Genomic DNA, 71,450 nt, shown 5'->3' on the forward strand with positions numbered 1-71,450 from the left:
AAACCCCTCTACCCCCAACATTCCGTGGTTCCCAGGCCCTGTGACATCAGAGGTAGTTCCCTCTCTGCTCTGCCAGCCGCAGGTGAGTGAGGCTCAAAAGTTAGACCTGAGAGCAGGAGGGATATTGTTTCATACTTAAAGGGACAATGTCTCCATCACTCCTGGGCACCTTTTCACGTTGCTCCAGGAAGCAGACACCATCCCTCTTACCATGACCCCACTGTTTCTCTCTCTGGGTCCCAGTCTCCCCACCTGTGCTGAATGACCCCTAAGGGCTCCTCCAGCTCCAGAAGTCTTCCTGTTTGACCTCATTGATCTTTCCTGCTCTGGTCGAAGTTCTGTGGGGTCACTGAAGACCTGAAGTTCACAGCCCACTGGGGGTAACCCAAGGGCCCTTTTCTTTGGCTCCTGCTTCCACCTAGAGGAGGGCGCTGGTAGTGCAAGAAACACCACACCCACCCTGCCCTAAGCAAAATCAACTCCACATTTTCATCAGCATCAACATTTACATTTATTGAGCCTTTACAACGTGCCAGACAGCTGTGCTAAGCACTTTCCATCATTATTTATGTGAGGATTATTTAATCCTCACCACCACATTCTAGGGTAGATACTATTATCATTCCCATTTTACAGATAAGAAAACAGAAGTTCAGGAAAGTTAAATTCTTTTAAATTTCATAGCTAACAAGTTGTAAATCCTTAGGAATTATACCCCAAAGAACGTGCTTGTAATTGCTACAGTGTTAAGATCCTTTCCATTTCTGAAGGGGCTCAAAAGTTCAAAACTCTTGGCTACCAACGCTTAGAGGAGAAAGTGGTTCTACTCCCCTCTGTTTCTCGGGAAATTGCTGGGGAGTAAAGATATGAAAAGCATCAGCGCTAGATTCAGATAAACTTATATTTGAAAATATCTGCTGAGCTGCTACTACAGAATGATCTCCAAGATGCTATGTACCTATAAGCTGCTTTAGTAGAAGAGACCTCCGCTCAACGTGTGGAACAAAAACTGAATTTATTTCTCATTAAACAAGAGAGAACTATGCTCTGATGACAAAGTCTCTGAACAAAGCTAATGGCTAATATTTAAGGGGTTTGTGGAGGCACTGAGTTCGTGGACAGGTGGTATTTCAGAGGCAGGAGTGCTTAGGAGTGGTAGACCATAGGCCATGAAGTACTGTCTGTGGATGTTACTTTCAGGAGAATGGTCATCAAGATAAAAGTTCATTAACAGATTAAACGGGTTTAAACAGGTTCTGGTGATTATCTGTTACCATGGTTACAAAGCAATCAGTCTTCGCTTAGGAGTGTGGGAACTCCTTTTTTATTCTTCGTCTCCCCCTTTCGGCCCTCCCTCAACCAAAGCCTCAGGAGAGACCCTCAGGGACTGTCCAGATCTTCACCACTGTTGTCCACTTTCCTTGAAGACACAGTTACAGTTTTCCACTTACAGAGATCTGATGTTCAGTTGGAGCATCAGCCAGCCTGATGTCTTCTTGTTTCTGTCTTTCAATCATCTGTGGAGCCAGAAGTTGAAACAGTTGCCGCATACAAGTATTCCACTCTCTGGACAGCAGCCAATGAATGACTGTGAGACAAACAATAATAATGAAAAGTATTTTTAAGAGAGTGTGGAAGGCAGTCTAGAATCATAACTATTTCCCAGGTATGACGGAAGAAGATAAATTTCAAATGATACCCTGTGTCTACCTCAAATAGCCAGGTTGCCTTTTCTTTGGGCTTAGATATAGATTAACCTCACCTGTGGTATTAATCAAGGTACAGCATGAAGTGAAAGCAATGGTGCATAATCCCCCGATTAGCCAAAATAAAATCCAAAGGTATTCTATCATCCATTATTACCTGAGCTAAGAATTTTCAATTGGTCAGTTGTGCCCTAGGATGTGGGCTGTGTTGCGTACTATGTCAGTCAAGGTGAAGGAAAATGAGCCCCTTGTGTTGTCCACCTCCTCTGGAGGGCTCACTGTTCTCAGAAGTCTGGGATATTGATAACCCCATGAAGGATTTTTTTCCCTTCCAACACTGTGTAAGAAACATTGTCTACTGAGTGTGCCCGGGAGTTGCACACTTGGAAAGGCACACAGTCATCACAAAGAACAGTAGGTCTTAGGCCTGGTTGGCACTGAAGAGTCTGATTTCCCAGTAAGAAATAAACCATGTCAACAATCCAGCAGTATTACTGTCCACCTTTATTTATCAATTTTCCTTGGGAGTTTAGAGGAAGAACAGGAGAGTGCTGAGATATATATACACACACACACACACACACACACACACACAAGTGTCCTCATCCACAGGCTCCGTGTCCTTTAAAAACAGAGGAACTTTTGGTCCAAGAGGGCTTAAAGTTATTTTGATTTCTAATTAATTTTTAGGACTATTTGAAAATAATCGGGAGATCAAAGTCGACATTTCTCATCCCAATTTATTGTATCTAAGTTCACTATTTCAGGTCTGAGTCCTCTGCAAGAGAAGAAGAAAAGATTCCCTTAAGCTGTTGGTCTACCCCAGAACGTCCTGAAGTTTATTCAGTCTCCTACTGATTCATCTTGATTTTGTTTTCAATTCTGAATCTTTGCCCAATCTACCCTTAAGAGAAAGGTTTTACCTTTTGAAATAACTTTTGAAATGATTTTATGTGGTGCATTTTTGTGTTTCTTAACTTCTCAAGCCCTTAATTTTTTGGAATTATGCATAGATGGGTCATTTAAATCTTCTGGTCTTTTCCATCCTGCTGCTTTTAAACATTTTGCTCCATTGTTGAAGGTTAACAATTAAGTTAACTAATTGATACAAATGTGGTAGTCTAGGGCAATAAGTAACAATAACAGAATCCTGAACTAGACAGCAACTTTCTGTTGTTCCAAAATTTGAGATGATTTAAAATATTTCTCCTCAGTTCAGCTCTCACCCAGGTTTTAAATTCAACCTCTCTGGATCCACCTTCTGGTACAGGAGTTTTAGGGGAATATTGTGCAATGTTTTGTTCTCTTTTCTAGAGAAATGCCCCATGAAGAAAGTTTATTTAGGTAGTTAGGGAAAGGAACAAGAGAAGTTTAAGTGGGTGGTAGAGATAAAGCTAGGTGGAGAGAGGGAGACATGCAAGGCAAGTAGGTTTCAGGTTTGAGTAGTGGTAAGATTTTTTTTTCTTCTTTCTGGAGCGAGAGCACATCAGTCAAAGAAGCCCTCTACTGACTGTTTGGTGTTTTTGTCTTCTCTCTCTTCTACCGCCCCTCTTAAATCTATTATTATTTTTTTTTTAATCTATTATTTTTGACACTGAAAGTTTGCCATAATGGCCATTGTAATTTTAAGTCATCTAGCAAAATTTTGCCAGTAATTAAGATAAGCACATCAGAGTACATTCAGTGAGAGTATATATACAAAGCAAGAGTTTTCCCAGGGAAGAGGAAGCAACTTTCATGCAGCTGAGACCATGACAAACAGGAAAGAATACACTACAGTTAGTCAAAACTTTGTACTACGCATGACATCTTGAATTCCTTGGCCAAGGAGAACCTAAAAGGCTTCATGGGATCAATGCCCTAGAAATCACTAACTCCAAAATATAGGCTGAGAAAAGTGACTTTTCATTGCTTTACCAAGACAGACATGTGCTCATGAAGGTTTGGAGAGACCCAAGGCAAAGTTTTAGCAATTTCCTTTATACAAACTGACCATCAATCTAACAGACCTCCAACCATTAGTTCCCAGGCCTGCCTGGTGGTGGAGGTAGGTCAGACTTACGTTTTCATTTCTTCCTTATGAAGCACTTCCTTCTACACTCAACATACATAAGGCAATCTAGAACAAAACAAAAGCCCATGAAGCAAGAGTTTATATAAGTAGATGAAGATTGAAACTATAGCAAGCAGCAGAAGAATCAGCGTATTAATGGCAAGCATATTTGCTAAATGGTGCATCTCCAAAACAAAAGATCTAATTGCCTTATATTAATTTCTATTTGCTTATAAATCCTAAGAAAATAGATCCATTAAAGAGAGCTCAGAGAAATATGTCACAGATCAAATTATGATGAAAAACTCACTTGACAGCAGATCCAAAGGACTATTGGAGATTGAAGCTAAATGGGCCCAGAAAGTGCCCCTCTTGGTCCAAGGATCCCACACAATGGGGACATCGTACGTGTCTAGTCTGCTGGCTGTGTCTAGCCACAGTATATAAACTGTGCTATATTGAATAGCTTATGTGCAGGAAGTTAGAGATTTTGTATTAATTATTAAGAAGTCAAGGGTAAAAGAAACAGTAAGATCTGTTTGAAATCTACTGCCATAATTCAGGCAAGAGCTGATGGTGGCTTGGATGGTATGAGAGTAGAGAAAATGAGAAGCAAATGCCCATGAGTGAGACAACTCACACAGTGAGTTGGGTATTGTGAGAAGAATCTCCTACGAGGGGGTTTGCCACAGAAAGGGAAGGGAGAACAGGAAGCATTCAGAGACCTGGAAAAGTTGATACACAGTGAAAGGAGTTTGGGATGAAAACAAGGCCTTGTAATTCTGGACCACCCAAACTAGGAAGATCCTTGAAGAGATCATCTATCCTAACTTCCTCTTATTACTGATGAGAAGCCTGAGACACAGAGATAAGCATGGACTTACTCAAAGCCATACAGCAAGTTGGTGGCAGAACCAGGACCTACATCTACAAGACTGTGCTTCATCACCATGTTCTCGTGGGACCTGGACCAGCTAGAATAGTTTGGAGCCAATGAGCTACATGAAGGGAAGGAAAAGGAAATACAATGACCACTGACTGGGCACTTTGTGTACCCATCACCACAGGGGTCACTTTTCGTATGTTTAAACCTTTACTTTTTGCAAAGTAGGCACTGCTTTTCCCATTCTCCACGTGATAAAAGTGAGGCTCGAGAAGGTTAAGGAACCTACCCCTAGAAACGGGGTAGAATACAGATCTGGTTAAAAGCCAAGCATGTTTACGTGGATTTCCGCATGGGCTGGGATTCTGCTGTAGTGGGATCCTACCTGGAGTGTGAGCACAGGTAAAGGACTGGCACTTTTCATGCACAGTCGTATGTTTATTTAGGAAACAGCCCTGCCCAGGGAACTGGGCTCAAGTTCAAGATCGGTTGATTCAATAAGGCACCCCTGCAAGCAAAGCTGGAAGAACAGAGGCTTCAACTCCTTTCCATGGGTAAGAAAATTTTGTATAAAATAGGGATAGTGACCTTAAGAGAGAGCAACCTAGGCTGGAGGGCTTGGGCCTGCTGGCCGTGGGGAGCTACAAGAGATCTGGGAGAGGGAAATGTTATTATACCTTGGGAGAGGCTGACCCTGTAGGACCCCCATCACAGTAAATTTCCAACGGGGCATCTGGAATTCAGGCCCCAGAACCCAAGGCCCCATTCCTTTCTTTCATACAGCAGCCCACCGAAACCTGGCCTCGAAGATCTTCTGTATATGCTGCAAATGCTGTGAGGAACCCAATGCCACAGATGACTCCAAGATCCCCAGTCAAACCCAAGAGCTTCAGCCATCAAAGCATGGTAGGTACCAGGCAAAAACACCCTGCCTGGCCTCTCCAGACGTCATTTTGCTCATCCCCCTTCCTGCTGAGATACTCTCAGATTTCCTTCAGCTTTTGATTGAATAATTCCAACCTAAAATGAGGTGAAGATTGGGTGGTTAAGTACCCAAATCAATAAACAATAGGGCCTCCCTGGTGGCGCAGTGGTTGAGAGTCCACCTGCCGATGCAGGGGACACGGGTTCCGTTCCCCGGTCCGTGAAGATCCCACATGCCGCGGAGCGGCTGGGCCCGTGAGCCATGGCCGCTGAGCCTGCGCGTCCGGAGCCTGTGCTCCGCAACGGGAGAGGCCACAACAGTGAGAGGCCCGCGTACCACAAAAAAAAAAAAAAAAAAAAAAAAAAATTAATAAATAAACAAATAAACAATAGAGCTTAAAAATCTTGAAACTTAAAGTGTGATTCATGAACCAGGAACATTGACATCACCTGGGAGCTTGTTAAAGCTGCACTTTCAGACCCTACTCCAGTCCTACCAAGTCAGAACCTACGTTTTAACATGACCCACAGGGAAACCTGAACATACATCATAGTCTGAGAATCACTTGTCTAAAGACTATAAAGATAGCAGTTAAACTCTGCCTTTGGGGCTGGGGTTAGATCCAATCAGCTCTGCCACAGAATTGGGCAAGTCACTTACCCTTTCACTCTGAGCTTCAGTGTCCCTACCTGTAAAATGGGGATATCCATACTGTATTATTACTTTTCAGGATCACTGGGAGGATTAAATGAGGGAATATATAGAAGCACCAAGCACAGCGCTTGCACTAGGTAGGCATTCAACAAAGGTCAACAAATGGAAACTATGGTATATAGGTACTGGCCAGGATAGGCTAGGCTCTGCTGCTAAAACAAATATGCCTTTAAATCTCAATCATTTAAATGAAACGAAAGTGTATTTCTTGCTCATGCAAAGTCTATTACACATCTATTTTCATCTTTAGTCAGAGCATCTGGAACACACAGTTTCCAAGGCCACCATGTATAAGAGGAGAGAGAGAGAGAGAGAAGGCATCCTGACCTTCAGTTTGTAATTACATCCTTCTTGATGATCCAGGAAAAAAGGTCATAGTGGAGAAGACTGGGGGTCAAAATCAGCAATTTCAGACAGAAAAAAAAAAACATTATTGTCAAGATCAGGCAAAGCTAGGACTGACAAACACACAGTTGGGCGGTGAGTGGTGGGGTCAGGGAGGCTGGTCAGGCAGCTGGCACAATCCTACTAGGAGACAGGACAGTTCAATGGCAGGAAAAAAATTCTCATGGCATATTTTGCCAGCAATCCATAGCAGAGGCCTTTAAAATACTTCCCCTGAAAATAATTTCACGATAAAAACCAAGAAACTTAAAAATGTCAGTCCCTTTGTCCAAGATGATAATAATGATAATTACTGAGCCCCAATTACATGCAAGGCACTGTCGAGGCCCAAGGGACCCAGCTGTGATCAGATAAGTCCCCTACTGTTTCAGAGCTTACACACTAGAAAAGTGATCTTATTTAATCTCTGTAATAACTCTAAGAAGTGGACCTGATTATCCAGAATGGATATATCATTTTGCAGGTCTGAAAACACAGACAGAGAGAGGTGAAGCAATTTGTTCAAGGTATGCGGCTAGAAAAGGACAGTCGTTTATTACAGAATACAGCTTAGTCTGTTGACAATATTGTATGTTATTCTTTTAAGAATCTAGGAGTATGTCAAAACAAAGCCTTCTATACAACAGTGGTCATCACAATGGTATTTACGGTAGTGAAATTTGAAAGCAGTCTAAACACCCAACAATAGAACGTTGGTTAAATAAATCCTGAATTATCCATAAAATTCTTAAAATTTAGTGACGTGAGAAAAATGTTTATGATATGTAAAAAGTAAAATGCATGCATAATATACAGGATGTGATGGACTATGTAGAAATGTGCATATAGGCAAACACTGGAGCTGTGATCATATCTGAGGGGAGGGGTGTTTGGGGCTTTTTTTCCTACTTCATATTCTTCAATATTTCCTAGCTTTTCTATAATGGGTATGCATTATATTTATAAACAGGAAAAAAGTAAACTTTATATTTTAAAAAGAATACATATTTTGAATCCAGTGCCTGCTTATGAGGCAGAGAACTCAGAAGACTAGAGGACACAGACTCAGGTACTCCCCACCCCACGATAATCACCACTGGTCCATGTGCCCTGCTCCAGTTGGCAAAACGCCTTCACCTCTGAGCCTCCCCACATGACCACGTGGAATTACCACTGCCAGGTCTGCAGAAGGATGAGCTTGACGGACAAAATCTCAAGCAAGATAATGAAGCGTCCCTCGTGATTTGGGGAAACTCCCTGCTCCATCCAGAAAAGAGAACATCCTATTTCAGCAGCAGTGAGTTTGAGGGTGAGTTCCAAACTGGGGTCCTAACACTGACCAGGAAACTCTGGGGGAGGGGGCCTTGCCCTAATGACCAAACCCCAATTTGATATTGAGCTAAGTGGGGTGACAGGACTGCTCCCTTCAGGAAGCTGCAGTCACATTCTAGGACACACTGGACAGAGTCCAGGGGTCTAAGACCTGGCTGCAGGACCCTCTGAGCTGGGAATTACAGGAGGAGCAGGAGGTCTGGGAAGAAAGAACACATATCCACACTTTCCTTCTAAGCCCTTGTGGCACTGTCTTATATGTGTATTGCACGTGATTGTTTGCTTCATGTCTGCTTCAGCCACCAGACGATAAGTTCCAGGAGGGCAGGGCCGACATCACTTTTGTTCCTCCAAACTCAACCAGGTACATGGCAAATAAACATGCCAGAAAATGCTTGTGGATTGAGCGTAGTCCAGTGGGGGGAGAAATGCCTCTGGTTCCTGGAGTGTAGCCACATCCAGAAAGAAGGAATGCAGCCCCATTGATGGGCACCCACACTGTACCCAGGTGATCTCACATAGCTCACAACCACCCTATTAGGCTGGCTGTTAAGAGGTAAGCGTCATCCAGCCCAGTCACCTCAGAATTCTCGTAACAGCTAAACCCTCCTGGCAAACAAAATTTCAAAGTCCAATTTCTATAAAAAGTCTAAGGGGTCCTGCTCTACTCGAATTGGGGGTGAGGGTCTGGGAGTCCCCCTAGCTCCCCTTCCCCCCCACAGGGCTCCATGGAGCATAGTTTAAAAATCCCCCTCTCGATGGACTTGAGGACATGGGGAGGGGGAAGGGTAAGCTGGGACTAAGTGAGAGAGTGGCATGGACATACATACACTACCAAACATAAAATAGATAGCTAGTGGGAAGCAGCCACATAGCACAGGGAGATCAGCTCGGTGCTTTGTGACCACCTAGAGGGATGGGATAGGGAGGGTGGGAGGGAGACGCAAGAGGGAGGAGATATGGGGATATATGTATAGCTGATTCACTTTGTTATACAGCAGAAACTAACACAACACTGTACAGCAATTATACTCCAATAAAGATGTTAAAAAAAAAATAAACCCACCTCTCACTGTGTAGAGAAGGCTTTGGCCCACAGTGGGAAGGGACTTTCCAAAGGCCCAGCAGAGAGTAGTGTTAACGTCAGAACCATTATGGGCCCAATTCTTCTATTTTCCAGGCCACTGCACTTTGCAAGACACCCTGCTGTCATTGAATGCTCCAATGGGGTACCAATGCGTCCCAGGCCAGGATTCACGTGGCTCACACAGTATTCCAGAAACCGACAATGACCAGGGATGGAGGCAACCAGAACAGTCCACCCAGGCCCAGAGCAAAGCCTTCACTCAGTGTGATTTTTCCCTTTTTTCTTTCAGATGTGAATTCACATGTTTCCAAATGAGGATTTCACAAGAGAAACCTAAGCCGCTACTCCCAGGATCACTGGCCATAACAGCCATGCCTCATTGGGAGACCCTGAACATTCTAGACGGCAGCCCCCTCGCAGGTCTCCGAGGCTGCACGGCTGCTGGAGGGTCTCCGGCAGGAAGGGGGCGGTGAACAGGGGCCATGAAGACTGATTCGGAAACTCCCCAGAGGAGGAGAAGACGTCTGAGCCATCCCTGTGCCTCCAACAAGAGTCACTTCGGCTCCCGGAGAAGCCACTGCAGAGGAGCTGCCTCCAATTAAAGTCCTTAGTTGCATCTTAGGCCTGGGTCCCTCCTCTATTCCCCTCTCCCAGCCCTACTGCTGAGATTCCCTTGAATACAGAACAATTAGAATTAGGCATCTCTTCTTAAGAAATGAGGTCTGATTCTAAAACACTTTCAGTCACTCCTTACCAACTTAATGAAGTACTTAGGAGAGGCTGGTCAGCAATGGGCAGCTATAAATAGATGCTGGAATAACTGTCTAGAGCTTGAGGGCACAATACTGCTCGCCTACTGTGGGACTCAATTTGGTGCTCAGGGTCATAGTGGACAGTGGGCCAGGTAGTGCTCAACTCTGCAACAAGCAGCCCTATAGTGATGCAATGCACAGCCCATGCAGTTGTAGAAAGCTGTCTGTGCTAAAACGCAGAGCATGCAAACGTAACATGCCAGACACCCCAAGTGGCTGCAACTTTAGCCAGGGAGCCAGGCACAGAAGCATATCACTTCACCTTATAGACAACTTGGGGATTTGGGGAAGCCTTCCTGGAAGAGATGGTGCTTGAGTTTTTTGAAAGTTGAAAGGGAATTAGCCAAGCAAAGAGGAGAGGGGAATTGTATTCCAGAAGGAGGGAACAGAATAAGCAAAGTTGGAAAACAGAGACACAAGCTGGCAGGAGTATAAAGTAGCGAACTTCGATGCTTGGAAAGACGAAAGCGAAAACCTAAGCCAGGGTGTTGGGAGAGGTGAGGGGGACAGAGCTTTAAGACTCTCGTATCCAGAAGAAGAAAGTTGGACTCTATCCAGAAGGTAATGGGGAGCCAGGGAAGGTAATGTTTAGGCAACAAAGTCACATAGCCATATTTCTGGTTTTTGCAATATGAACATGGTGAGTTGTTAAGACAACACATTAGCACTCCCTGTGTCTGCCCCCAGCACTGAAGAGGAGAATAAAGGAAGATGATGTCTTATGCCACAATATTATAGATTGAGATTCATACCTACAATGGAAAGCCCATCCTGGCTGCAATTTGAAGGATGTGCAATTTGAAGAAGTGTGAGCAATAACGATAACAGCAGTGTATAAATCTGGTATATTTCTCTTCTCAATGCTTTATAAATATCAACTCACTTAGCATAATAACCCAACAAGGATAGTACTGTTACTACTCTGGTTTTACAAATTAGGAAACTGAGACACAGAGAACTTAAACATGTCTCTGAAGATTACACTAATAGTAAATGGCAGAGCTGAGACTTGAACCCAGGACACCTGATTCCAGAACTGACACTCTTAACCAGCCAGTTACGCTGCCCTTCACAATGATGGCAGAATGACATTCAGTGATTGCTTTTGGCTCCAAATTGACAGTTCATTGCCTGTTCTTCGAAACTGGAGTTGGGCCCTTTAAATCTTTTTCCCTTGGCAGCCAGTGCAATGTTAGGCTTCGTCAGTAGGAGGTGCTGGATATACTGGAAGAGGAAGGGCCTTCCTTCTGTTCCGGGGAGCTCTCTTAGCAGGGAGCAGCACATGTAGCTCCTTGGGTATCTGGCTCTGGCAGTTCACGTGTCTTCTCCAGCACCCAGATCCTGCTGTATATGGTGGTCGGCAGCACTTAGCAGCCAGCAGCTTCTCCCGGTGACTTACCCCCAACAAATGGGGTAGTGCCTCCATCTCTCTGTGATAGCTTTCCCTAGCACCTTAGAGGGCAGATTTCTAGAACATTCTGTCAACATGGCATCTCAGCGACTTCTCTGCGTCCAACGGGCCACAGCCATGTCGTTCCCAAGGTCCATATCTCAGCTGGAGATGGGCGGGGGGGCGCTCTTCCTTGGGGCCTCTATCTCAGCCCTGTGGTGGTGGCTACGCCTTAGACCTGTTATTTCTATATCCTTTACAGGCTCTTACTTCTTATTCACCAATCCATTATTTCAACCCCCTGTTAAAGTTAATAATTCTTTATATTAAACTTCTTATATTCAAATTACTGCGTGCTTTCTGTCTTCTGATTGGCCCCTAACTGATACAGACATCCAAAAAGAGGCTGCCTAGGCAATCAAGACAGACAGTGATACAGGTATGAACTAGGTCAGCATCCCCAAGATGGAGACGAGAGCCCCAAGTTACAAAATATATCTCAGGTAAAGCTGGCCAATTCGAACTCGGAACCATACAGGGAAGAAGATTCTGCAAAATGAAGTTCTTCACTTCTTTTGCAATGCAGAGAACTGCGAAGGGGGTGGTAGTGAGGCCAAGTTCACCACACACAGGAGATCGTTTCATCTTGCACTATGTCAAGCTAAATGAGTCTACGGGACATCCAGGTGGCCACATCCAGAAGGAGGTTAGAAATATGTGGCAGGTAAAGTTAAAAGAACAATGGCTGAAAGGAAACCAGGGAACCTCCAGAAAACCCTATGTTCCTTATGTCTTGGAACTGTTTCCTGCAACAGATTCAGCAGGTGCTTTGCACATAAAAGATGCTCCTTAAATGTCACCTCCTGCATTTAGAAGCCACTTCACAGAAAGATGGGGGGAGGCTCACATCCTATGAGCTTGTCAAAGGGCTCTTGGCCTCAGGGTGATATCTTTCTTTAGAGGATTTTCAAATAATAACAATACAAATAATAATGGAAGCCACAGCTGGACCTTACCTCTGACTATGGCAAACTAGCTGGTATCAGACCAATCCTCCTACTGAGAGCAGTTTAAAAGGCTGTAGTTTCTTTTTCTTAAATCTGTCAGAATATGTCAAAGAGCTACCAATGCAGTGAGGACTTGAGGGGCCAAGATCCTCAAGAGAAAGAAAGTGCAGAGAGATGAAATGGACATCAAGGTCTTCTGACCTCCTCAAGGCACTTGCCAACTCCTAAAAAGAGTCTAAAAGGCTGAAAAACTGGGCAGAGCTTTCAGTAGACTCACCGCTTAGAGGCTGAGGGCTCACCCTGGAGGAAGAGGATTGGCTGTTAAAAGTTTTTAAAAGTACGTTTCCAGTTAAAATCTCTGAAGAGCTAGAACCTGCAAATCAGTGCTAACCAGAAATATACTAAGTCTTACTAGGACTAAAACCCAGAGTCAAACTAATCCAACTCTACTTTTCTCAGAAGCAAAAGTAAATCCTTTCTGAAGGAATATCCAGAGTCTTGTACATCTCTTCAATGTTTCATTTTTTAAAAGTGTCTAGCATTCAATAAAAAATTACCAGGAATACCGGAAGATAGGACCAACTGATCAAAAAGGCAAAAGGAACATACTTACAGAAGAGCCAGATACTGGAGTCAGCAGATGTGGACTTTAAAATATTGAAGAAAACAGATGACAAGATGGATAATTTCATCTAAGAACTGTACACTATTTTTTAAAAATCAGTTAAAAATTACAGGACTGAATATTACAATAGCTTAAATTAAGAACTCAATTCAAAGGATTAACAACTGAGTAAACGTAACTGAGGGTAAGAGTAATGAAGTGGAAGATAAGTCAGTAAAACATATTCAGACTGAATCATGAAGAACCAAAAGAATAGAAAACACAGAGAGTCTTAGAGATACAGTGACAAGGTCTTAACACACATATCCTTAGAGTCCCAGAAGGAGATGAGAAAAAAGAGGAGAAGCTATGATGAAAAATACTGTATCACAGATTCAAGATGTGCTACAACTCCCAAACAGGATAAATATAAAAAAAGTTATACCTAGGCACATCAAAATACAATTACTGAAACCCAAAGCAAAGAGGAAATTTTAAGAACAGCAACAAGACTGATAACTGACTTCACAAATAATGAAAACCAATGACATCTTCCAAAGGTTGAAAAGAACCCCAGAAACCTGTAGTACTCTAGAATTCTTGACTTACCAAAAACTTCTTTCAAAAATAAAAACACAATAGAGACCTCTCAGCAAACAAAAACTCAATCTGTCACTAGAAGATCTGTACTGGAAGGAAGATACTAAAGGTACTTCTAAATATAAATACTATTCTAAAGAAAAATTCCAAAGGTAGTTTCGGGAGTAGGTGAATGATTCTAGACAAATGTGTGGAAATGCAGGAAGGGATAAAGAGTAATAACAAAGTAATAAATGAAGAATAATAAAAAGTAAACACGTGGATAAACCTAAATGAACACTGACTATACAAAGCATTAATAATAATGTCTGTTGTGGTTTAAAATATAGCAAGAATTGAAATCCATGAGAACAAGACCACCACAGACAGAAAGGTGAAAGAGTTCTAAGGTCTTTGGATTGTCCAGAAAGTGATAGAAGGATCCTCTTATAACAGAATTGCATAAGTGCAGGATGCATGCTGTAATCTAGGGTAACCACTAAGAGAAAAGAATACATACCTCACAAGCTACTAGAAGAGAAGTTATACAAATCACAAAAACTTAATGCAAAAGAAGGCAAAAATAGTACAGAAAAAAGAACACAGAAGGGGAGGACCAATAGTAAGTAAACAGTAAGATGGAACATTTAAGCCCAAAATTACCTAATATATCAGGAAACACACTGGACATAGCATAGTAAATACTCCAGTTAAAAAACGGACTGAATTTTTTTAATCCCACACGTTCACAAGAGGGGCACCCTAAATATAAGGATGCAGATAAGTTGAAGGTAAAAGGATGAACAGATATACTATGTAATCACCAATCAAAAGAAAGCTAATGTATCAGGCAAAGTAGATTTTAAGGCAAAAATCTACTAAAGAGGGATATTTCATAAAGATAAAAGGGTCAAACCCATCAGGCAGTTCTAATAATTCTAAATTTGTATGCATGGAATAACAGAGCAAAACTTGTCAGAAGTGAATTAAAATACATGTTCACACAAAAACTTGTACACAGTTGTTCATAGCAGCATTATTCATAATAGCCAAAAAGTAGATTTGATGAATAACCCAGCTGGATGAATGGATAGACAAAATCTGCTCTATCCGTGCAATGGAATATTATCCAACCATTAAAAAGGGATACAGTATTGATACATGCTACAATATGGATGATTCTTGAAAACATTATGTTATGTGAAAAAGCCAGACATAAAAGGCCACAAACTGCATGATTCCATTTATGAAATGTCCAGAATGGGAAAATCCAGAGAGATAAAGTAGACCAGTGACTGTCAGAGGCTAGGGACAGGGAGTAACAGGGTGACTACAAATGGGTAGGGGGATTCTGTGGGGGGAAGATGTGATGAAAATGTTCTAGAATTAAAGAGTGGTGATGTTTGTGCAATCTTGTGATATATATACTAAAAACCACTGAATTTTATACATTAAAATGGTGGATTTTATGGTATGTTAATTACATCTCAATTTTTTAAACTGTGTAATTAAAAAAAAAAAAAAACTTGGTCAAAAGTAAAAGGAGAAACAGAAAATCTACAATCCTAGCTGGAGAGTGTCCTCCCTTGGTCGCTGATAGAACCAACCAACCAAAATCAGTAAGGATATAGATTTGAATAAGGTAAGTAAAAACTCACACAAATAGACACAGGTAGAAAACAGTATGCAGCAGCTGAAGAAAAGTCATCATCAGATGATGGAGCCCTTACTATGGACCACACTATGAATCAGGCCTTGTGCTTTGCATGCGTCACCTCAATTCATCTCCCTATTATCACATGCCCCCTTAACAGACGAGGAAGAACAGAGGGGGTGAGCATCTGGCCCAACGTCACCAACCAGCTTGTGCTTAACTTCCCTGCTAGGGAAGCAGAATCTTCCCTAGATTAAAGAATAAAGACTAGAATCTTTATTCACATAAATACACCCCATGGTGCTGGAGTAACTGAGGTCTGACGCAGAATGAATAAACATTAACTGTTAATGAACTACATCATCCACAAAAGCATAAGTCGGGCACCTACAGCATTTAAGACATAGTGAGAGATAAAAAAATAATAATAATAGCAACAATTTCTTGAGCGCTTACTCGTTTGCAACTCACAATTGTAAGCACTTTACATTTTGTATACCATTTAATCTTCACAATCACCTGCCAGGTGGGCACACTTATCCCCATTCCACACTTGAGGACTGAGACCCGAGGATGGGAAGGACGCGGCTCCGAGGTGGCAGACCTTGGATTTGAATACATGTGACTCTAGAATCCAAGCCCTCCGCTCCCAAGCCCTCCGCACCAACGTCACCAGCTCCATGCCCGCCATCAACACAGAGCTTTGAAACGGCGCACACGTTCCTTTGTGGAATCTCATCTTCACAGCAACTCTGTGAAGCAGGCAAGACAGAGATCACAGAATTTTCTAAAAGAGGAAACTGAGGCTCAAATGCGAAGAAATGTACCTCATGGGCACACCTGAATGCCCCACCCACTGGGTGACACCACCAGAAACTCTAAAGAGAGGAAAACGCAGGAAACAACACATCGAGGGTCCTTTAAGGAGGCTGTCAAATGGAGAAACTGCTGTTTGGTCAAAACACACACATTTTTATTCTCTGTTATTATACTTACCAGGGTTTTATGGTTGGATGATAAACATGGGCTACTATTGATCACATTCACAGCCCACACATCCGCTGTGGCAGGTGAGAAAGACAATGATCGCCTTCATGAATAATTCTCATTGAGCAAAGCGGGCCGCAGCATTTGTCGGCTGATGAGAAATGCCTAAAAGAGCCATTTCCAAGGGCTGGTCTATGTACATGATTTCTCTTCTCTGGCCCAGAGAAAGTGAACAGTCAGATTCATCTCTTACATGGTAAGTCACCCACATAATTACATTTCATGTTCACCAGATTCATTTATAGAGTGAACTGACATTCAGAGAGGTTAACCTAGCCAAGGTCACACTGCTAAGAAGTAGCAGATCTGAAATGAGAATACAGCTCTCCTGCTGGCTAGGCCAGTGTTCCATCCAAAGGGGTATCAGGTCTGGGACACCTCACCTGATGTGGGTCTACAGAACCTTTCTGCATGTAGATAAAGGCATAACAGAGAGAAAGGCCAAGGGTTAAAATGGAACAGAAAAAGATGGAAATTCCCAGATCTTTGGCTTTGAAAGGGCCATTAAGAATCATCCAATCTACCCACTATACAGATGTGTAGACTGAGGACCAGCCTAAAGTTACATAGCTAAAAGTGGCAGTTCAGGACCAGAACCCCAGTCTGTGACAACTTCATCATTCAACTGAGTACAGAGAGTAATTTGCAAAAGCTACTATAGAGATGACAAAGCACTCAGTCCACAGGATTTTTTTCCTTAGCAAGTCCAGGTCATGCACAAAAAGTACAAGGTGCAGTCTTTGTCCTTGAGGAGCTTATAGTCTAGCTAGAAGAATAGGTATATGCACAGGAAAACAGAATCAATAACATAAAACATGAGTAAAAGCAGCAACTACATCAAGAATTTAAAGGCCGCAGAGTCAGGAATTCCCTGGCGGTCCAGTGGTTAGGACTCAGTGTTTTCACTGCGGTGGCCTGGGTTCAATCCAAGGTCGGGGAACTACGATCCCGCAAGCCACGTGGCGTGGGGAAAAAAAAAAAAAAAGTGAGATGATTTGGATTCATGGATTAAGAGGTAATTTTTAAAAAATAAAAATAAAAATAAAGGAGGCAGAGAGTGGCAGGTCTGGCTATGTTGAAAGGCTTCCTGAAGGAGGGGTAAGGAAACGTGAGCATTAAAGCATGCATAGGAGGGGGAGGGGCAAGATAGGGGGAGGGGATAAGAGGTACAAATTACCATGTATAAAATAAATAAGTTACAAAGATACATTGTACAACACAAGGGATACAGTCAATATTTTATAATAACTATAAGTGGAGTATAACATTTAAAAATGGTGAATACTATGTTGTACACCTGAACCTTGTATATATCTTACGTCAACCATACCTCAATTAAAAAGAATTTTTTTTTACAAAAGCATGCATAGGAGTCCAGCACATACAAAGGAACAGGTATGTCAGTCCAGGAAAAGAGTTTCAACCTACGAAGGATTTTTATGGGCGATGAAGCCAAAATTGCAGATGAAGGCCAGGTCTTAGGTGCTGGGGAGCCTTTAAATGCCAGGCTAGGGCTTTTGGATTTGGGCCTAGGGAACAACGGGTCTTCAAACTTGTTCAGAAGCAGAGCACCTGGCAGCCTCTGAGTTCTTCATGGAATTCCACAAGTGACAGATTACGCTTCACCCCAGGACAGTGTTAGTGTCAAGGAACACACGGCCATTCTCCGTCTGCAGTATGAAACCATCCCACAAGCAAGCATGCTGTGAACAAAATATGTCCTCCAATCAGACAGGATCAGTCTCTTCCAAATATTCCCATTAGCAGTTACAGGCCGTCTGTTTCCTACTCCTCAAGGCCTGTGTGCTAGCATACAAGCCCAAGTGCCATCTTTTTTCAGAAAATGTAGGAAAGAAACAACTTAAAGATGGAGAACGTTCTCAGAATTTACTTCTTCACTTCAGATTGGGAAGAGGCTTCTTATAATCTAAGGGGCCCAAGGCGATGCCACAAAGAGCAGTGTCCTCCCTGAGTCTCCATCTGACAAGAAGGGGGTGGGGACAGAAGCATCACCTGAGACCAAGCTTTGGACACACATTCAGTCCAGTCTGGTCATCTTCACATTTCCTGGGCTCTCCAGACAATGAAAGGGATGTGCGGGTGGCCCTTTCATCCATGCCCACAGTTCTAAGCAGCACAGAAAGTACCTCAGAGTGGGACCCTCGGCTTCTGCAAAGGCCAGGGGCCAGTGTGGGACATTGACAAGCCATTCTCGTGCAGGGTCCTGGAGTGAGCACAATATTCACAGTGCTGACGTGACTGACAGCCTCAGAGTGCCCCCAGATGCTGCTCTCCTCGCCTAGGGCTCACCGTCGGCCACCTTGGGCTCCTGAGGCCTCCCTGACTTCTCACCTTCAGCCTTGGAAGAAGATGAGTACCTTTGTCCCTAGGTCACCTGGCCAGGAATGGGCAGCACCCTGTGCCCAGGATGTGGGCTTCTATGAGCTGGCAGGGGCATGGAATCCTTGGAGAGTCTGTGTGTCGTGTGCCCAATGCCTGGGGGAGCTGAGAGGTCACCAGGAGCCGGATGTAGTAGCCACCAAACACTGCCAGCAGCTGCTGGGCCATTTCCTGGAAGAGGTAGGGAAAAAGAGTGAGGGCCACAGAAAAGTGTCTAAAGCATGAGGGGTACGCCCAGTGGTCCTTACACCCCTGGACCACCAGTAATGCTCACTAGGAAGAACCCGGCAAGGCCCTCACCCGGGACAGCTGCAAGATGCCTGAATCTGGTCTGGAACTCCAGCTCTCAAGCTCTGTGGAGCTCCTGCAGCCTCAGTTTCCACATCTCTGAGGTGGTAACCTAACTGCTAATAGGTGATAATAATGTGCACAAAAAAGCTAGGGAGCCTCAAAGCACTAGAGGAATTACCACTGGTTTATACCAGCCAATTGTGCACGCACACACACACACACACACACACACACACTTTTCCAGTTTCAAGTGTCTGTGATTTTGTAAAGTACATGCCATCAAGGTAATGCACTTGAAGAAAATCACCAGTAAATGGAGGCATGGTTGGGGGAATACCCCTCTGACAGCAGGATTCTTCAAGTCATACACAGCAGTACCTGCTGAATTGCTTCAGACAGTACTCCTATATTAAAAGTGCTTATCAAAACTGGATTTAGCACAAAAAGACAAATACGGTATGATTCCACTTATATGAGGCACCGAGAGCAATAAATTCATAGAGACAGAAAGTAGAATGGTGGTTTTCAGGGGCTGGGTAAGGTAAAAGAATTTGTATTTAATGGGTATGTTGTTTCAATTTGGGAAGATGAAAAAGTTCTGGAGGAGGGTGTAGTGATGGTTGCACAACAATGTGAATGCGCTTACTGCTACTGAATCGTACACTTAAAAATAGTTAAGGCGGTGAATTTTATACTATGTATATTTTACTGCAGTGAAAAAAATTAAAAAGTGAAAAAGAGGAAAAAAATTTTTTAATTGTATTTAATGCATGCTCTTAACACATTTGGTCTCTAAAGTTCCATCCACCTGTCTGGCAGTTGGGATTCCAGCAAAGATGCTCCAGTTTCTTTTGTGTGGCATGGAAGTCTTTCACAGTACTTGTGTCCAGTCTGAATGTAATGAAGTAAAGTGTGGGTTACACCCAGCCTGTTTACGTCAATACAGTTAGGGGTCAAGAATAGGCTTTTAAATCAAAAGGGCCAAATGGGAATGTCAGCTCAGCCACCCTGGGATGGACCCTGAGCAAAGTCACTTCACCTTGCTTAGCCCACTTCCTCAGCAGTAAGACAGAAAATCACAGCACCTTTCTGGTTGAGCTGGAGTGAGGACTAAAAGCACTAATGGATAGAAAGCCCAATACCTAATTCGCAATAAATGGCATCAATATCACTACCATTATCATTATTCAAAAAGCAGAAATTCCACCTAGCTCTGTAGGATCCGTGTTTCCTTGGAGTTATCCTTTGTGCTAGAAAAATGTTGAAAACGTCAAGCAGCCTACCACTTACTAACTCAGATTGGTCTTCCCGCCCATTTATTCTAAAATTGATAACATAAGAAACAAAGAACTGTGACAAGAAATTGGCCTCCTGAGAATCATAGGACTGGTTTCTGCCTTGGACTTTGCCACATTCTCCCTTGTTCTGCGAACTTGGGTGAGTCAGCTGACCTCTTGGAAGCTTACTTCACCCATCAAGGAAGAAGGGAAAATAATCTATACTTCAGAGGATATGCTAAAGAATTTTATGCATGATAAAAACCTGTGAAAATGAAAGAGGTCATTATAACTATTTCTCCGCCTTTTGCACACACTGGGTTCCTCCTGAAATATGACAGTCTGGCCCACGTTGAGACTTGGGCATTGCTTGTATTTTCCTTTGCTATTTTATAAGGGCAGCTACTTTAAAAACATGTGCACACACACTGAGACTTGATATTCATGACAGGAAATTGTATTACTATTGGTTTGAATGAATTTGAAAAAATAATTTAAAAGACCCATCATAGTTAATGAACTATTTCACATAAACCCAGACATGCATGCACAAGAAAGAACGTGATCTTATCAATCTTTTCAGCTCTTTGAAGAGATTAATATATTTATCATTTTCTCTCATAATGGTCCTATTTGCAGGTCACCCCACTCCCCATCCATGCAAAAGGGAAAGTCTGGGCTGGTTTGGACCTTTAATCCCCAAATCTATTGGCTAAAAAGAAAATGCAAGTGCTCTCCTGTATCACACCCTGCCACAGGTTGCCTGCCCCTCACTGCATGTCTCCCGGACAGTGGGTCTGTCCTCATGGTGAGAAGAGGGTTGCACAAGCTACAAACCACATTACCAGACTTCTGGTCTACTAGCTCTTGACCATACCCAACAGACAGCTTGGGTGGCAGGACCCAACAGAACTCTGGAGCAGGAGGAAATGGAATTCAACAGAGATGCATACAAGATTTAAATATCCAACTGCAATTTAAGGAGATGGATGGAGAGATGATAGATTGATTGATAGATTTAAAAATGACCCAAATATTCATCAACGTGTTCATGGTTAGGTAGGCTATGATCCATCAATATGCAACTACATATCCAGTAGAACTACACAAAAGAATACCAAGATATTTTTTAAATGGGGTGAGGGGGCACCCAATAAGTATAAAATGATTCCTCTAAGCTATCTTTTAAAGTGCTGGCGTGAGGAAAAGAATATTGAAAACTGGTAGGCTAGAAGACGTGTATGGTCCCTACCAACCCAGTAAAGGCATGTCCCCAGGAATCTAGAACTTGAGAGCCCCAGACGGGCTCTATGCAAACACCTGGTTGGGGAGGAGGGGACCTGACTGGCCCAGGTGCCTGTTACCTCCGGCTCAGCCTCAGGAATAAGCTGGCGAAGCTCGGTCTGCATGAGTGGCCTCTCCGTGGGACGAGGACTGCTGGGCAGGAGAGGAGCTTCCTCCAGCAGGTTCTCCGGCCCCTCGGCCACCGTGGGGCTCACCCCAGTCTCCATGACAACACACAGCTGGCTCAATCTGCTTCTCAGCAAGGACTGCAAAGGAAACAGAGAGGGGCTCGGTGGTGTCCTAAGTTAGGTGGATGGAGGATGCCGGGTGGTTCCCTAAGCCGCAGACCCACACAGGACGGATAGACCGTCTACAGACTCAGATGCTGACCTCAGGAGACTCTGGAGAGATCAGATCATTCCTGCAAAAGTATGGTCAGAAGCACTTTTCCTTCCATGCTCTCATCTGCTCCTCAAAGCAGCCTGGGACGTGGGAATCTTTACCCATATGTTGCAGATGAGCAAACTGGAGCTCAAAGGAATTGCCCAAAGCCACACAGGAACCAATGGGTCCGGATCAGGGCTAAGCCACGATCCTGACTTCAAAGCCAACTACAGCACTTGCGGGGGCCCGAAAATGGATCCCAGGGAAGAAGCACAGGGCTCGAGGACAGGCGAGCTGGGCTCCAAACTTAGCATCACCAACCAGCTATGCGGCTTCTCAGAGCCTCAGTTTCCTCCTCTGTGGAACTGGAGCAAACTCTCCCCGTTCCTTCTCAAAACATTCAGGATTTCAAACAAGTGAAAGTCATCTAAATATATGGTATTTTCCTCTGCCAGAATCTTTATTATTGTTGTTGTTATAAATGAAATATATTCTCACTGTTATTTATTATTATTATTATAGATAAAATTTATATTCACTGTAGAAAATGTGGAAAATGCAACTAGTTAAAAAGGAAAAGAGGACTCCCCTGGTGGCACAGTGGTTAAGAATCCGCCTGCCAATGCAGAGGACATGGGTTCGAGCCCTGGTCCAGGAAGATCCCACATGCCGCGGAGCAACTAAGCCCGTGTGCCACAACTACTGAGCCTGCGCGCTAGAGCCCGCAAGCCACAACTACTGAGCCCACGCGCCACAACTACTGAAGTCCAAGCGCCTAGAGCCCATGCTCCGCAACAAGAGAAGCCACCGCAATGAGAAGCCCGCGCACCGCAACGAAGAGTAGCCCCCGCTCGCCACAACAAAGACCCAACGCAGCCAAAAATTAAATATAAATAAATAAATAATTCTATTTAAAAAAAAATTCTTTAAAAAGGAAGAGAAAAACAGCCATAATTCCCTAGGCAAAAACAACCATGACTCCACAGAGGTATTCTTCCCTCCAAGTAACTTTCCCTTAGACACTTGTTCCAACGCTGAGGTAATGCAATCTATACAATCTAGCCTCCTGGTTTATTTTTTTGCTTTTCACTTAAGGTATCTCACCTCTTGGCTCGTCTTCATTTCTCGAACATGGTCGGACAAAAACTGCACACAGGTCTCCAGGTCGAAGTAGACAAACCAGAGCTGGGGAGAGAAGCAGCCGTGACTGCTGAGGCCAAAACCCACCCGACCTTGAACTCTCCATCTCTGAGACGGGCCTCACCTCCCGCCTCCTCACTGGAGGCGTGCCCTTCTGGGGATGACCAGGTTCATCCCGGTCCCCGGCGTGAGCATGCCATTCTGCTCTCTCCCAGAGCCCCCCCCCCCCGCACGACGGGGTCTGGTAGACAAGTGGCTTCGTGTGCAGATTTGGAAAATGTCAAACCCTGTGCCCGCTGGGGGCCCACCCGTACCCACACCCTGGGCCCCTCACCGGCTAAGAACGCGGACGGGGTGCTGAGATTGATCAATCCTCCCAGGCAGAGCCCAGCCAGGCTCAGACGCCCTGGGCCTCAACCAGCCCAGCTGTGTCCCAGACCCACTGTGGGACCTCTTTCTAGTCACTTCAGATCTCCCCATTGCCTTGGGGCCAAGAAAACAACCATGCCAGGAGGACAAGGCCCTCAGGGTCTGACCTGCCTCCCCAGGGACCTTGTCTGGGTACTGAAGGCTCGAAACAGAGGAGGCCCCATCTCTTTGCTGAATATATGTTCAATGAGGAACGTGGCTTGGACGGTCGCCGAGCTTCCCTTCCAGCCCCGCCTCGTGGAGGTTCTAGGCTGCTGGTTACCACCCAGAGAGGAGTCTCCAGAAAGAAACACTGGAGCAGAGAGGAAGGAGGGGCTGCCGACGCCATCTCCATTAGCAGACTCCGGGGGACACTGCACAGACTGGGAGAGCCCAGCCCCAAAGTGGGTCCACTGGAGAGGTCACTCCGAGACACAGTACCTGAATCACACTCTGGCAGCCTTCCACCGTGTCTGTCACCCCCAGCAGCACCCGGTGTCTCAGGAGGGCTCCGTTGGCAGCCGCCAGCCTCAGATCCGTGTTGGCGTTGGCCTGTAGGACAAACGCCAGCCCCATGGCCCAACCTCCATGCTGCTGGGGAGCTCTTGGGCCTGAGCAATAACCACACACTGTCCCTCCCCGAGGCACCACGGGACAATCCTGGTCTCCAAGACACATCCATTGTCTCCCCTATAAAACAGACTGTGGCATTGTTGGGACAATAAATTCAACAGTGTCAGAGAGCTTCGGGTGAAGCCCAGCTCTGCTACTTCCCGGCGGTGTGGCCCTGGACAAATGTGTCCCTTCTGAGTCTTGCTTTCTTCAGTTGTTGAAGAAGGATAAAAAACATCTCCGGCCCTTAGGAACATGGTGAGATTGAACTGAGATTGTGCGTGTGACGCACTTAACCCGGTGCCTGGGACACAGTCGGGGGCCACACATATCTGAAGGAGGAGGGGGTTGGAGAGCTCTGAGCATCGATTGTGGAAATAAAGCACCTATTTTCCATACTACCTAACCCAGTGACTGGCCCTCGGAGGGGGGCTCTGGGAATCCATCTCCTTCTTTTCCCACCAGAACCAACTGACGCCATGGATGACAAAGTAGGTGCTAAGCAGACCGGGTAGGAGAGGAGAGGAAGGGTGACAGGACCCAAAGCTCTAAGCAGACCGGGCAGGAGAGGAGAGGAAGGGTGACAGGACCCAAAGCTCTATAAGACCCTACAAGGACTTTCAGATGCAATTAGAAGGCAACCCAATCGAGGACAATGGTCCCCAAAACAGGAAGGACCCCTGTAGGGAGCTTCTGAATGTGTGAGAAGGCCCTTACGGTTGTCACAGGCACAGGACAGGCAATGCTGGCATTTAGGGACGAGAACCAGGGATGCTAAACACATGCCTTCCACTGTAGGCCACGTCCCATGACAGAGAATTTTGCACGTGGAAGAACTGTCCCCCAGCCTACCTGAACCCTAAATGTCCCACTGGGCACGAGCACATGTGAAAAACTCTCTTCATAATTCTCTGACTGGCCAACCTAATTCCATTTTACATATAAACCTAAAGTGTTTTGTGAATAGGTTTTAAAATACATTGAATTTTCCAGGAATGCCACACCTCGTTTATTGCATTTCGCTTTACTGCGCTTTACAGATACTGCCTTTTTTTTTTTTTTTTTACAAACTGAATGTTTGTGACATCCTGAGTCGAGCAAGTCTATTGACGCCAGTTTTCCACTAGCGTTATTTTTTAACTAAGTTATGTGCATTGCTTTTTTTTAGACATAGGGCTTTTACACACTTAATAGACTACAGTATAGTGTAAACATAACTTTTATATGCACTGGAAAGCCAAAAAATTCGTGTGACTCTCTTTACTGTGATATCCGCTTTATAGCAGTGGTCTGGAACCAAACCCACAATATCTCCAAAGTCTGCCTGTATTATAAAAATCAAGGGGTGATTATATTTTGTTTTGCCTAGAACTTTAGCAAGGGTGTTCACCCTTTCAGAAACCCCTATCACCAAGATTTCAGGTCCTGACTCCATCTCTTAACTACCTATATAACCCTGGGCAAATTAGTCACCATCTCTGCCTCCACACCCTCACGTCCAAATTGGAGATAACACCCCCTAACAATAAGGGTTAGAATAAGGATGAAATGAGTTAATACACGTAGGACACCTGGAAGAATGAACACTCGATATATGTCACCTAGTAATATCTTTATGATGACGATACTCAACTGAAAACACCATGTTTTCCACTGTACCATGTTGGCCACAAAACGAATATTTTTAGGAATTTTCAACATACCCTAGTGATGTGTTTTACTCTTTAGGGGATAAAAGACAGAGTCTTGCCTGCCTTCATAAGCCTTCTGATCTTGAAAAAGGCTAATAATGACCCAAACAAGGGGGAAACAAGGCAGTGTGTACAAATGCTGAGGCTCTCAAGGATGCTATGTGATGCGGGTAGGACACAAACAGTAAGAGTGACAATGGTCAGGAAGGGGGATCGGCATGGTCCTGAGAGATGAGGGATCCGAGGATAAAGAAGTCCTTGAGCTGAGGCTCAGAGGAAGACCTGAGCAAGGCTGTGTGACCACAGACTAGTTACTTAACCTCTCTGAGCTTTGGTTTCACCACTAGTGAAGAGTAAAGAATCATAACAGTTGATACATAGTGAGCATCTTTGTAACACCAAGTAAGATTATAAGCACGTTGCATGTATTAAGTCATTTAGTTCTCCCAACAATCCTATGAGGGAGCTAAAATTATTATCCCATTGTACAGATGAGAAAACTAAGGCCCTGAGAGGTTAAATAATAAATCACCCCAGGCTGCAGGGCTAGCAAATGGCAGAGGTACCCTGCCTCCTTGTGAGGTGGTTGTTGGGCATGGATATCAGGCCCCAAACACAGAACACATAATAAGTGCTCATTAAATGATGGTCATATGAGAAAGTAAGGATCCTGGAGGGGATCAACAAACAGTGATGACAGAAGGGCTATTATGTACCTGGGGCCTCCATGCTGCCTCTACACGTAAAGATCCAGGGTCTTGTTTGTCTCTGTGCCCTGTGCCTAGCACATCTCCTAGGCACTTGCGGAGGCTTCATAAATGCCAGCTGAATAAGGAAGAAAGGGAGGAAGGAGGCAGAGAGCCACATCAGGCATTCCCTGAACTGCCTCCCTGAAGCACCTGCCAGGTGCCAGGTATTTTGCTTGCTCCTGATAAAGCAGGGCACTTTGTTCTTCCCCCTCCCCAAGAGAAGGTTCTTGCTGCAGAAGCAGCCAGCCCCACTGATTTTTTTATAGGCCAAACACAGGGGCCATGAGAGCTTCAGCAGAGCCCAAGGGCAGCATTATTCTGTCAGCCTCATCGCAAAGCCCGACAAAGATCCTTTCAGAATGATTAAGCCATGAAGTTCCTATTTGTCCCTGTGAGCACAGGCACTAAATGGAATTCATACCCCTCAACCCTGACCACATTTCCCAACATCCCGCCCTCTCCTCCTGAGTGAGGCAAGAGTGGAGTGTTTGCTAAAGATCTCAAAGTCCAGCTCTGTGCCAGGTGCTGGGGGAGCTTCTGAAGCAGCTGGAAAGACAGCGGACGGGTGGTTGCCAGAATAAGGGTCCCCCAAGGATGTGTAAATCCTACTTCCCAGAACCTGTGAATTTATGTTACTTGGCACAGAAAAATTAAGGGTGTAGATGGAATTAATGTTGCTAATTAGCCTTAAAATGGGAAGATTGTCCCAGATTATCTAGACAGCCCAATGTAATCACAGGGGGCCTTGAAAGTAGAAGAGGGAGACAGAAGACTCAGAGTCAAGAATGCGAGAAGGACTCAACCCACCACTGCTGGCTTTGAAGATGGAGGAAGGGGCCATGAGCCGAGGAACGCAGGTGGCCTCCAGGAGCTGGAAAAGACAAGGAAACAGATTCCGCCCCTAGAGGCTCCAGAAAGGAGGCAGCCCAGCCCCGTCAAACTTTTAAACTACAGAACTGTAACACAACACATTTCTGTTGTTTTAAGCCACTACATTTATGGTTATCTGTTACAGCCACAGAACACCAATACAGTTGGGTATTGACTGAGAATGTGGCTTGGAATCTGAGCGTCCTGGCCTTGAATTCGAGCTCTGCTATTTATTAGCAGCATGACCTTGGACTACTTCTTGGGCCTTTCGGAGCCTCGGGTTCCTCACCTGCAAAATGAACGTAAAAGCCTCTATCCAGAGATTTACTGGGGGGGTTAATGAGTTGATGGATGTAAAGCATTTAGTGATGACCTACCACATATGAAGTGCTCAACAGTAACAAAAGACAGATGTTGAAGAAGCAGAAGACAATTAGCAAACCATACATTAAGCCAGGGGGTATCGATCTCCTTTGTGAATGAGATCAGGAATCAGAGGGTTCAGGCTTTGAACCTCCACTCTGCCACTCAGAGTGGGATTGGGACAAGTTACCTAAACTCCCTGATCACCCACCCACTCTCTGCCTCAGAGGTCGTTACCGGGGTTAAATGAGACACAACTGTCAACCAAGCACCAGGTAGAGTCCATCCACCTCTCCCCAGGTACCCCATGCTGTGAGGTGGGTCCAGGAAACACCCTCGCTCACAGGGCCGTGGCGAGCACCCAGGCAGAGGAGGTGCATGGAAGGGCTCAGTCGCCTCAAAGTGTCATCCTCCCCACTCCCAGACTCTCTCAAAACACAGCCTGCTTCCAGAAAAACAACCCACAGGCATCAGAGAGAAAAACAGGAAGGATTTAATCACACGTGTGATTTGATTTCTTTTAGTCACTGGGCACACGGGCCAGGGTGAATTTTCATGGTTGGGGAAATTCTTTGAAGCAGGTAAAAGAAAAATCTGACTTGGGATTATCCTGTCCACACAGCCTTTCTGGAGGGAGCATGGCTGGAGTCCCCGGATGTCTTACCTTCCTCTGGTGTCTCTCGAAAATGAGCACAAGAGTCAGGGTCAGGCTCATGGCAGCCAGGGTCACGAGCAGCACACCCACCCAGTGGTTCCCCAGGGCGAACATCTGGCTGGTGGAGTAGATGTTGGCCCATACCACCACGTAGAACACCTGCAAGAAGCCAGAGAAAGGGCACCGTCAGCAACACCAGTCCTCAAACGAAGCTGCTCCATTCCAAGGGACACCCTCTGGCCACTTCTGACGCCCTCCATGGATGCGCGAGCTCACAAGCCCAGTCAGAGACTGATGGGGGCGGGAGATTGGGGTGGTCTGTGAGAATGGGCCCTTGTTCTTTGTTCAAAAGCAAAGGGAGAGGCAAGGGGTTCGAATAGCCACTCCAAATCCTTGCTTACTCTGAATTCAAATAAAACAGAAAAGGGAGGGGGGGCTTGGGAGTGAGATAAATTTGAATCAGAAGCCCACGTTGATCCTTCAACAGCCAGGTGGCCTTAGACAAGTTGTAACAACTCTCTGGGCTTCAGTTTCCTCATCCGTAAAATGGGGATAATAATACCTACTTCACAGTGTTGTTATAAGGGTTAATAAGATAACCTATGTAACAGCCTAGCACTTCTTAGGAAATCAGTAACTGCCAGTGGCCATCCCTTCCCCTCCCAGAAGCAGGACATGGGAGTCAAGAGTGCTTTTTGACCATTTATACATACAGAGGAGTGGCAGGTCACAGTGGTTAAGAGCACAGATGCAGAAACCAGAGTGCCCGGGTTCCAACACTGGTTGTGCCATATTCTGTCTGCCTGTGTGTGTTTACGTATATATATATAGGTGTAAACATATGTTTATATGTATACACACACACATATGTGACTAGAGCTGAAATAGACCAATCTGTTGAACAGATGGGGAAACCAAGTGCCAGAGAGGAGGAAAGCCTTGACAAAGCCAGACACTGAGCCCAGAGCCTCAGTGGTGGGTCTACCGATTCCCAATCCCCCAGCTCTGGCCTTAATAAACCCTGCCTCCCATCCTCTGCATGGGGAGCTGGTTACAACTCTCCCCCATGAATCTCCTCTTACACCAAACCCAGGTCCAGGTGTACTGCTCTCTCCCAGGCAGCCCAGCCACCAGCCCCCAAACCCGTGACCCACACCAACAGGCTCCAGGGCACTGTGCCGAATTTAGCAGTGCCTCAGAGGCCCCCCTCGCTCTCACCACAGCGAAGGCCAGCCGCATAGGCCTCGAGTTGTAGATGATGTATCTTCTCACTTGGGGCTCCAAGAGGGCACTCTCAGCCAGGCTCCTGTACTGCTCAGCCGGGACCTGCTTGGCCACCCAAGGGAAAGAGACCTGTCAGCCACGGAGAACCACACCCCACTCCTTCCCACCAGCAGGGGTGTTGTGGCCAGTTCACGTGGCTATCACGTGGAAGGGGGATGAGGTGCATTCCTGGCTGCCCCCAAAGGCAGAATGGGGAGCATGGAGCACGGCGTGGCAATCACAGGGTGCAGCTTCCAGCTCAGAGAAGGACAGGCACCACTGGGGAGGTGGGACAGCTCGAGATCCAGGAGGACATCCAGGAGAGGGATCCCTGTAGCCCAAGGCTCAGCACCTCACAGCAGATCCAGGACAGCCTAATGGTTAAGGTGCAGGCCATGGAGTCAGCCAGCCATAAATAATAAAATAATAAAATTTTAAAAAATAAATAAATAAAATAAAATGATAATCAAAGTACAACTTGTAGAGGTGATAGGCATATTAAATAAGATAATACATATACAATATTTACAATAAATACAATAAATATACGTATAGTATGTAGACACATATTATCTGGACATCTTTGGGGGCCTCTGTTCTCTTACTTAGACAGATATGTGTGTCTAAGTGTATGTGTACACAAGCCCGGTGCTGGTTCCGTAGTGAACACTTGATACACAAGTGTTATTCTCAAACTGTACCATCAATAACTATTAATACAGTCCAAGATACTGAAAATTCACATCTTCCTGCCCAAACAAAAAATGTCATAGAGCAAAGGTCCTATGAGAATGGATTGCTTAAGAACACAGAATTTAATCAATAGAGATATTTAGGAACATGGTAGAACAAGATGTAAACTGTTCATCAGTTAAGAAAACCCAATCTGAAGACAACTGTTTTAAGAAAAACGTTCTTTTGTACAAAGGCTGAAAGGAAGCGTGGGAAGCAAAACCAGCTCATGTGCTGATGTGGGGCTAGTACTGTCGACTTGGAAAGTTTCCCTTTAATGGTGATAAAATGTTGTTTTAAACCATAATGCAATTCTGTTTTAAAGGAGTAAACTCTCAAGTCTTCAAGGTAAAATTAGCAATGTAGCTTCCTCAGCCATAAATAATCCTCCCTGGGCAGGGAAGATGAAGGCCTCATCATGCTGGAGGATTTGAGAAGGACAAGAACCACACCTGTGGGAACTTAATAGCAATACCACAATTTATTGAACATTTGCTATGTGCCAGGGCCAGTGCACGTGTTCCTCGAGCACTACTTCTCTTAATCCATACAAAAACCCTGTGTAATAAGTATTAATATTGCCCTCGTTTTACAGATGATGAGACTGTGGCTCAGAGAGGTTAAGTCACCTGCCTAAAGTCACCCAGGCAGTAGGCAGCTGAGCTGGATCTGCATCCAGATCTATGAACCCCCGTGAAGCCTATGCCTCGAATCACTATGCTTGAAGGTACTGCATTATCATCTAATGAATTCACGCACCCTTCCCTTTGCAGAAGCAGTTCCTTCTCCTAAAATGCCCTTCCTCCTGTCCACCCAGCAAACTCCTTTTTTTCCTTCAAGAGCCCAGGTCAAGTATCTGCTCCTCTGCAAAGCTTTTGTTAGAATGAATAAAGGAAAGCTCATTTATACTGGAGTTGGGAAGGCCAGAAGGAGGTGCTCTCATGCCCTACCACTCATTGTCATCCGCAGACTCCAAACGCGAAGAGAATCACCTTGCATCTCCAACAGGAAGAAGGTCGGTTTCTGCCTTTTACTACCTCAGCAGGAGGAAGATTTTCTCCTCGCCTGGCAATAGCCCAGCCAACCAGAGGCTGTCACAACTCAGCCAATGAAAAGCCACTACACTTGGAACCCCCAGTTTCCCCCACTGGCCTCCTTGTTTATAAGAGCTCCTCCCAACTTCTCTTTAACCTCTATAAAACAACAGTCCTTTCCTTCGTTTCTCCAGACTTGCCCAGTTTTTACTATAGCATGCCTGTCCCGAATTGCAACTTTCTGCTATTACCGAATAAACCCATTTTGCCAGTATAATAACGGGCTGCTTTAGTCTTAAGGCGGACACTTTCATAACCACTGCTCCCTGAGCTGAGTTTATCACTTTCTCCTGTGAATGTCTTCAATGTCTTGTGCATCCCTCTACTGCAGCACTTATACCATACTGTTCTGCTTTACCTGACGCATGTCTATCTCACCCACTGGGCTCTGTGAGCAGTGTGACACCAGGCACGGGGACCTAGTCACCTCTGTAGTACTCAGTGACCGCCTAAGTGGCCAGCACAGGGTGGACACCCCAAAACACACATCTGTTAAGTAAATTAATTGGAAGGAGAGGACATCTTCCTTATATTCCCTACCATGTTGAGCACAGGGTAGGTGTTTAATAAAAATGTTGTGAATAACTGGATGATAGAATAGATAGACGGACAGACAGGTGGATGGATGGATGGATGGATGGAAGAAGAAGTACTAAGGACTCCATAAAGTCAGTGCTCACCTGAATGCCCCAGGTCTGCAGTTGTTCTTCGGCGGCTCCCAGATCGAAGGAGATGGGTGCACAGGTATTGTCAATCCGGAGAACTGTGAGGACCTGGCCATTGTGGAGCTCTGAAAGCAGACCAGGAGCTTCATCGGGCTGAGCAATAAGGACTTTGGGTGAGCCCAGACCTTGACGGCATCACCTCCTCTGGCCTTCAGAACATTCTCATGGCGAGGAGGGACTTGCCATCCTCCAACTCCAATGGGAGAAGGACTGGACTTGACTGGAAAGCTCCCAGGAGACAGAACTGAGGCCGGAGGCTTTTAGGACATTATTTGAGACCATAAAAGGAAGAACTTCTGGGCTTCCCTGGTGGCGCTGTGGTTGAGAGTCCGCCTGCCGATGCAGGGGACACGAGTTCGTGTCTCGGTCTGGGAAGATCCCACATACCGCGGAGCGGCTGGGCCCGTGAGCCATGGCTGCTGAGCCTGCGCATCCGGAGTCTGTGCTCCGCAATGGGAGAGGCCACAGCAGTGAGAGGGCCGCGTACCGCAAAAAAAAAAGGAAGAACTTCTCAAGAATGTGAGCTCTGTCCACACAAAGTCTGGGAGGTAGTGGGCTCCCCCTCACAAGGGATATTTAAACAGAGATTGAACAACTAATTACACTGAGGAGATGATCCAGCAGACATTTATTCGAGGATAGCAAAGGAAGTGCAACCAAACAACTTACATCCCTGGTGGGCTCGGAGTCTAAGTAAGAGGTAACAATGTGGTAGGCACAACAGTGAACCCCCAAGGATGTCCCCACCCTAACCCCCAGAACCTGTGAATACGTTATCTTACATGGCAAAGGAGAATGGGGGTTGCAGGTGAACTTAATGGTATTAATCAGCTGGCCTGAAATAGGGAGATTACCCTAGATTATCTGGGTGGGCCCACTGTAATCACAAGGATCCTCAAAAGTGGAAGAGAGGGAATTCCCTGGCGGTCCAGTGGTTAGGACTCCACGCTTTCACTGCTGAGGGCACAGGTTCGATCCCTGGTTAGGGAACTAAGATCCCGCATGCCACTCAGCGCAGCAAAAAAAAAAAAAAAAAAAAAAAAAAGAAGTGGAAGAGGGAGGCAGCAGAAGAGCCAGGAGGGATGTGACTACGGAAGAAAGGTACAGAGAGATGGAACATTACTGGCTTTAAAATGGCGGAAGGGGACTTCCCTGGTGGTCCAATAGTTAAGAATCCGCCTTCCAATGCAGGCGACACGGGTTCGATCCCTGGTCGGGGAACTAAGATCCCACATGCCACGGGGCAACTAAGCCCAAGTGCTCTAGAGCCCGCGCGCCACGACTAGAGAGAAGCCCGTGTGCCGCCCGCACGCCGCAACTAAAACCCGACACAGCCAAGTAAATAAATAAATATAAAATTTAAATGGCGGAAGGCTTCAGCAGCCAAGGACTGTGGGTGGCCTTTAGATGCTGGAAAAGAAAAGGAAACAGATTCTCCGCTGGAGCTTCCTAAAGGAATGCAGCCTTGCTGACCAGGGCTGTCAGGCTGTGAGCCGACAGTCTGGCCAGTGTCAGACTTCTAACCTACAGAACTGTAAGAGAAGAACTGCATTTGCTAAGCCACTGTTAGTGGCACCTGCTACAACAGTCACAGAAAACTAATCCGCTGACTTACGGGCAAGCCCTCCCCAGTGTCTCTGCACTCGCTCAACAATTTAAATCATATATCGAGTGAAGTCATACCTCAAAAACACACATCATCTCAGGCTTGTCACAATGGCTATCAAATTTATTCGAGGATGCCCTGCAGGGCTGCAATGAAGCCAGACCAGAAGACCCGAGGGAGGCCAGCTACAGTGAAATCCCCTCGGGTCCAGGGAGGAAGGGCAGCAGAAAGAAGCCAAACCAACTTCCCTTCTGAGTAGAGAAACTCTGAACAGAAGGACCGAGATCTCCTTCCATCACGTATGAGGCCCAGGGAGCCACCAGAGAGCAGCCAGGGCAGCTGCTGCGTAGTCCAGCCCTGAGATTCTAGGATCCCAGCGTTCAGCCACGCAGGGCTGGGAGCTGAATATTTCAGCACGTTTTCTGTAGCTGTTGCTCAGAAAAGGAGGCAGGACTGAAGGGATTAAACCATGAACATGTTACCTGCTGGCTCAGGGTCCAGCTCGGGGTTAATCCCTGAGTCTTAAAGCAAAATGACTAGCTCTACCTCCCTGGGAATCCCTGGCCCACCCAAACGCTCCTCTAACCCCTCACCCCATCCATCCCTGGGCCCTGCCACCTGGGCCAACGAAATCTCTCCCAGCTCCGTGCACCCCTTGGTATCTTCACCACAACCCTAGGCCAGGCTCCCTTCACCTCTCCCTGTACCTGCCGTAGTCTCCTAACTGGTTTCTCCAACCTGCTCTTCCTCTTACGATGCATTCACACAGCAGCCAGAGCACAGATCAGATTAATACAAATTCTCTGAGTAAAACTTTCAAGAGCCTCCCAGTCCTCTGGCAAAAACCAACCTCCTTACCAAGCTGCCCCGGCCCTTCGAAGAACTAGCCTCCTGCCAAGCTCACCTTGAAGCCTCAGCCTCACTCTGTGTCTTGCCACCCCAGCCTCCTTAGCCCCTTGGACATGTAGTGTTCTCTCCCGCCCCAGGGCCTTTGTGCATGCTTTTCCGGCTCTCTCCCTAGAACACATCCACCTAGCCTCACTCCATTATATCCAAGTCATCATTTGTGTTCCAGCTCATTAATCCCTTGCCCAGGAAGTCTTCCCTGACATTCTAAACTCGTAGCAGATCAAATCTGTCTGATAAACCTGCCCATAACTACATGCTCTCCTCCTTTATGCTTATCAAAGATGAGCACATGTGTATGCAATTACTTGATTAAAGTGCACTGTCTCCATCAGACTATATACTCCCACATTGGTTTTGCACATCACTGAATCCCCTGAGCTGGGTTCAGTGCCAGGTGTACAGTAGGCACTAAATAAATGCTTCCTGTGTAAATGAGGTGGGGAGAGCACAAGCTAGATGCTTTGGGGCTCAAACGGTGACTCAGCCTCTCACTAACAGAGCACCTTGAGGAAACAGTTTAATCCCTGGCCATCCGCTTAGAGGATGATTATATCCACCGCGGAGGATTTTGCAAATAATTAAGATGATGAAAATTAAGCGCTTGGTGCAAAATGGGTACTGAATGACTGGCTGCTACTGTTGTCATAATTTAAAAGCCAGCTTGTCAAAGCTCCTAAGTTACCATAAAGGCACACCAGTTTAGCTGTGTTGGTTTTTACCTTCCCACACCTTGTTCCAGAAAGGATTTAAGGTGGCTTCATAAAATAAAATATGAAAAGATAAAATTAGATTTAAAAATAAGCAAATGAGGGAAAACAGACAAAAAGAAGATCAAGACCAAAATAAAATAGAACAATAAAATGCGATAAGAATAGCTACCAGGGACTGATCCCATCCTATGCACCAGGCACGGGCTTAGGCTCACAGTCGTGATTCCATTTAATCCTCTAAGACTCCTAGAAGGTGGAAAACCATTACAATGGAAAAGGAAACTGAACCTCGGAAAGGAGAACCAGCTTGCCTGGTGGTACCAGGGGAAATGAAAGTAAGAAGAGAAGAAGTGAAGAGAAAGGGTAGCATACAAAATGCAGGCAGTCATGCTGTGTGGAGCCTCAGACTAGCCCTCCACTGCACAGCACAGAGCAGAAAACACACACTGAGCTGGATCCCAGGCATGGAGGTTGTGAACCACTCCCCTAGCCTGGCTCTTTGCACTATGAGGACAGTGTTTGCCTGAGCAATGTGAGGACTTTTCATAGTGTCTCTGTTTCCCTTTCAAACCATGAGTTCCTGGATTCTTGGTAATAATCTCTCTCATCTGCTCCTCAACGTGAGAACTGCAAGTCCTCCACTTAGAAATACTTGTTTTTACACCTAGGCTAAGAAAAAGGATCTAAAAAGCTACCAAAGAAGCGTGTTGTGTGTGTGTGTGTGTGTGTGTGTGTGTGTGTGTGTGTGTGTACAGGGAACTATTTCCTATAAAGGGGCAAGAACTGGCTTGCCAAAAACCAGTAGAGCTATATCTTCAAAGAGCTGAAGGTAAATTATTCCATTCCATTTCATTCTACTGGTATGTGTGTATGTGAACTGCTTTCCTAATAACAGTAGTCATAAAAGGAACCCTTGTTTTTAAGTTTTAAATCGTCTAAGAAACAAGCCACAATGCAAAATGCCATCTCCCCTTGCCTATGCCCAGCCACTCATTCATTCATTCATTCAACAAAATACTTATTGAGCATCTACTATGAGCAAAGGGCTTCCCTGGTGGTGCAGTGGTTAAAAATCCGCCTGCCAATGCAGGGGACACGGGTTCGAGCCCTGGTCTGGGAAGATCCCACATGCCGCGGAGCAACTAAGCCCGTGCGCCACAACTACTGAGCCAGCGCTCCAGAACCCGTGAGCCACAACTCCTGAAGCCCGGGTGCCAAAAACCCGTGCTCTGCAACAAGAGAAGCCACTGCAATGAGAAGGCCGCACACTGCAACAAAGAGTAGCCTCCGCTCACCGCAGCTAGAGAAAGCCTGCACACAGCAACAAAGGCCCAATGCCGTGAAAAATAAATAAATAATAATAAAATTTTAAAAATAATAATACTATGGGCCAAGCCATGTGCTAAGTACTATAGACACAGTGATGAACAAAGCAAAACAGGGACCCTGCACTCGTGGAGCTTACATTCTAGTGAGGAAACTGGACATTCAACACTTTATTACACAGGTAATTATTTAATTACAGACTGGTAATTGCTATAGGGAGAAACAGGAATATATCAGAGGGTCCTGGCTTAGGCTGGGCCATCAGGAGAGGATTCCCCATGGAAGGGATATCTGAACTTAGCTCTGAAGGATGGATGGAAATTAAGCAGGGAAAAGGAGGCAGGGAAAGGGCACAACACACAGCAGGGACAGCAGGTGCAAAGGTCCTGGGGCAGGGCAGCATGGCAGGAACAGAGAACAGGGGCAGCAAGAGCCATTTAGGCAGGCCTGGCAAGCTGGAGAATGATAGATCTTCATGCTAAGCCTAATGGGAAACACTGAAACAGAAAGCGATTTGGTTGGCTGTGCATTTTAAAAAATCTCTCTGAGACACCATGCAGAGAACAGAAGAGGCAAGGAGGAAAGGTGCTAGGAAGCTACAGCAGGGATCCTGGCAGAGGGCAATCTAAGGAGTTGGTGACAGAGAGAAGAGGTAGAAATGACAGAAAGTGGCCTGGAAACACATCCCCAAATGCCCACCCTTATCTAAAGACACTTTTGTGCCCCTCTGCTCCCCTCCCCTCAATCATACTATGTGAGTCCAGTTCAGCATCCTGGGGGGATAGGGGAGGAAGGAATTAAGGGTCATGATCCTACCTTGCCCCCAGCCAGGAGGGCTCCCGCCAGGCAGGGCGCTCCACCCAGGGGAGGAGGTGGGCAAGGGGCCAGCCGCCCCGCCGGGGTCCATCTGCGGTTCACACGCCATAGCAGAGCCAGCAGAATTTCTGCTTCCCCTTCTCAGAGCTGTGGTGCATCCTGGAGCAGCCAGCTCAGCTTCGCCTGCCTTCAGAAAACAACATCACGAGAAAGAACTTCAGGGCTGGTCCTGGGCAGGCCAAGCTCCTCAGGCTCTCAAGGCCAAAGCCATCACCAGACCAGTGAGAGCCACCCAGAGTCTTCCCTTGGACTGTGAACTTGCCGATCGTGCTGAGGAACGTTCTCAGAGGGAGTGAGGGGCAAGGGCTAAGCCCTTCAAGGCCTGGCTGAGACCTCCTCTGCTCTGGGATCTTCTCCAGCTCAGACACATCGAGGGGCCCACAGAGAACTCACGAGCTGACCAGGCCCCACTCCCAGGCATCTGGGATTTCCCTTCCTGACTGAGTACAGGATAGGTATATTCATCACGGGGAGCCGTGTTTATACAAAGCAGCAAAATGTTATGAAAAGGAAAGAGCAAGGATTTTAGCACCAAAAGACCCAGATTTGAACCTTCACTCAGCCCTCACATGCTCTGGGTCATTCACTGTCAGGTACTTAACTCCCTGAGCCGTTCTGACCTCATCTGTAAAATGGGTTCAGGGAGGCCTATCTGGCATAGCTGCTGTGGGGGTAACACAAGGAAACTTAAGTATGGCATCCAGTGCCCTGCTCATCATAAGGCCCATTTCCTCACAGGTTTTTCCCATTTAACAGGGTCAAAGATGTGACATGACCTGCCCAAGGTGGGATGGCTGGGAGCTGCGGAGACAGGAGATGGACCAGGCTACCCAGCTGCAGAATACAAGCCCCTCATGCCCATGCACCTGAACCTCAGCACCCAGGTCTGGCTATCACTGAGCCTCCTCCTTAAACCGCCTTAAAAAAGACTGGGTCGGGCTTCCCTGGTGGCGCAGTGGTTGAGAGTCCGCCTGCCGATGCAGGGGACACGGGTTTGTGCCCCAGTCTGGGAAGATCCCACATGACGCGGAGCGGCTGGGCCCGTGAGCCATGGCCGCTGGACCTGCGCGTCCGGAGCCTGTGCTCCGCAACGGGAGAGGCCACAACAGTGAGAGGCCCGCATACCACCAAAAAAAAAAAAAAAAAAAAAAAAAAAAAACTGGGTAGACGGAGACTGCATTTTCCAGGTGTGATCTAGTAACAAGCTCCAGTTGGCATCTGAACTGCCAAGCTGTGGGATGGCAGGGACCACCTCCCCGTACCTAGCCCAAGCCTGGCGCACAGCAGGCACTCCCAAATATCACTGAGTACCGGTCAGTCATATCACCCCTTACTTCCTCCTTCTTATCTTGTACCCCCCAAGAGGCATGAAAGCAACAACAGCCCAAGGATGTCTGCCCTGCACCTGGCAATAACTGAGGCCCTTTGCTGCCTCACCTGATTATATCCTAGGCCCAGGAGACAAACAGAATCCTTGGATCCATTTTCCAGACCAGGAACCCAGGGACATTATAGCTAGGAACCTGCTGCCCGGAGAAGCTGTACTGGAATCTCAGAAAGGTCCTTGAGCCCACCCTCCCTCCTCCAGGCAGGAGGGACCACCCACAAGCTGGGGCTGCACAGACATCCTTCCAGACTGCATGGAAGGTTCATTAGCTGCAAAATCCCACAACTAGACATTGTCTTTGGGAAGAAGAAATCCCAGCACCCCAGTTGGCCCAATTAGCCTCCACAAAGTCCCAACCAGGAGAATTCATTCACCTGAAGGGCATTTAGCATAATGGATAAAAGCAACCTGCACAGTCCTGCCACTTCCCACGTGTACGACCTGGAGCAAGTGACTTGTATCTGCCTCAGTTTCTACACATGTAAATGGGAATAATGTAATGAGGCTGTTGTGAGGTTTAAAGAATTCATACCTGAATCACTCGAGAGCAGCACGGGGCAAAAAGGAATATAGCAATCATTATTTTTACTCCACAGACACTGCCTAAGAACCTTCTAGTGCCAGGCCCTGTGCTTTCTAAACTATAAAACCAGAAATAAAATCTTAAGTCCCTGTTCAGCCCTCCCTGCTGGGTACCACCATCTGGTGGGAAAGAGAAACTCAGAGAAAGAGAAATAACAAACAGACAATGACCAAAGAAGGCAGTCAGAGGGAGCCGGCAGCGCCTTGGAATGAGGGAAGAGTGTTTCAGGAGGCTTCTTGGAGCAGGGAAAGAGGCTCCTGGCTTGGCAAAGGTAGAGCAAGAGAAGGGGCTACCAAGTAGGGAGAGGTACAAACCAGAGGCCAGGATGGGCCCAATCAGGGCAGCCTCTGCACTCACCCTGCAGCTCCTCATCCAACCTGGAGGCTGCAGAGGGCACGAGGGCTGTTGGCAAGACTGGCCAAGGGCAGGTGCTGACCCATCACCCATCAGTGTATCCTGACCTGCCACCCCACTCAGCCCTGCACTAGCCCTAGGGGACAAGGGAGGGAGGGAGAGGCACCAGGGGTGGAGTCAGAGCCAGGGAGCGAGCACAGCCCTGAGGTTCCTGTAACTAACGGGTCATCCACTCCCCAGCTTCCTTAACTCCCACTGCTGATTCCACTTAACCAGACCTTCCAGTTATCCATCTTTTTGAGCTGAGTGGCAAGCCTCTGCAAAGGAAGATATCCTAAAAGTCCTGCTGAGCAAAGGTCTCCATTTCTGCAGACACTGAGTGCCCAGCTTCCCCAGGAGGCCCTGTGCCTCACTGAGGGGTGTGCATGTGTGCCTTCGTGTGTGTTGGGGGAGAAGGGGACTCCTACAGTTTTCACAAGTCAGGTTTCATTTTGTTAAACTGGAAAGTCCCAACAAGGGACCACAGAGGGTCTGTCACAGTAGTTTTGCGGTGGAAAAGCCTTGAGAGACAATGGCTCCAAGCTCTCCACTTTCCACATGAGAAAATTAAGACCCAGAAACGAAAGTGAACTCTCCAAGGTCAAGGAGCCAGGTGGGGGATGGAGCCACAACGGAACCGAGCTCATTCGGGCAAGGGATGCTCCGCCGCATCTGGCCTTGGCCTTGGGCAGCTGAGTCTAGCTTCAGGTTCTGCCCTCAAGTCTCCTCCCGGGTCTGCTGCCTCTGGGCCTCCCTCACCCTGAAATCACTCCCACTGTCCCAAGCCCACCGGCTCCCAGGAGCCGCCCGAGAGCAGCTCCCACGCACGACAGAGGGAAATGGGGCCCAAAGGCGCAGGAAGAACGCGGACGCGGCCCGCGGCGCCCACCCCAGACCAGGACACGGGAGCCCAGCGGCAGCACGGGACCCGCGCGCCTCAAATCAGGGCTCGCGGCCGCCCGCGCCCGGGCCCGCGCGCAAACACAGGGGGCGCGCCCCGGGCCCGCGCACACTCACCCGTCCGCGCCGCCGTCGCCGCCTCACCGCCGCCCGGGGGTCCCGGGGACGCCGAAGGTCGGGCGGCGCCGCCGCCCCACAACGCCGCAGCCTCGGGGCACCTCTGCCCGCGCTCCGCCCGCCGCCCGCGCCGCGCGCCGCCCTCCTGGGTCCCGCCCCCGGGCCGGGGCGGCCCCGCGCGGTCACCCCACCGGGAGGAGCCGCCCGCCGGGCTCGCCTCGGGGCCCAGAGGGAAGCCGGCTCCCGGACCAGCTTCGGAACCGAGCTGGGAGCTGCCTTTCATAAGCCGGGCTCCCTCCCGGGACGCCGGGAAGCGCCTCGGCGCTCGCCGACCACGCACGTCGCTTCTGGGGCGCGGGGGCGAGGGGGGTCTCCGCGCCCCGGACGGAAAGAGTTCCAACCCCCCTCGGAGCCTCCGTCTCCCCGTCGTGAGAGCAGCGGCTTGCCTCTGAGGTCCAGCCCATGTCTGACAGTCACGGGACCCGGTGGATGAAGAAATATTTGGACCAGAAATTTCTTAGGGACTTGTTTTTTAATGAAAAGTTATATGTGCACTGTGTTAACAGCATCGGTTTGGGGATCAGGCTCCCTGAGCTCTAAGCCAGGTGTCTCCGATTTTTTAGGTCATCTTCGCTATAGTGTTTAACCTCTCTGTGCCTTAGTTTTCTGTAAACAACAGATGATACTGTTTCATGGGATTGTGTAAAGCTCTAATCAGATAATTGGTGTGAAGTGTACACAACTGCAGGACACATGATGGCCGCTCACTAGACGTTGGCTGCCACCCCCAGCACCATCACTCGAGACTTCAGGGGTGTCTACAGTGACAACTAACCCCTTCCCTGAGAAAAGCACTAACCTTGCGTACATTTCCATAGAAAGGTATAGACAGATGTGTACACTGTGCATTTCCACAAAAGGGAACCTGTTCTATTCTGTTGGACACCCTGCTTTTTCATTCAGCAAAGTTCCTTGGCATTCACCTCATGCCAGAACACTCCTCTCTGTCTGGTTTCTTTTTAAGGGGTGCGCACACACCTCCATGTATTGTAATAGGAAGGCTTTCTTTCCTTTGCCTCTCTCCGCTCGTGGACATGTAAGGGGAATTCCCACTCTTGCTCGCAGGCCTTGCTGGGATGGTCACAGCCACAGTGCCGGGTACATGCCACAGGCTGCCTATCTACAAGTGGACTTGCCGAGTCAGAATATGGGTGCAATTTTAATTTAGGCAGATATAGCTGTCTTCATGCTCTGCCAGAGGCAGAGGTGGAGTGCTTGGGGACGCGAGCAGAGCAGTGATTGAGGAATAAGCAGCTGATGCTGCCCAGGCAGGATCCTCATTCATCAGACAAGTGAGCATCCAGGAAGCAGGCTACTAAAAATTAGTTTATTCATCAAAAGATCGACAGGGAGTGCCTGCCGAGTGCCAGCCATTGTTCTGGGTACCACTGAGCAAGACACACAAGATCTCTATTTAGTTTGCCTAATTTCCCAAAACACAACCTGGGGGCATGCGAGCAAGATTCATGGGCTGTTGGAGTTCTCCTACCTGCTGACTGGATGTTGAAAGGGATCCTGGGACAGGTGTGTGAACTGGTGACCATCTAAATTCTGCCTCCCTGGCTTCCCTGGTGGCGCAGTGGTTGAGAGTCTGCCTGCTAGTGCAGGGGACACGGGTTCAAGCCCTGGTGTGGGAGGATCCCACATGCCGCGGAGCAACTAGGCCCGTGAGCCACAGCTGCTGAGCCTGCGTGTCTGGAGCCTGTGCTCCGCAACGAGAGAGGCCGCGAAAGTGGGAGGCCCGCGCACCGTGATGAAGAGTGGCCCCCGCTTGCCACACCTGGAGAGGGCCCTCGCACAGAAACGAAGACCCAACACAGCAAAAATAAATAAATTAAAATAGGTTTAAATTTTTTTTAAATAATAAATAAATAAATAAATTCTGCCTCCCCAGCAAGGCCTACCTCCTACATGAAGCCAGATGTCATACTCCTGCCCTTTCAGCTGAGCTACCTTCACTCTGCATTCTCACTGCCTGTCTCTCTAGCTTGAATGTTGACACATCAGCCTCCTTTGCTAAGGAGGCAAAAGACGTGGACCTTTGGAACTGGCTGACCAGGCTCCACCACTCACTGGTATGTGAACTTGCACAGCCCAGTTCCCCTCTCTGAGTTTCAATTCCCTCATTTATAAAAGGATATCTGCTAAACTGAGAGATTTTAAGAATTAAATGAGATGATGAAGTGCTTAGCAGAAAGTGCTGAGTAAAAGTGAACTGCAGGCTTCTCGTTGTGGTGGGTTCTCTTGTTGCGGAGCATGGCCTCTAGGCGCACGGGCTTCAGTAGTTGTGGCACGAGGGCTCAGTAGTTGTGGCTCGCAAGAAGCCCGCGCACCGCAGCAAAGGGTAGCCCCCGCTCGCCACAACTAGAGAAAGCCCTTGTGCAGCAACGAAGACCCAATGCAGCCATATGTAAATTTTAAAAAAAGAAAAAAGTGAACTGCATTTCTGGGCAATTCTTTTGCATCTCCGAAAATACAGTAAATGGCAAGGCCTAGCACTATGGCGTGAGGGAATGGGGGCTCCATGGAGAATGGAGAAAGATGAATGAAATCTGATAAAAGGTGAGTAATACCTAGTAAAGTCCACTGGAAAGCAGTCTTCAGTGGCGCTATCTTGATGGATTCACAAGGCTCTCTGTGGTAGGCCCAAGCCCCTCCCCACCCCCCAGCCTATCCTGTACTCATCTTTACCCACTGTCCCCCAACCTCTGAAAACCCTAAGCTCCAAGAGCACAGACCATCTCTCGTTCCTCCTACACCTGTGCTCTCTCTCACTTCCAGTTCTCAGTGGTTGCCATCCTTCTCCCTCTGGAAGGTAACCCTCAAACCTCATCCTCACCTCGTTGCCCAGATAACTGACACATTCTCAGGTCTCAGCTGAAAGGGCCCTTCTTCTAGGAGCCCTCTCCTGTCCTGAGCCCAGGCCAGTCCCCCATCCTTATAGTTACTCTTCCTTAACCTATGGCCACACCTAGCACTCGCTATGGGTCAATGTTCAGTGTCCCCTTTCCCAAAAGGAGAATAAACCTTTGGGGCACAGGGCTGTTTCTGCCCATGCTCAGAGCTGGCCCCCAGCTATTGTTACACACATCTGAGTTAGTGAATGAATGGCTATGAATGAAATTATCAGGGCCTCAACTACAGACAAATCCAAATAACCACAAACCCCAGCCAAAGCCACCCTCACTCAGCATTTAGCCCCTTCGTCCTGTCATGTTTGCAAGGGTTACAGGCCCATGTCTGAGGGTTAGCTGCCAACTAGCTGGCAACCTTGGTGAAGCAAGAGGGAAAGAACTTCTTCCTGGCCTGGAAGAATCTTCAAGTGTGGCAGCAGACAGGACAGGAGAGAGCCTCAGAACCATGGGATGAGTAAGTGAAAAGGCAAAGATCAAAAATTAGATCTTGTTTTTTGGAACCTGTCTGCCAGTTGTAGAGTCATTGACTTTCTCTTTTAGAAACACACTGCTTGAAACACTGCCATAGAACACACTGAACTAAATCATACAGCAACCCAGGCTGGAAAGTCAGGCAGACCTGGGTTCAAATCTAGGCTTGGCCACTAATTAGAGCCATCTTAAAGAGTATTTCCAAAAGCACACCCCACAGTACGTTCCATTGCTCCTGGCTCCATTACATTGATTCGAAATCCTGGGAGTCACATCACAGGGTGAGTACTCCCCTGTAAGATATGCACGCGAGAGCTTGGGCCTAGACACACCACTGTCCTTGGCAGGGATGTGCAGGGAGTTAGACAAGTCACATGCTATTTGTCAGGAAACTGGGTCAAAACCAGAAAAAATACTTTGGTTTTTTAAAATTTTTATTTATTTTTGGCTGCATTGTGCAGCTTGCGGAATCTTAGCTCCCCAACCTGGGATCAATCCCGGGGCCCCTACAGTGGAAGCTCAGAGTCCTAACCACTAGACCGCCAGGGAAGTCCCTGGTAAGTTTTTAGCGGTCTGGATAGAAGATCAAACCAGCCACAATATTCCCTAAAACCAAAGCCTAATCCAGGGCAAGGCCTTAACTCTGTATAATTGTGAAGGCTGAGCGAGGTGAGGAAGCTGCAGAGAAAAGTTTGAGGCTAGTGGAGATTGGTTCGTGAGGTTTAAGGAAGGAAGCCATCTCCACGATTCAGTAATTGTTGATGTAGAAGCTGCAGCAAGTTACTCAGAAGATCCAGCTAAGATAATGAACGAAGGTGGCTACACTAAACAACAGGTTTTCAATGTAGACAAAACAGTCTTATGTTGGAAGAAGATGCCATCTAGGACTTTCATAGCTAGAGAGGAGTCAGTGCCTGGCTTCAAAGGACAGTCTCTTTTATTAGGGGCTAATGCAGCTGGTGACTTGAAGTTGAAGCCAATGTTCACTGACCACTCTGAAAATCCTAGGGCCCTTAAGAACCGTGCTACATCTACTCTGCCTGTGCTCTATAAATAGAAGAACAAAGCCTAGATGACAGCACGTTTGTTTACAACATGGTTTACCGAACATTTGAAACCCACTGTTGAGACCCACTACTTGGGGAAAAAAGACGCCTTTCAAAATATTCTTGCTCGTGAACAATGCCCGTGGTCACTAGCTGGCATGGAGAAAGCTACTGTTTGCAATTAAAACAGAGATTTTTTACTCACCAAATAACCACAGGATCTGCCTCATCTCTTAGCCTCCCTTGCAGTCAGGTTGGCTCACGTGATGCACGAGGGTCAATGAGCTGAGAACAAGTGTCATTTATTTCAGGACGTAAGCATAGACGAGCTGGTGCACGTTTGCCAACTTTTTCTTCCCTTGCCTCTGGAATCATGGGAACCATGTGCTAAAATGGTAGAACCACAAAGTGGAGGTGATCTGAATCACTGCATCACCACATGGAGAACAGCTGCCTTGGTCACCCAACATGTATCAAACATTGTAAGAAATCTTTGTTGTATTAAGCCACTGAGACTTCAGAGTATATCCTATACCAACAAGTAAGAGCTATTATTAGACATATAATCGAGGATGATTAGGGTGAGAAAAGGAGAACCAAATTTTGGAAAATTAGGACACAAATTTTGAGTCAATAATTTTGTTGTTGCTTTAACAGTAGTTGTCAACTGGGTGGTTTTGATCCCCAGGGGACATCTGACCACGTCTGGGGACATTTTTGGTTGTCACAACTGACAGGGTACTACTGGCATCCAGTGGGTAGAAGTCAAGGACACTGCTGACCGTGGTCTGGATACACTTAGCAATACCAGGAGTAAAGTCCTAACAAAACCAGGTATAGTTTGGGACATGTTAGGATCGAGATGCTTACCAGATAACTGAATGAAAATATCAAATAAACAATCTGAGAATTCTAGAGTTCAGGACAGTTGGAGATACAAATTTGGGTCTTCAATATAGACGGTATCAAAGCCATGAAATGTAGATGGTCTCAAATGGGGACGTAGAGACACACAAGAACAAAACCACAGGAAAAGATGCGGACGAACCAGCAAGAGACTGGAGAGGCAAGGCAGCACACGGCTGCAGAAGGGAGGCTAAGAAGGTGGCTCAAAAAGGAATAGCCAACCCTGTCCAATGATACTGAAGGTCAAGCAGGCAGAGGATTGGACCCCAACTAGGTCATCATTGCTGACCCTGACGAGCAAGCAGTTTCAATGGCATGGCAAGCCTGACTGGAGTGCCTGAACAGTAAAAAATGGAAAAACTCGCATAGAAAATTCTTATGAGGAATTCTGTGAGAGGGAACAGCAACTAGAGATGGAAGTGGCCTGAGATCCACCCATCCTCAGTCACATAAAAGATACAATTTTTTAAAAGGCCCTCTAATTCCCCCGTAGTTTCAGCACAATGTTCTTTCAATTGTTTCTACGTACCAGAAATTATCTTGCAGCGGAAGACTTTCAGCTTCTAGTGGGTCAGAGGGCATTTTTTTTTTAATATAAATTGATTTTTGGCTGCGTTGGGTCCTCGTTGCTGCGCGGGCTTTCTCTAGTTGTGGCGAGCAGGGGCTACTCTACTTTGCGGTCCGTAGGCTTCTCGTTGTGGTGGCTTCGCTTGCTGCACAGCATGGGCTCCGGGAGCGTGGGCTTCAGTAGTTGTAGCAGGCAGGCTCTAGAGCACAGGCTCAGTAGCTCCGCGGCACGTGGGATCTTCCCAGAGCAGGGCTTGAACCTGTCCCCTGCATTGGCAAGCGGATTCTTAACCACTGTGCCACCAGGGAAGTCCAGAGGGCATTTAATTCTTAAATGCTAGAGTGAAGTTACTATAGGTACTGCACTCAGCATTTAGCCCACCAAGAAGGAAACACGCTTGATAACCTGTCCAAGGCTGCCCCAGGACAGGGTGCTCTAGAGAAAAGGCAATCTTCAGATCTACTAGTTGCTTGCTGTTTGGTGTGTGTGTGTGGCTGTTTTTTTTTAATTTTTTGGCTGCGATGAGTCTTCATTAGGGCGAGCAGGCTCCAGAGCACACAGGCTCAGTAGCTGCGGAGCAATGGCTGAGTTGCTCCGCGGCATGTGGAATCTTAGTTCCCTGACCAGGGATCGAACCCTTGTCCCTTGCATTGGAAGGTGGATTCTTTTTTATTTTTTTTTTGCGGTATGCGGGCCTCTCACTGTTGTGGCCTCTCCCGTTGCGGAGCACAGGCTCCGGACGCGCAGGCCCAGCCGCTCTGCAGCATGTGGGATCCTCCCGGACCGGGGCACGAACCCGTGTCCCCTACATTGGCAGGCGGACTCTCAACCACTGCGCCACCAGGGAAGCCCTGGAAGGTGGATTCTTAACCACTGGACCACCAGGGAAGTCCCCTGCTTGCTGTTTTTCAAAACAGTTGTTGGGTGAAATCACCCAAGGAAGTGATTTCCTTCCTGCTAAGATATGCACCATGAATATTTTCTAAGTATGTATGTGAATGTGTGTGATACATGTGCTAATTTAATTTCCTTAGTGAAATTCTGCAGAACATCTGGGTCAAAGTGCATTTTGCATTATCAAAGAGGATGAAGCAGAGGGGAAAAATATGCATGACAGAGTCTTGACTTTTAAATGATTATTCGTACAGTATCAGTACACCAAGTAGTGACATGCAACAAGTTCTTGAATTCTATCATCTAGTAATTTTAAATAAGAGAAACCAAAAGCAGCCCAATACTAGTCCCCACTGTTCTAACTCTTAGCCGGAAAGGACTATTTTAAGGCTGGCTATTCACATAGGTTACAAGTAACTATTTACTACTTTTTCATAGATAAAGCCCCTGACCTTCAAGAAAGAGTTAGGGAAAAAAAAAAATTTAATCCCTTTCTTTCTTAAGAAAAAATTTTTTTTTAAACTATATCTAAGGTCATAGGAAGGAACCTTCATGATCTAACTTTTGAACAAGTAGAGTTGCAACATAAAGCTATGACATAAAATTAAAAGAAAAAACAAAACTATATCTAAGAAAGAAAAAGTCAGTGTTCATAATATGCCACTCGAGCGAAAAGGCACGGGAAAACAGACAACGTATACCCATTAAGTTTCTAAGAAATGTGAGGTAAAAAGATAAAATCTTTGGATAGGCCATAAGTTTGTACAAAGAAGCTATGATTGCTATTCTGCAAAAAGTGAAGGGACCTATTATATAATATACAGAAATAATTTAATGCCTTTTCACAAGAATATAACCCAAGCCTTGTTGAAGCCTCATATTCTATGAAGGCATCTAAAATGCCAATCCACAGCACAGCGCTTTTGCTCTTCCCCTATCCGTTTATGCGGTAATTCTCATGGATTTCTGGCCGGATGTCACAGACAAAGGCCAAGAGGTTATCCAGGACTTCATCCCTGTTCTGCCGGAAGTAGGTCTGGAGGATGGTCATCTTCTCCTGGGTGTCCTTCTCCACTTCAGTGCTGCAACTGCCGTGGGATCCCAGAGCCTGGAGTCGGGGAGCAATGACAGAGGGAACGTCAGGACGATGCTCTGGCTGGGCAGGAACAACATTTAATAAGCAACATTCTGACTTTTGAAGAAACCCAGTCTCATAATGAATATAAGTAATCAGCAGCATGACTGAAGAGCGTGAGAGAAGTCAGGGTTCCACAGTCACATCCCTCTACAGCCTCACATGCAGCCTTAACCAGAGACTGGAATGAACCTAAAGACCTAACAACTGAGGCCTGGTGGTTAGTAATATGTCTCCTTGTGTGGTTTTAAAGGGGGTAGATACATGGTGTTTTTTTTTTTTTTTTTAAAAAAAGAAGCTCTTAAAAAATAACAAACACAAGGGCAATACAATTTAGAAGGAATATACAGTTTCACCATTACTGGTTAATGTTTTAGCGCTTAAGTTCAACAGTGGTTTCACCAGTATTAAGAATACGTGACATCTGTTCTTTCAAGTAGAAATATTCTACAAGAATACACAAGAAACTGTTAACAGTGGTTATCTCTAAAGAGGACTGTGGGTCTGGGTGAGAGGGAAACTATCCCTTCATTGTTGCCCTGTTTTATTGCTTGAAATTTTTAGTGCATGGATGTCTCACCTCTTCAGTTTCCATTTACAACTTAACACACACACTGATGGACAGATTTTCTTTTACTGTCCACTGTCTTCTCATTGTTAACTGTTATGCCTACTTTATTAGAATGTGATCTGTCAGGTTCTTAAGGTATCACTTTTCTGTGCCTGAATCTTTTCTTCACCTAAATTGCTGTCCCCTCATTATGAAGGTTTACAACTATATCCCTTCACATTTGTGTAACACATCAGTTTACACAGCATTCTCTCATATGACCTGTTACCTATTCCTCCATAACCTATGAGGAGGCTATCACTCCCCTTTCTACAGTTGAGGAAACCAGGGCTCAAAGAGGTCCAAGTGGGGCTTCCCTGGTGGCACAGTGGTTGAGAGTCCGCCTGCCGATGCAGGGGACACGGGATCGTGCCCCGGTCCGGGAAGATCCCACGTGCCGCGGAGCGGCTGGGCCCGTGAGCCATGGCCGCTGAGCCTGCGCGTCCGGAGTCTGTGCTCCGCAACGGGAGAGGCCACAACAGTGAGAGGCCTGCGTACCACAAAAAAAAACCCCAAAAAACCTTAGCCTTTACCTGGGCTTCCAACCATATAGGTCAATAAATTCCATTTTGCTTAAACCAGTTTGAACTGTTTTCTGCTGCCTGTATCCAAGAGTCCTGATAGAGGTTCTTTTCTCTACGAAGCCTCCTCCATCCTTTCCCTTTTCCAGAATTTTCCCTACTTTCTCTGTACTTTCTGTATCTGTTTTTGTACTATTATTATATGCATCTTACACATTGTGGTCTAGCCTATACTACTGATAAGCGACTATACTAAAGGGGGCTCCATGTGATTTAAGTTTATGACCATTACAGCCCTCTTCAGTTGTTGGTTTGCATGACTTACATTTTATTACTAAGTGTCCCTGACCACCAGACACTTTATTACTAAGTGTCCCTGACCACCAGGCTGTACGCTAAACTCCATGAGGGCCATGTCTATTTCTGTTCACAGCTGATCCTCTAGCATCTGGCACACATTAACTGTTCAAAAGATATTTAATAATATCTATATTCAATATATATATTAAATAACTTATCTCTATAAATTATCTATATTTAATATCTAATTATATCTATTAATAATTCAATAATTTAACTGAATAAATGAAGACTAGGATTCAAATGTTAGTTAAAAATTAATCACCTTAAGAGATTCAGCCTAAGCATCCAGTAACCAAATTTTCAAATTTCTACCAGAATCAGAATCTCTGAGCTACGCTGGATACTTTGAGAGCCTAAGGGGAAGAGGAGAAGGAAGCCTCAGGAAACTAAGGCAGTAATGAAAATAAACTGAGCCCACCGCAGCTTCCTTGGCCTTGAATTCCTTCTCCCTCTGCAGGCGGTACTGTTCAATTTCAGCCTGGGCTTCTTCTTTGGCCTGCTTCAGCCTCCGGTTCTTTCCTGTTTTCAAAGGAAGTGGTTAAGAGACAAGCAGAAGAGGAAGCAGAGACTGAGATGGTAAATTCTAATAAACAAGCACAAAAGTTTAAAGATACAGTCTCAAGAGACATGCATGGGGAAGAGGGAGAGAGAGAATTCAGAGCTAACTAATAGTACAAGCTCCTACCTCCTGTACTTAACTAGACTGTACTTCTGAAGGAGTGACTAGATAAAAAGGACCGCCTTCTATAGCTACAGTAGACCGTAAAAATGATGCAAAAAATTTTGGAATGTGTCAGAATATTCTCTCAATCTCAACTACTAACAACCAACATAAAACGGGCGACATTAGCCATCTGGGGAATTCTCTCTCTTCCTGAGAAGTAAACACCTAAGTATGCTGCTGATTACAACTGGAGCTCAGGCTTAGAAGCTTAGCAGGGAGGCTAACACACTCCCAAGGGACATCAACCTAAACTGTAACTAATGAAACAGATGATGTAATATTGGAAACTAAAACCCATGCCTGTGCACAAGGAAATAAGTAAAAGTGGTTCTGGGAAGGAATTCTGAATGGGGAGCACTGGACATAAGACTGCACAAGCATCTAAGAAGTGAGGAGACACAGGGGCTCTGGTTTTTAGAAGAGCATAGTTTAACATAAAGCTGGAAAAATTCTCTAGGTTCTATCAGAGGCTTTATGAAAACAGACCACAAGATCAACCAACAAGTTTCCCTGTTCACCAAACTTCTAAGACACCCAAATGGGATGGTGGGGGAGGGGGGCAGGTCCTAGACAATCAATTGAGGATTTATTTAATTCAGAGTAAAAGACATCCTGCATCTAAAAGCAAGCTGTTATAATTCATTGTATAGCAACTGCCGAAATCCCAGTCAGCCCATGCAGGTGAATGAAACTGAATTTAACCTTCCACCTCCTGATTAACAACAGGATTTTGAACTGGTGATGACCCCATGACATCAATCCTCCATGAGGCTAGTCTAAAACAATCAATAGGTGTCTAAGCCCCACAAGGACTATTTCTCCAAGTATATATTTACTCCAGTACTATTTAGTGCCTACTATTTAAGGTCTGCTGGAGCCAACTTCTATCCCAATGCCCCACATGCTTGTTTTCCTCATCTGCTACATATTCAAAGCCATATTCCGAAGTCAAGGTTCTTTTCCAAACCAACAAATTTTAACATAGCCTGAACATTATGCAGTAGCTCCACATAATTTCACAATACCACTGTCCTGATCACTCCCAACAACTATGGCTCCCTGAATTAATTACTTAGTAAACCATTCTCCGCCTGTCTGCAAACACCTTCAAAGTTCAATTTTCATTGGCTTCTCTGAAAACCTAAAAATATCTGAGGAGGAAATCATTTCTTTTAAATCTGTTTTTTTTGTGGGCCTTACATGTGGAGGCCAGCGTTCTGTTTCACTCCCAATGAAAAACCACATACAATTTTTAAAAAGTTTATGGTCCAAGCAATGATTTCATGAAAAACTGGGGTTGGACCATTTTACCACATCACGCGCTGCCTCTTCCCAATTCCTAACTGGGTGTGTCAACCACAATTACAGATCAAGAAAGAGAGTAACTTCTTCATATTATAGGTCTTCTCAATACTTCTGTTTCTAACCACTGCAAATTCTGAGATGTATATTAGCCATAAACTCACTCCTTTAAAACAAGTTCTTTCAGTCACTATGTAATAGCTACCTGAGATATACAAGTCCCTGCACCAGGCCTGATGGGATAAAGGAAGATGTATAATATGACCCCTACCTCCAAGGCCCTCAGAATCATTCTTACCATATGCCCGATACCTGTTCTTGCACTTCCCCCAAATATTCTCACATGCTTCCCAACAGATACAACTTCCGCTGCTGATGAGCCATCACAGGACAAACTCTGAGAAGTCATTCTGGAAATACTGCGTCAAGGTCATGATCAGAAATACTCCATGAGGAACACAGAACTTCCCAGTCACCAGAGCAAGAATAGAAGACTTGTTCCCATCTCCAGCTCCCTCAAAGAAAGCTTTTCCAATGAAATACAGAGTACCACACAACCCCTAATTGAAAAAGTAAAAAAGCCATGCTTGAAATCTACTTGGGTATGGGATAAGAGTGAATCCTATTCTGGGGGAAAGAACACCAAGAAATTACTAAGATTAATAGTTTTTGGTATTTTACCCCAGCTATGTTGTTTCCCAGGGTATGGTCATACCATTTTTCTCTGAGCCTCATTTTTCCCATCTGTCAAATAGGAATAGAAACATCTATCTCACCAGATGGGAAACTGAAGATATAAAAGTTAAATCAGACATAGTCCCTATTCTCCAGGAGCTTAGTCTAGTGACTGAACCATATGAAGAAACAGCTTACTGCACAGTGATGACGGGAATAGGTACTTGGGGAGGATTCCTAGCCTAGTCTGAGGGGAAAAGCTGAAGTCAGGGAAGGCTTCCTGGAAGAACTACTGCCTAAATTTTGATATCTGAAGAAGCCTAAGTGTTAGAGGATGAAGAGTAACCTAGGAAAAGGCTCTTCCAATCAGGAACCAGCTGTGCAAAGGCTTGCAGGGGAAATCAACCAAGGCGCTTTTGAGGAATCACTGTGTCTGGAGCGAGTACCTAAAAGGGAGATTAGAGAAGAAAGCCACAGCCTGATGCAAAAGCACCTCCGACACCCTCTTAAGGAATTTAGGCTTTATTCTGCAAGCACTAAACGTTTGTTGACTATAGGGGCGGTGGGGAAGTCATATTCGCAATTGAGAGGTACGACCGACTGCAGTGAGGAGAACCAAACGGAAGAGAGGAGGAAGCCTTCCACTCACCAATCTAGATTCGATCTACCTGTTAAGTTCTTGAGCAACCTCACACTTCTCAACTCTAGCCCTCCTCTCACCTGCAATTAATCTACCCCAAATTTGCTTCCTTCACTGGGGCTTTGAATACCGCAATAAAGACCACAGATGTCCCAGGTACTGTGTTTGGCACGTATTAACAGCATTGAAAAAACAAATGTAAGGAATTAACGAATTAGGCTACTACGGGAGCCTCAGAGAACCTGATGCCCTGGACTAAGATGCTGGCTGCAGGGATGGAGAAAAAGTGAACAAATAAACCTTGGCAACTGACTAAACATGGCGAACGAGGGAGGGTCTGAGACGTGGCAAAAAGGACTGTTTCCAGACTGAGCAGAAGTGTAGATGGTGGCGCCCTACAGTGAGACGGAGGACCCCAAAGGAGTAAGTGCGAAGGGGGAGAACAACGCGTTCCGTTTGGATAATCCCCTTTACACACCCCCGAGACCCTAAGAAGGACGTCCACTTTGTCTCCACGCCCTATCTACTAGCCTACATCGCAGCTCTCAGGCGACCTACAAGACTTCCAAAGCCTCGGATCCAGAGCTGCGAGTGCGATTGTAACCAATCCCCCACCCCGCCCCCGGCCCCGTCAGCAGTTTTTCGGGCCTCACCCACCTACCACCTCCCGCGGCCTGCCCGCAACTCTTGGACTCGCGCCACGCCTGGCCGTCCCAACCCCAAACTCACGCTTGCGGGCCTCGGACACCTTCTCGGCGGCCCGCTTCTCGGCCTGGAGCAGCTGCTGGATTCCCTGCGACTGACTAGCCATAGCTGCGGCGGCGTTTCCGACACGCCACAGACAGGCCTAAATTGGCTCTATCGCCCCCTCGGGTCAGCTGACCCAGCTGCCCAAGATCTGCGCCTGCGCCCGCCGCCCCGCGCACCATCACGTGACCTCCGCAACGCCGCGTCAGCTGACTTCACTTGGCGTCTTGTGACTCGGAGGGGAAGAGGTAAGGCGAGGCGGGGCGAGGCGGGGCGAGGCGGGGCGAGGCGGGGCGAGGCGGGGCGAGGCGGGGCGAGGCGGGGCGAGGCGGGGCGAGGCGGGGCGAGGCGGGGCGGGACGGAGGCGGGAGACCAGAACGACTTGACTGCGCCTGCGCAGGATCTGCCGTTGCTGTCTTCCTTGCTCACACGCAGCTCAAGGCCCTTTCAAGGTTTGTCTTTTCTCTGGTTCCATCTTTGTGGCCGCTCTGCGACGTCGTTATTGCTGTAATCCCTCCCTTTACAGTAAGCTCACATCGAGATCCAGAGAGAAGGGGCCAAGTCAAATCACTTTCCCCTATTTTGCCCACTGCTGTACTCCCGCCCCTTTTTGGAGTTTTCTTTGGCGCTCGGAATATATTTAGGGACAGGCTAAAATTCTTGTCAGGCTCTTGGGTTGGAATCTGAATTGGGAATAGGGAGACTTGGGGTGAAGTCTGCCACTAATCTGTGTGATTTGAGGACGGGTGTTTTCCCTTTCTTAACCGAAGCTCAGGAAAGGATTAGTGTTTTCCATAAATATTTGATGAATGCCTGCTGCGACCCTAGACTGCTGTTGGTACTGAGGATACAGCAGAGAGCGAGACCAACAAGGTCCCTGGTGGAGCACGCAGTTTATGGGCAAAACCAGATTAAACTAAAGGGAAAATTACAAACTGTGGTAAAGTAATGAGGGAAAAACGCAGGTTGCTCTACGAAGGAATAAGGAAGAGGGGGTGTGGAGGTGACTGTGAAGACTCTCCCAAAGAAGTGGTATTTAAAATGATATCAGAATAATGAGAAGTTAGCCAGGAAAGGATAGTGGGAGACAGTGGGGGTGGAGCGTGATTAGGGGAAAAGGACATGCATATGTGGATTTGGGGGGAGCAACATGGCACAGAGAAGTCTCCCACCACAAATAGGGAGGTAGGAAGCCAGTGGTTGAGTTTACAATATGACAATCAGTGTCCTAAACGCTTGACAACTCCTTATGGTAACTTAGAAGTAGTGTTATTAAACCCATTTTGTAGATGACCAAACTGCATCTCACAGAGGTTAAGTAACTTGCCCGAAGTCAAATCCCTGTTAACTGTGAGATAAGGTGTATGAATCTAGCCAGGGCTGCAGAGTGGAATATCTGACCCATTGTGCTCTTCTCTGAGAATCTTGTGGGCTGTGGAAAGGACCAGGTGATCTAGAATTCACCAAGCATAGAATGATGCCAGAACTTTTAGATAGAAGTATCTCTGTACTTCAGAAGGAGCTGGATTCCTGCCTCAGGACATTTTCATTTGATGAGGTTAGGAGTGGGGTTGAAAGGAGGCTAAAATCAGAAACTCCTTTCCCGATTCAAGAACTGTTACTTGACTGATCTCTGGAACTTTTAATTCCAGTCGATGATTTCCTGGGAAAATTTGTCATTTTTGGCATTTCAAGAAAACATAATTCATTCAGTCAGTCAACGGAGGACAGTACACACTTCTAAGGGTGTGATGAGGATCAAAAGAGCTGGGTATCACCTCCTAGAGAAATGGAAATAAAAACAAAAACAAGAATAAACAAATGGGACCTAATGAAACTTAAAAGCTTTTGCACAGCAAAGGAAAACATAAACAAGATGAAAAGACAACCCTCAGAATGGGAGAAAATATTTGCAAATGAAGCAACTGACAAAGGATTAATCTCCAAAATATACAAGCAGCTCATGCAGCTCAATATCAAAAAACAAACAACCCAATCCAAAAATGGGCAGAAGACCTGAATAGACATTTCTCCAAAGAAGATATAGATTGCCAACAAATACATGAAAAGATGCTCAACATCACTAATCATTAGAGAAATGCAAATCATAACTACAATGAGATATCACCTCACACCAGTCAGAATGGCCACCATCAAAAAATCTACAAACAGTAAATGCTAGAGAGGGTGTGGAGAAAAGGGAACCCTCTTGCACTGTTGGTGGGAATGTAAATTGATACAGCCACTATGGAGAACAGTATGGAGGTTCCTTAAAAAACTAAAAATAGAACTACCATACGATCCAGCAATCCCACACCTGGGCATATACCCTGAGAAAACCATAATTCAAAAAGAGTCATGTGCCACAATGTTCATTGCAGCTCTATTTACAATAGCCAAGACATGGAAGCAACCTAAGTGTCCATCAACAGATGAATGGATAAAGAAGATGTGGCACATATATACAATGGAACATTACTCAGCCATAAAAAGAAAACGAAACTGAGTTATTTGTAGTGAGGTGGATGGACCTAGAGTCTGTCATATAGAGTGAAGTAAGTCAGAAAGAAAAACAATTACCGTATGCTAACACATATATGTGGAATCTAAAAAAAAAAAGGTTATGAAGAACCTAGGGGCAGGACAGGAATAAAGACACATGTAGAGAATGGACTTGAGGACACGGGGAGGGGGAAGGGTAAGCTGGGGCGAAGTGAGACAGTGGCATGGACATATATACACTACCAAGTGTAAAATAGATAGCTAGTGGGAAGCAGCCGCATAGCACAGGGAGATCAGCTCTGTGCTTTGTGTCCACCTAGAGGGGTGGGATAGGGAGGGTGGGAGGCAGATGCAAGAGGGAGGAGATATGGGGATATATGTATATGTATAGCTGATTCACTGTTTTACAGCAGAAACTAACACACCGTTGTAAAGCAATTATACTCCAATAAAGATGTTTTAAAAAAAAGAGCTGGGTATATATCCAAAAAACCCAAAAACACTAATGCAGAAAGATAAATGCACCCCAATGTTTATAGCAACATTATTTACTATTGCCAAGATATGGAAGCAGCCTAAATGCCCATCAACAGATGAATGGATAAAGAAGATGTGGTATATATATATACAATGGAATACTACTCAACCATAAGAAGGAATGAAATTTTGCCACTGGCAACAGCATGGATGGATTTGGAGAGTACTGTGCTGAATGAAATAAGTCAGACGGAAAAAGACAAATACTCTATGGTATTACTTGTATGTGGAATTTTAAAAATAGAATGAATTAGTGAATATAACAAAAAAGAAACAGACTCACAGATATAGAGAACAAACTAGTGGTTACCATTGGGGGGGAGGGGCAAGGTGGGGTAGGGGATTAAGAGCCACAAACTACTATGTATAAAATAAGTTACAAAGATATATTGTACAACATAATAGGGAACATAGCTAATATTTTATAATAACTGTAAATCGAGTATAACCTTTAAAAATTGTGACTCACTGTGTTGTATACCTGAAACATATAATATTGTACATCAACTCTACCTCCATTAAAAAATTAAAAATAAATATGGGACTTCCCTGGTGGTCTAGTAGTTAAGACTCCATGCTCCCAATGCAGGGGGCAGGGGTTCAATCCCTGATGGGGGAACTAAGATCCCACATGCCACAAAGCAGGGCCAAAAAAAAATTAAATTAAATTAAATAAGAGATAATAGTAAACCCAAAGTGGTAACAACTCAAATGCATATCATCTGATGAGTGGATAAACAGAATGTGTCTTATCTTTACAATGAATACTAGATGTTCATAAAAAGGAATGAAGTACTGGTACATGCTGCAGGATGATTGGACCTTGATAACACGATGTGAAAGAATCCAGGCACGAAAGACCACGTACTGTACAGTTCCATTTATGTGAAATGTTCACAATAGACAAATCTATAGAGACAGAAAGTAGGTTGTGGTGTCGGGAAGGAAGAAAATTTCCCCGACCCTTCTAGGTTCTTCTGTCTGGTCTAAGACATTGACATGAGACAGGTCTACAGGAGAAAGTCAAACAAAGCTTGATACATGTACGCATGGAGGGACCCAGGAAAACAGTAACTCACCAAAATGGCTGAAATCTTCACCTTAAATACTATCTTCAGCTGAAGACAAAAGAGGATATTTGGGGTAGGGGTTTGGGATTTCCAAGGGGAGGAAGGCAATTGACATAAGATGGAAAAGCAAATGCTTGGTGAATAAATGTCTGCTGGGCCATGTAGGGTCAATGGGACTCACAGTGGACTGTGGTCTCTAAGAGTTTCCCCCAACACACTTAGCCCACATTCTTTGCAGACAACTCTGGTGATAGCTCTACTCCTGTAACAGGTCCTCTATCTAAATTCTTCAGGCAGTTAAGGGGAAGGTCAAAGTTTCTTCCTGAGTCTTTATTGGGCCTTGATTATTTTCAGTTCAAAATAATCTGCAAGCTAAAGAGACATTTTGGGGCGGCAAATTTTGCTCTCCTACATTCCCATTCTTGACACTTCTTTTAAGAAGTTTCACGGTCCAGAAGCTGAGTTGGTAGATTGTTCCATCTCATTAAGCCAGTTCCTTTAGTCCTAACACTAGGTCAGTCCAGTTAAATTCATTTCATGAAGCAGTGATGCAAGTGGGCTCTCAAAGTTAGGTCTGTAAAGTGTAAGCAATCAGGTATTTAATAAGCATTTCTATGGAGACAAAAGAAAAACAAAGGTTAACGATTGGAGCAAATTGTAAACCCAGTGTCTAAGTCCTGAGAGCTGCCAGTCAAGAAGATTTCTAAATGTCAGCATCTAAGCATTTTTTGCAGTTTAAAATGTCTCTGATGATATCATCAGGTATTCAGGTAAACTTTCTGAGAGGACCACAGAGCAACAGGCACAAAGATTGTCTAAACATGAACTGATGGATATGAATATAATTTTATGACTTTTTGTCTGAAATATTACTGTTTTTTTTCCAGACATAAGGGACCTTTTCCTCGTATGCCAACTATGCCTTACAGCAATTTGATAAATTATACCTTTGTAAGCAGAATTTAAACATTTATCTTTTTCTCCGTACCTAATCCCTCTAGAATCTGGAAACTCTTAGGGAATATTCTTATTTTCAGGCAATATCATTATTTGCATAAGTTCCCTAAGAATCTGTTCTCCTTGTAACAGGGCACAATTGGAAACATTGGTTATATTACCAGGGCTTTGACTGGAATGTCATATTTGAGAGAGATATGCACAGACTCAGATATGATCAGATAGCGTATTGGCAAGAGTCTCTTGACTTTCCTCTCAGCTTCTTTTCATTCTCTTGCTAATAAATCGAATGTTTTTACTAGCATCTGTAAGAGTCATGAGTGGAAGCTGAGACACCAATCAGACTCCATAAGGCTTCCCAAACTGTTGTTGTTGTTAGAATGCTTAAGGTTAGCTGTTATATTGTGTCCACCTTTTAATTTGCTCTTTTCACAGGTACCAATAAAACAGCTGTTTATGATGAGAGCTCTCTAAAAAGTTTACCAATTTAGAAGTTTTTTCAATTTAAAGGATCCATCTTCTGGCCATTGACAAGTCTTAATAGCAACTCAAACCAATAAGATGCAAGAGGCGTCTGCACAGGAGACTGCAAAGGATGTGGCCCTTGCAAGGTCCAGAAAGGTCCAAAAACAGTCTTAAAAAGTGAAGACCTTGCGGACTTCCCTGGTGGCGCAGTGGATAAGACTCCACACTCCCAATACAGGGGGCCCGGGTTCCATCCCTGGTCAGGGAATTAGATCCCACATGCATGCTGCACCTAAGAGTTCGCCTGCCACAACTGAGGAGGCCACATGCTGCAACTAAGACCTGGTGCAACCAAATAAATAAATAAATTTTTTTAAGTGAAGAACTTTATTGCATCAATAATAAAGCAACAAAGGTTGACATGACGAAGGCCTCTTATGGACTGGGACCCCTTATGACAAACTCCCCTGAGAGGTGGCACAGCTGGACAAAGGGACCGCTAGGAATCCCAGTCTATTTGACTGGCTGCCAAATGCACACCAGTGTGTGCACCTTCCGGATGGCAGAGACCAGAGAGACTATTCCAATGGGTTCATAAGCCAAGTTCTCAAGACATAGAGCAAGACAAAAGGAAAACCTAATCAGACCAATGGTTTTCCTCCTTATAGCAAAGGACACAAAAGACAGAAACAAAGAGAAACAGAGATCATCTCTGGGAAGAAAAGGATCAACAAACCAAGAGTACTCAATCGAATTGCAAACCAAGAGTTGCTGAGTCCAAGGACCTAGCCCTACAAATGTTTCTGCCTGCTAATCCAATTTTAGAAAAGAGGAAAACTCTTACCATTCTCATTTCCAACAAATCCTGCAGGCAGAGATCCAGGAGACTGACTGACACGGTAAGGATTCTCACCTTCCGTCAGGTTTTGTCAGGTGTCCCAGGGTCTCTTAACTGCAGCAGCTTTGGGGTGAATTGTGTCCAGTTGTTAACGCAAGTTCATGTGCCCAATGCACAGAGAGGCCAAACAAACTGAAACGTTGGAGTTTGGAGCAGAGAAAGGTTTATTGAAAGCCCACAAAAGGAGACGTGGTGGCTCATGCCCTGAGAAGCCTCCAGCTCCCGGAAGGGTTTTAGCAAAGCATTTTTAAAGGCCAGGAGGCAGGGTGGGGGGATTCACAGGGTACGTGATCAGCTTGTGCACAGTTCTCTGATTGGCTGATGGTGAGGCAGCAGGGTGGTGTCACAGGGGTTAATATTGTCAATCCTTAGGCTCCAGGAGGCCTGGGGCTTCCATTTGGTGGTGGTGGGGAGGGGTTCACCACTGCAAAACAACTCAGGAAATGTGCATCAAATACTGTTATCTAGGTACTTCAGAGAGGAGCTAAAGCAGAGGACATGGGGGACTGCCTGTCCCAGGAAGGCCCCATAGGGTCCTGCTCGGTTACACAGTCACTAAAGCTACATCCTATCCTCCTCGCGAGCTGTTACGGAGGAAGAAAATTTCCTCTACCCTTCTACGTTCTTCTGGCTCGTCTAAGAATTAAATCGGACACGAAACAAATTAACAGGAGAAGATCAAGCAAAACCTAAGAACGTGTATACATGGAGAGACCCAGGAAAACTGAGTAACTCACCAAAATGGCTGAAACCTTCACCTTAAATACCATCTTCAGCTGAAGCAAAAGAGGATAGTGGGGGTAGGGGTTTGGGACTTCAGAGAGGGAGGAAGGCAACTGACACGGAGATGGAAAAGCAAATGCTTGGTGAATAAATGTTTGCTGGGCCATGCTGAGTCAGTGGGACACAGAGTGGACTCTGGTCTCTGAAGAGTTTCCCCCAACACACTTAGCCCATATTCTTTGCAGATAACTCTGGTGATAGCTCTACTCCTGTAACAGGTCCTCTATCTAAATTCTTCAGGCAGTTAGGTGGAAGGTCAGAGTTTTTCCTGAGTCTTTTGGGCCTTGATTATTTTCAGTTCAAAATAATCTGCATGCTAAGGAGACACTTTGGGGCGGCAGGTTTTGCTGCCCTACAGTTGCTAATGGGGCTGGGGGAAGAGGGAATGAAGAGTGCGGACTGGTACGGGGGTTTGGGGGATGATGGAAATGTTTTGGAATGAGATGGGGTGATGGTTGTCAATATACTTAAAACGCCAAATTGTGCATTTTAAAAGGGCGCATGGTACAGTATGTGAATTATGTCGCAATAAAGCTGTCGCGAAAAGAGAGATGGTGGATGTGAAGATTTGCACAGTTTCTAGTCCACAGTAAGTGCCACGAAATGGAAGCTGTTGTCTTTTGCTGGCTAGGGAGTAATTGTTTGATTTACAAATCCAGCTCTCCACTTAACAAAAGCCTTCACATCAGGGTTTCTCTAACAGCCAGCTTCCTTGAAGCATATAAATATCTACAAATTCCAGAATTTTTTTTCCTCACAGCATTTCAAAAGTTTATTGTGTAAAGAGAGAAACTCTAGACAATCTGTCCTCTGAGATATTCAGGCTGGTTTGGGTTTTCTGATTATCTGAGTGGGTGTTTGTTGTCAGAACTTGGGTACCCTGGGGAGATGTCCCTCAATAACTAGGAAATGAGGGTGAAGCAAATGCCTCCAAGGGAAGCCTTCAAGTCTTGAGCCAACAGGTCAGAACAAAGATTAGCAAAGTCATCTGAAGGGTACAGAGTTGATTCCAGGCCTTGTTTCCCTGATGAGGGAATGTATTAGCAAGTCTAGGAAAAGAATGTGCCCATTCTGAGGTGGGGCTGTTCAGACACAAGCCTGAAACAAGGTGAAGGAGCATCAACAATCTTTCCTGGCCCCAGGTCAACAAGGACTAAGGGAAGCGGGGTCTCTCATTGCTTGGGCTAAGGAAACTGAACAAGGTTCGAATCCCAACCCTGTCATTTACTTGCTGGGTGACCTTCAGCAAAATTCTTAAACCTCTGTGAGCCTCAGGTTTTCATATGAAGTTAATAATAGTATAATAGGGTTATAATGAGGATTAAATTAGTTAATACATGTAATTAGTTTAGAATGTATTCACTACTCATAAGAACATAGCTATCTGTTCTGATTGTACATGGAAGCATGGAAGATAGAGCTAATTTTTACTTTTTACATATTCTAGAAGACATTCAAATGAAGATAAGTAGTTTCAAATGGTTGCTAACCTTCTGTTGGTTGAGGGGTCTTCAGGGATTTTTAACAAAGGACCTGATCTGACTGTCAAGGAGTGGGTAACCAGCCAAGCTTCAGGCGTTTATACTGCATGGGGCTGAGGGCAGGGGGCGTGGAGAGCTTTTGAGGCAGAGAACACAACTTGAGCAAGAAGAGCTCTGAGGCAAGAGAGAACATGGAATATTCCAGAAAGAGCAGTGAGGCTGGAGCACACAGAGGGAGGGGTAGAGGGTCTGAGACGAGGCCAGATCAGGTGGGCCCTGGAGGCCTTGCTAAGGACTTGGACCTTTATCTTAAAAGCAATGGGATGCCAGCAGAGTAGAGACAGGGATGCATTTGTCTTCTGAAAAGATTGCTCTTGCTGCATCTGTATGTATGTGTATGAGTAGTTTTTGTTTTTGAATTAAATGAGGCTTAATATGTAATCAAATATAATTAATTTTTATCCATTTTTCATGATATCGACAAGAAATAATCAATAGCCGATCTTGGAAAGAAATAGATGTAAGGTCGGATCTTAACAAACGGCACCGCGAAACAGAGGAAAGCTTCAAGGGAGCTTTATTAGGGAGCGCTCCCGGGCGAGGTTCACTGGTCCGACAGAAAGGGGCCAGAGAAGTCGCACCCGGGCGAGGGTTGGGCAAGATTTTATAGGGGAAGAAGGGAAAGGGGTGTGGTGAATCTGGGAGGGCGCAGGGTATTCCTTATTTGGTGGTCTTTTCGGGTATCCTGGGGGACGGTTAGTCCCGCCGCTCGAAAGGCGGGAAGGCTGGGCTGGGTTCAAAGTCCCCAGGTCAGTTCCTGGAACTGGGTGGTCCGGAGAATTTCGGTCTGACGCAACCTGTGAATCTGATTGTGTTCCCCTGCCTCCGGCCAGTTGGCCTTACAATAGAAAATTTTATTCAAGCCAACCTGAGAATTATAACCTAGGAGACAGTCTTTCAGAAAGCCCTGAGGACTGTTCCACCAGTTAGAGGTAAAAGCACAGTTATAGGACTTCCCTGTGGTCCAGCGGTTAAGACTCTGCGCTTCCATTGCAGGGGGCACGGGTTCGATCCCTGATCGGGTAACTAAGATCCCATGTGCCGAGTGATGCAGCCAAAAAATTTTTAAATAATAATAAATTTAAAAAAAACACAATTATATACGTTTTTGAGAAAAGGGGTTATATATTAAATGACGTTTACACAATCCACATCTGCATGTACAAAGCGAGTAGTGGGTCATTATGACCCTTTATAAGATCAAGAAGGAAGGTATCTTCAAAGAAGGTCTGGTTAATGCACATGCACAGTATACACTAAAGGGGAGGGAGGAGGCCAAGCAGGCAAAGAAATATTTTATGCTTAAATTTTTCTTGTCTTGCCATAAAATATGAATTTTATTTCATCAGTGAGATTGACAATGTTCAATTTTATCTGAGTCCTGTGCTTCCGGAAAACAGCAACAAACCCCCTTAACCTTTGTTTTCCAAAATCCCCCACGCTTTTGTGTTTCTGGAAATAACTTACCTGAAAGAACCACTCTTCCCCAAATAATTTAGAAAAGACTCCCTGTCACCAGTTGTCACTACTCTTACAAATTCACATATGACTCCCTTGTTTATCTGTGGCAAGACCAGACACAGATGACCCTTCTTTGTCTCCTGAGTGATTAAGATTAGAATGGTTTATCCCTCTGAAACTAGCCAGACACAAAGATAAACACTTCCTAATCGGCTGATTGAGACTTCTTCTGATTGCAGAACAATTCCAACTCTACATCCCCCCACCCTGTAACTTATCTACTCCTTCCTATAAAAGTCTAAGATGAAGCCACTCTGACAAGACCCTTTGATCTTCACATTTCGATGGCTCTCCCTGTTGCAACAGCCTGAATAAAATTAATTCTCCTGTGCGTTTTGTCTTTGACGATCTCTTTCAGACAAATACATTCATAAGCCAGAACTCCTTGGTGTGGGAACTATGATCTTGGCACTTACTTGCCATGTAGCAGGATGGATTCAATCCAATTGAACACATCATTCATTGGGCATCTTCTATGTGCAAAGCACTTTGTGAGACACCGGACTGTGGGATGAATAAACCTGCCAGGAGCAAAATACTATTACCTTCTAGGTAAATTATCATCATCACAACTTTCATCGAGCCTGTACAACAACCTTTTGAAAAAGATATCCCCATGTAGATATTATTGTCTCTGTTATCTTAGCCTCGCTTTTCTCTTCTGTAAAATGAAAATATTAGTGCCTACGCTGCAGGGATTTGAGAGGAATTAGTGAGTTAATGCATGAAATGTTAGCCTGTTATTATTACAGACTATGTTGGAAAAGCAGTTTGGTCTTCTCAATGCAGTGAGAGGCCGTTGTCCACGAAAAGAATCTAGATCACACTCAGTGTCTGCCACTCTCTTAGGTCACTCATAAACCAAGTGGCCAGAGGCAGATGCCTGCAAAAAGGTCACCTTGCTTTTGCTCCTGTGACCCCTGCCACCCTGGTGTAGCAGAAGCTGTCACTGTCACACCCAATTCCCTGTGGCCTTTTAATGGGCTCCAGCCCATTGCCAGCTGCCAGTATCTGCTTCTCTCAGCCTGAAGGCTCTTTTTGCTTTTTTTCTCCCCAGAATCGAGGAAGGTTGTTCTTCCCAGGTACAGATCCAGCTGAAAGTGACCAGGGGCACTCTCCAAGGAGCAGTCCTCAACCAGTGACACTAGGGAGTTGGTGTTAAATATCTCTGTTCCCTCAACTTTTGGGTGGGAAAATTCTGAGACATATGTTTTGTGCTAGGTTTTCCCCAGGGAATTAACTCTACTCTCTGCTGGCTTAATAACGCACTGCCCCTTTCTTGGGTCACTTCTGCACTTCCTGTACCTTCCACATAAACACTTGTGCTCAAGTCCATGATTCAGGGTCTGCTTCCCAGAGAAGCCACACATACCACCAGGCTCAACTGATTAGACAAAGATTGAGCCTTAATCCAAGACAGCCCCCGTGGTGGGCCAGAACTGCACTCTGTGATTATGATTAAACAAAGCAACCTGATTCTTTTTCTCAGGGAGCAGAGAAGAAAGAAACTAAAGTGAGAAAAAGGAGAAAGCAACGGATGAGTTGGGCGCTGGCACCCCCATTGATGTGCTTCCCCGGGCATGTGTATGTCTCTGTGCAGTTTTGTTTTGTTTTGGCCCCACCGCATGGCTTGCAGGATCTCAGTTCCCTGACCAGGGATTGAACCTGGACCATGGTAGTGAAAGCCCAAAATCCTAACCACAAGGCAACTGAGGAACTCCTTCCGTGCAGTTTTATAACAACTTCCACCTCTGAGTCAACCTAAGCACAGTCTTAGAAAGTCCACCTCACAGAGGCTTCAGGATCAGACTTGAGTTCAGATCAGTTCTGTGTGGTCTTCAGCAAATACAGCTGAGCGCTTCTGAGCCTCAGTTTCCCCAGTTCTAAGCGGGAAAAGACTAACCACCTCATAGGAATTTGTAAGGATTAAATAAAGGAATATGTGCTAGACAACCTGGGACATAGTGTGTGATCAGCAAATGTAGCTCGGTCCCTCACCTGAGACCATCTACAGGTACCAGCATCTACAAAAAGTTCCTATCTTTTGGTCACCATGGCGAGCCTAAGCAACCTCATAAATTTCCTCTAATGAAGCTGAGATATTTTCGTTTTTCCCTGCTGTGCTTGTCTGTGTCTTGCATAGATTAAAAACTCCCAGAGTCATTTTAGAGTATGTGGTCTGACCATTTACAACCCACATCATCTACTGTGATATGGGCAAAAATCATCAAACAGGAAAAATCGAAAAGGTTCAATTCAGTCTTCCCTGAGCCCAAAGTTGCCTCTATATTTTTGGTGGCTTAAGGAACATCTAGAGAGTAAGACTGAGAACAATTGTTGGTTGGCTTTGGAAGGAAGAGCAGGCTTCAGCCAGTTGGTGTAATTTGAGAGAACACCAAGTAAGACGCCCTGCTCCACTGACTTTTATCCTACCTTCCCTTCAGGTTTGTAATTCATTTCGATTCCTCCTGAGTACCTGATCACACCAGGTCCTGAGCTAAGCCTGAGGGTCTCAGATAAGAATCTGGCCCAGGACCTACCCTGAGGAGCTCACCGTCAGCAACATCATTTTCCTCCTTTGTGAAATGAAGGCATCGGACAAAGTGATTTTTAAATCCATTCTTATGTTGAAATTGTATGATTTTTAAGAACATGAGGTCAATTCTAGGAGGAAGCCCTGTGAAGAAAGGCTTTGCTTGGAGATAAAGATGAGGATGGGAGATGATCGAAATGTCGTAGATTTTAGCAAAGGCTCCAAAGTGTTACCAAAATACGAGCCCAGCATCTCTCTTTCCATGAGTCTAAAAGGACTGTCAGGTAACTGGGACCCTGTCACATGGATAAGCTGTGTCCACCTCTGAGATTCAGAATGTCTGGGCCGGACCTCTACAGTCAGTTCTGTTTTAATGCTTGTTTTGTAAATGTGAATTTGTCCCAATGCAATTGATACATCAGAGAATAACTTGGGTGTAATGCAAATTTTAATTTCATCCACAAGAAACACTAGGTGAAAGAAGAAAACAGCACCCTTCTGACCCAACTTTGCAGCAAATAAAAAACGAATCTGGACCGAAGCAAGGAGAGACTTTATTTGAAGCGTTTATTGCAAGGAGGGGAAGGGGACAAGGTACAGTTGCAATGGGGAGAAACATCCGCCATAGATCTGCACCTGCACAAGGTTTAGGCCAGGAGGTTCTTTGATGGAGAGAAGTAATCAAAGCCGGAAAGAACCAGCTGTGGAGAGAAGGATGCGAGCCTGGTATGATGGATGGGACAGAGTAACTCAGAGAATGTCAGCCCACTCTGAGGAGGCCCCGGGAGGGGGCGGGGCGTGCTGGGTGTTGCCTCAGGGTCACGGTGGGCCAAAGCTCAGGGGCCTGGGGGGAGGAGAGAGCCTTAGACCAAAGTTTGGCTGACAGGAATTTTGTTCCGATTGATCAGTGGGACAAAACAATTCAGCTACTCATTTACAAGGTGAAGAATGGGTATTAGCAAGCTGTGTGGTTGGCCTTGTCTTAGGTTAATAAGGGGGTCTTCTAGAGTCTTATCTAAGTCACATGGGAAACGCGGGTTTTTTGGGGTTTGGGGGTATTTTTTTTGCCTGTTTCTGGAACACAAAAAGGTGAGGGGGTTTCTTTAGCCATCGCTGTTTCCCAGGATTACAGGACTCCAGTTAAATTCAGCCTCGTCCCTGGGAATACGCAAACACGCCCACACGCGAGCACTTCAAACACCCGCAGCTGCCTCGGTTCTCCACCTGTGTTACGGGCACACCTACCCGCATCTGGTGTCACAGCTGGCTCTCAGATTTCACATAACATCCTTCCACCATTTCACCATAACTCACAAGCTGTAACCCCTCCCCAACTTCCACAAGCAAACTTCAGCTCTTTCTCAAGGAAAGGTGCCGTATTTATTGCGGTGGTTACGTATTTCTTAACCATTTAATATGTGTAAGACTACGGCACTATTTTTATTAGGTTCCTACCTTTTTTTTTAAATGCGTCACTGAAAACATTTTCCAGGGTTGTGCCCTTAGCCCATGTTCCCCATAAGCCCTGTGGTCTGTAATTGCACCGTCTGGCACAGCACAGGCATTCTCAGCAGCACGTAATATAGTCATGTGATAGCAGAGCTGACTGTACTGGCTATAGGATGAGCAGCCTCTTTGGAGAGAAAGGACCTGGAGCGACGACCCCATACGAGTGCAGGATCGCTGGTCTCTGCGGTGTGTGTTCTGCAGGGTTGTGCTCCATGACGCCGTCATGGTGTCTAGCACAGGAGTACCCAGCGGAGGTGGGGAGTGGGGCTGGGATCCGCAGCTTGCTCTGCTTGCCAAGCTCTTGGCTCTGCTGGTTCGGAGGAAGCTCCTGTTCTTAACTTGCACAGGAAAGAGGAGGAAAAGAGTTTTTAGTTGCATTTGGAATTGGAGTGAGTTAATTAAATGAACAAGATTGTGTCTGAAACCCCAAAATGAGACTCTACTAATAACCTAAAGAAGTGCTTCCAAATCTCCTAGAAAAGGATGCTGTGTATCGAACACTCAAGGCCCAAGGCAACTGGCCAGGAGCTCTGGCTGCCCAGGGCCCCACCCAGGCTGCTCTGAGGGCTCAAGGGATGCAACATCCCTACACCTTCAGACTCCAGGGTGCCATGCAGAGCTTTGACCAAAGTGAAGGTAAAATGAAAGGTTCTCACCAAAATGATATAATGGGACCATTACTCAATAGAAAAGAGGGGAGGGGTGGGGGGAGGGAGAAAAGATATGTGCCAGTTGAACCATCTACTGGAAAATTAAAGCTATTTCTGTATTAAGGTGACCACACACCCCAATGTACCCAGTACAGCCTTGGTGAATGTGTCCCCTTTATTCTCAAAAGGGTCCTGCTCACCCTATTTATTCTCCCAAAGTTGAGATGCCTTAATAAATATTTGGTGAAAAAGCCTGTAGTGTAATAAGAAATACATATTTGGTTTTTGTCCCCGGTTTCTGGCAATCCTAGATTCTGAAAGGATTCTAAAACGCTTGGAATTTTCTAAGTGATAGGAGTGTCTTTTGTTATTTGTAATGAGCCCTTTCAACCATACCTGAGTTTATGCTAATAAGGTGACCCTTGCTGAGCCCTTAGATAGCTTAGAATGGAGACCTGTCCCCAGAGGAACCAAACCTGTGATGATAGGATCAGAATTTTCAGCCTCACTTCATCTCTGGGGAGGTGAGAGGGGCTGCCAGTTGAGTTCAATCACCAATGGAAAATGATTTATCAATCAAGCCTACATAATAAAACTTCCGCTAAAACCCTAAACAGTGGGGTTTGGGGAGCTTCCCAGTTGATGAACATATCTATGTGCTGAGAGGTTGGCTCATCCCATCTCCATGGGGACAGAGGCTACTGCACTCTGGACACTTCAGGGCCTCACTTATACACCTCTTCATCTGCCACTGGTCATTTCAATCTAATCCAATAAAAGAGAAAGAAGAAGCCATCTTTTTTGACCCAACCCAAGGCTACCACTTCAAGTCTTCCTTAATCCCCTCCTTCACCTCCAACTAGAGTAGATCACTTCCTTCTCTGAGCCCTGGTGTTTGACCAGGTTCATACCCCCTGCTGGAGAGCCAGGAATGCTCACTTGCATCATTTACGAATGTTTTGGGCTACAAGCCACAAGCTCATCCAGCAGTGGCTTACATAAAGCAGACACTTACTATCTCACTTCATAAGACTAGGAGTCCGAGGATCCAGTGAAATCCAGTCAGAGGTCCAATGAGAACCAGCCTCTTCTCACATTCCTAAGCTGTTAGTTTTTTCATTTTCACTCTTGTCATCTCAGGGTCACAAGGTGGTCATAGCCATTAGGCATAAATCCTCATACCAACCTCCCAAAGAAGAAAGAAAGGGCCTGAGCAATAACATCTTCTCCTTCTGAAGCTCTGTCTTTTCTGTGGATATTGAGGCCCCCAAGCAGATGTCCCCTTAAGTCACTTTGCTGGGGCCAGGAACACTCACAAAGAGGGATGGGATTGCCAGGGCTGCCTTAGACAAACGGTAATTCTTCCTGGGGCTGGGAGAGGGAATCTCTGCCCTTACCACATCCTGGGGAGGGGGTGGAGGGTGGAGAATGGCTTTTGGGCTCTGAAGCAGCCCACGTTGACCATCCATTTCCCTTGGCAGTCAGTTTCTCAGTGCGTCTGCACCTCCAATACCCGGGCCCTTCTTGCAGACCTCGCAGGAGGCAGCCCTCCTCTCTTCCCCCTCTCAGGAATGCTGAAAGTCCCCCAAGGAGCTGGAGAGCACTCAATAAATGTTTTATGAATAAATGACAACAAAAAAGAAGAAAAGGTTTGGTTTTATGAAGTGAAGCAGGAAGGGGGAGAATTTGGAAGAAATGCGTTTCATAGACTTAATGAACAATAGAACACATAGATTAGGAATTCGTTGCCGGGAGCCCATGACTGAGTGTCAGGGGGTTCCATGAACCCCTGAAACTGTACGGAGAGCGTAAACGTGTATATGAATCTTGGGTATGGAGTGTCCTTGGTTTATGTCGCATCCTGAAAGTTTCTGCAACCCCCAAGAGACCTAAAAGTCCCACCTCGAATGGCCTGAAATGACACTCTTCAATTATCAGAGGGCAAACCAGGAGCCAGCATCCTACGGTGAATTATAACCTAACTG

The 71,450-nt window shown here is 45.9% G+C and overlaps 2 protein-coding genes across 3 annotated transcripts; both read right to left on the minus strand.

Annotated features, from left to right (window-relative positions):
- Window positions 1-17,360: 17,360 nt before the first annotated feature.
- Window positions 17,361-40,994, minus strand: TMEM268 (transmembrane protein 268). Of its 2 annotated transcripts, none has more exons than XM_082842041.1 (9): window positions 40,923-40,994; window positions 37,483-37,669; window positions 32,071-32,180; window positions 29,520-29,627; window positions 28,311-28,460; window positions 23,803-23,913; window positions 22,918-22,998; window positions 21,510-21,695; window positions 17,361-18,748 (listed from the first exon to the last, which is right to left on the minus strand). In XM_082842041.1, the coding sequence occupies exons 2-9, from the start codon at window positions 37,589-37,591 to the stop codon at window positions 18,569-18,571; spliced, it is 1,035 nt and encodes a 344-aa protein (XP_082698167.1). In that variant the 5' UTR covers window positions 37,592-37,669; window positions 40,923-40,994; the 3' UTR covers window positions 17,361-18,568. The 2 variants fall into 2 exon arrangements, with proteins under 2 accessions (XP_082698167.1, XP_082698166.1); XM_082842040.1 differs by lacking the exon at window positions 40,923-40,994 and adding an exon at window positions 39,870-40,520.
- A 7,015-nt stretch (window positions 40,995-48,009) lies between these two features.
- On the minus strand, window positions 48,010-54,625 carry ATP6V1G1 (ATPase H+ transporting V1 subunit G1). The gene is made up of 3 exons (XM_082841947.1): window positions 54,482-54,625; window positions 50,830-50,930; window positions 48,010-48,890 (listed from the first exon to the last, which is right to left on the minus strand). The coding sequence occupies exons 1-3, from the start codon at window positions 54,561-54,563 to the stop codon at window positions 48,717-48,719; spliced, it is 357 nt and encodes a 118-aa protein (XP_082698073.1). The 5' UTR covers window positions 54,564-54,625; the 3' UTR covers window positions 48,010-48,716.
- Window positions 54,626-71,450: the final 16,825 nt, after the last annotated feature.

This window comes from Leucopleurus acutus, assembly GCF_964270905.1.
Source record: "Leucopleurus acutus genome assembly, chromosome: 7".
NCBI classification, from domain to species: Eukaryota; Metazoa; Chordata; class Mammalia; order Artiodactyla; family Delphinidae; genus Leucopleurus; species Leucopleurus acutus.

What these genes read in the sequence shown, in the direction of transcription:
- TMEM268 (XM_082842040.1), bottom strand. Translation starts at nt 39,959, where the DNA reads ATGGGTGATGGGTCAGCACCTGCCCTTGGCCAGTCTTGCCAACAGCCC. An exon ending in CCCTCCTGGCTGGGGGCAAG is followed by an intron (nt 32,181 to 37,482) that starts GTAGGATCATGA and finishes GTCTGCTTTCAG; the next exon opens with AGCTCCACAATGGCCAGGTC. An exon ending in TGCAGACCTGGGGCATTCAG is followed by an intron (nt 29,628 to 32,070) that starts GTGAGCACTGAC and finishes GTGGCCAAGCAG; the next exon opens with GTCCCGGCTGAGCAGTACAG.
- ATP6V1G1 (XM_082841947.1), bottom strand. Translation starts at nt 54,563, where the DNA reads ATGGCTAGTCAGTCGCAGGGAATCCAGCAGCTGCTCCAGGCCGAGAAG. An exon ending in GGTGTCCGAGGCCCGCAAGC is followed by an intron (nt 50,931 to 54,481) that starts GTGAGTTTGGGG and finishes CTTTGAAAACAG; the next exon opens with GAAAGAACCGGAGGCTGAAG. An exon ending in TCAAGGCCAAGGAAGCTGCG is followed by an intron (nt 48,891 to 50,829) that starts GTGGGCTCAGTT and finishes CCCCGACTCCAG; the next exon opens with GCTCTGGGATCCCACGGCAG.